The following is a 72,089-nucleotide window of genomic DNA, read 5'->3' as shown; positions in this document are numbered from 1 at the left end:
TGGCCATGCCCCTACCCACCCCTAGGACTGCCCCCTAAAACCGCCCCTTTAGAGAAAAGGGATGCAAGTAAAATTTGGAGGGGGGCTATAAAAGTCCAGCCCAGCAAAGAAACCCCCTGTTAATGGGGGATCTGGGGATGGCACTGTTAATGGGGGATCTGTGGATGGCATCCACAGATCCCACATCCTATAACAGTGCCATCCACAGACCCCCCCCCATCCTATAACAGTGCCATCCACAGACCCCCCCACCCCATAACAGTGCCATCCACAGACCCCCCCCCCCACCCCTTAACAGTGTCATTCACAGACCCCCTATTGCGGCTCCAGTACAGTTATAAAATGTGTAATTCAATTAATAATGATTCATGCTGCCCCCTCTGTAGTATAACATTCAATATATCCTACTCACAGGGCTACTGTTATATCGTAATGCAGGCCGGCCGGGCAGACGAGCGGCAGCGTGACTGACTGACGTCACGTGCCTGCGCCGCCTGCTTCATTCATAAAGTAGGCTGGGCAGGCACGTGATGTCAGTCAGTCACGCTGCCAGTCGTCTGCCCGGCCGGCCTGCATTACGATATAGGAGTAGCCCTGTGAGTAGGATATATTGAATGTTATACTACAGAGGGGGCAGCATGAATCATTATTAATTGAATTACACATTTTATAACTGTACTGGAGCGGCGGGGCCGGGGCACAGTGAACGCACCGGCCCCCCAGCTCCTCCTCCCAGTCCCTCCCCGCTGATGCTGGAGCATGGCAGGCTGCGATGTCAAAAGGTGGTGTAACCATCCCACTTCTGCATCTACTCAAACGATCGCTGCTCACAATTAAGGACGACTCTCTAAATGTGGCAGGAGAGGAAATGGGGGAGGACATTACACAGGGTGATAGCCAGCCCACCCTCAGTTCGTCTTCTCAGCGCGAATTGGACCATGAAGAGGAGGAGGAGGAGCTGGAGACAGTTGCCTCTGCTACAGAGGGTAGTACCCATGAAACTTTAATTAAATCTGTATAGCATGGATGGGCAGAAGAGGAGGAGGAGGAGATTGAGAGTGATCCTGATGTCCACATCAACGTCTTGCCTGTTGTTACTCTAGCACACATGGCTGACTTCATGTTAGGCTGCCTTTCCAGCGACCCTCGCTTTATACGCATTTTAGATAACAAGGATTACTGGGTGTTCATCCTTCTCTATCCCCACTACAAAGAGAACTTCTCATCTCTCATTCCTGTGGTGGAGAGGACGAGCAAAATGGAGCAATACCAGAAGATTCTTGTTGGAAAATTGATCCAAAATTTTCCATCTGACAACGCTGGTGGCAGAGTCCGTACTTCCTTGGCCAACCGAGGAGGGAAGACAAGGGGAACACACAGAAGTTCCAACAGAGGCAGAGCAACACTCTCCAAAGCCTGGGACAGTTTCATGACACCCCGCCAGCACCCTCACCCTGATGTGCGGCCTACTGCCACAAGGAGAGGAAGATGGTGAAGGAGTACTCCACCAGAGGAATGCTGATGAACATAAAGGCACTTTACATGTGTTGTTTTTAATGTAGTTAATAGATTGTATTCCCATGCACACCCATTTCACCACAAACAAGGGTATATGGTTGAATCTTCCTTTTCCCATCCTCCTCTTCCGTAATATCAATATGCATTGCTTATTCGTCACATATAATGCCCTCACATATATGACCTTCGAATATAACCAGCAGGCCCTCACATCAAATTTTTTTACAGGGTCGCTCACCTGCAGGCCCAAATCTAAAATCTTTTACAGGGTCAGCTCACCTGCAGGCCCGCAACTCAATGTAAATGAGGCCCTCCTTTATGTGATATACAGGTTGTATCAAAGTGCCTCTTCCTTGTAATTTTTGGCAGCACTTGCACTTTATATACAAGTAAATATACAGGAAAGAATGTTTTCAATAAATTTTTCCTATAAAATCGATTTTTTTACTTTGGTTTTGTGCGTAAAACCTTAATTAGATTATGGGCCTGGTGATCACTGTAAGGCTTTTTAAGCAGCATGGTGATAAAAATGAGTGGCAAGGTGACATGGTGTGGAGATGGCAGCTTGAGGAGGCCACATAGTGGCACAATGACAGAGTCTGGATAAAAGACTGAGGCCACAGATTGTTTAGAAAGGTGCAGATGGAAACCATCTGTGGAGCTCTATCACAGTCACCTGCAGATAAATGCAGACCAGGGCCGCAGCTATATGGGAAGCAGGGGAATCTGTATATTTGGGGCCCTGACCCACAAGGGGCCCATCCAGGAGGAGGAGGACTAAAGGATTTGGTCAGGGCCCCCTTAACAGTCTTACATAATAAAATTATATACAGTGACAGTATATACAGTGTATAAAACAGATGGAACAGCTGCCGGCCCTGGTCTGAGAGAGCGATCTTTACTAGCCACAGGAATGGGGGCGGAATGAAAGGAAGGGGTCACTAAAAAATGACTGTCGGATGGAGCCCCATAAAAAAAATTGCTGTGGGGCCCAGTCATTTCTAGCTACGCAACTGATGCAGCTCACAAAAGCAAGTTGGGTATATCGATTACAAAACCATAATTAAATTGGGGGCCTGGTGATCACTTTAAGCCCTTTTAAGCTGCATCAGCAGCAGCATGGTGATAAAAATGAGCGGCAAGGTGACATGGCGTGGAGATGGCAGCATGAGGAGGCCACATAGTAGAACAATGACAGAGTCTGGATAAAAGACTAAGGCCACAGATTGTTCCCATTTACATCTTTCTAAGCAATCTGTGGCGCTGTATCATGGTCACCTGTAGATTAATGCAGCCATCAAAATCAAGTTGGGTCTGTCGGTTCCACCTCAGCTCACCAGCAGGCCTGCACCTAAAATCTTTTACTGGGTCAGCTCACCTGCAGGCCCGCAACTCGAATATTTTATAGGGTCAGCTCACTTGCAGGCCCTCGCATAGAAATTTTTAGAGGGTCAGCTCAGCTGCAGGCACTAGCATATAATGTTTTACAGGGTCAGCTCACCAGCAGGCCCAAACCTAAAATATTTTACAGGGTTAGCTCACCTGCAGGCCCGCAACTCCTGCTGCCTTGCTTTGAAGTAGTAGCCATAGCCGTTTATCAGGCTCCCTCTCCGAAATTGAACAATGATTCCCTGTTACCAGTGGCCACCATGTTAGGCGCTAAACGAACATCGAAAGTTGATAGGAAGATATCCAAATGGATTGTGGATGTCACGGGGACATGCGATCAGGTAGAAGTTATCTAGAGTCAACAAAGCGCCAGCATGGCCTCTCCTGTATAACGTTTCCTCATCCAAAATACTGCAGTGACATTCCCTGTAATTTTTTATTACTCATTCCAACAACAGGGGATCTTAAGAATCCTGTATTGTTATTTATCGTTACTACCTCCCCGAGTCGGGAGTGGGTAATTGCTGCGTGCCTGCTGCCTTCCTTGGATGTTTCTGCTTTAATAACTTGACCCACCCTCTCTGGGTGGTTCACAATTATGAAAAAAAAGTGGCAAGGCAACAACAGCCAATCAGATTTCAGCCATTGACCCCCCTTGGATGTGGTATCTTTTTCTCATGCTCCCTCTCCAGCATCGAATCCTGATTCCCCGTTACCCGTGATCACCATGGTAGGCGCAGAAAAGAACATCGAAAGCTAATCCAAATGGATCGTCACCATCACGGGGACGTGCAATCGCCCAGAGGTTATCTAGAGTCACCAATGCGGCAGCGAGCCCTCGCCCCTAAGGTTTTAGGTGGTCAGATCAGCAGGCCCTTGCTCCAAATGTTTTTGATGGCCTGCTGGTGACCCTCAATCATAATTTTTCAAGGGTGTGTATGGTGCCCTCCTTTATGTGTAACAAAGGGTGTTTTGGAGTGCCGATTCCTTGTAATTTTTGGTAGCCCTTTCACTTAGTGCATAGGCTTTATGAGTGTAGGAGTCCCACTACCTGAACAATTGTACCACAATGTGAATGAGACCCTCCTTTATGTGATATACAGTTTTGGAGTGCTTCTTGCCTGTAATTTTTTGCAGCACTTGCACTGAATATACAGGAAATAATTTTTGCTAACAATTTTTCCTCTAAAATAGATTTTTTTTTTTGGGGGGGTTGTGCATATTTTTGTCTGTCTGTGAGTGGCATACAACTCGGACAACATGGTTCCTAGCAGCGACCTGGGAGTCCAAGATGCATCCAGACATCGTCCCCATGGTGTTCCCGATCCACTTCGATGGTGTTTCTGTCACTTTCTGACCTTTTCCAATGGACCACGCACCCTCCCCTCTTCAGAGCAGGGGGTGCCTGTTTGTCTCCCATTGACTTCCATTATACTCGGGTGCTCGGCTGAGCTTATGAATATAGCAATGTGTTCGGGCCGAACACCCGAATACTTTGGTGCTCGATCATCACTACTGTCTGCCCTTTGTTCAGGCTGGTATCAGTACTAGGTCAGAAATCCTTCCCCCATACATCAGTGACTTCATTGATATGTTGTCACCACCAGACATCTGAGAAGCTCTGACAGATGCCTTTCAGAACCTCCTCCTTGAGCTTCCTTTGTTTTGCTTTCAGTTCCCCATCTCGTTAGCCTCTCTCAGCTGTCATGTAGTTGTACTGATTGCATCCCTTTAAATTCCTCCCCATAGTGCATCAGTTTGCGGTTTATATTGCTTCCTGGAGTGTGTGTGCATGCTGATCCTACTTCTCAGTCTTCTACAAGATAAGTGTTGTGCATTCATTTGTGTTTTTCTGTTTGCTGGATCCCAGGTGACCCTGACTCCCTCCGTATCTAGTGTAGGGAACCGGTGGTCGTGTCCCCTCACTATTATAGGGTGTTCAGGTGTTATACAGTCGAGGTACGAGGATATGCGATCATTCACCATTGGGATTTTCTCATAGGCTGAGCAGTAAGGGAGAGAGCCAGGTCTTATGCAGGGGTCTCCCTTTTTGTTCCTTAGTTTTGGATCCAGTCAGTCGTTTATTCATTTTGTGTTTCCTTGTTTCCTGTACACCTTCCGTGACATATGTTTGCCATGTCTGATGCTGAGTTTCTTCCTCCTCATAGACCATATGATTGTGCCATTGAGTTGATTACAGAATCCAAGTACCCTAGAGGTTGTATTTTTTTATTTATCTGGTCCTGAATGGAAGACTTTGAGGGATTATTTGAAGGAGAGTTTACTTAAAGGTCATATTAGACCCTCGGTGTCTCCTATGGGGCAGTCTTCTTTTTCGTTGAGAAAAAAGATGGGGGATTAAGACCTTGTATTGACTACAGAGATTTAAACAAAATTACAATTAAAAAAATCTGCATTCTTTGCCGTTGATTCCAGACCTGTTCAATCAGATTCTTGGAGCTCAGTGGTTCTCTAAACTCGATCTCAGGGAGGCCTACAAACGTATTCGAATTAAGGAGCGGTACGAGTGGAAGACTGCCTTTAACACCCCTGATGGTCATTATGAATATTTAGTAATGCCATTTGAGTTAAGTAATGCCCCAGCGGTTTTCCCAAATTTTGTCAACAATATTTTTAGACGATTTATTTTAAAATCCATGATTTGTGTATTTGGATGACATTTTGATTTTTTTCACCTGACTGGGATCCTCATATTAGCCACATTAGACAGGTATTGGAGATCCTTAGTGAGAATAAACTATTTGCCAAACAGGAAAAGTGTATCTTTGGAGTACAAGAAATTTTATTTTTGGGTTATATTCTTACACCCCAATCCTTTAAGATGGAACCGGGAAAAGTGCAGGCTATTCTGGAATGGGTTAGACCCTCCTCCCTTAAAGCGTTACAATGTTTTCTGGGGTTCTCAAATTATTATTGAAAGTTTATAAAAAATGTTTCTGTTATTGCTAAGTCACTCACCGACCTGACTAGGAAAGGGGCGGATCTACAGAATTGGTTGCCGGAAGTCATTAATGCTTTCGAGACACTCAAGGGATGTTTTTTGTTAATGCCCCAATACTGGTGCAACCTGACCAAGAGAGGCCTTTTGTAGTCGAGGTCGATGCCTCCGAGGATGTGGTAGGAGCAGTACTCTCCCAGGGGCCAGCAACTCTTACTAATCTTAGACCTTGTGCGTTCTTTTCTCGGAAACTCTCTCCTACTGAGAGAAATTATGATATTGGGAAACAAGAATTGCTTGCGATTAAATGTGCCTTTGAGGAATGGCGCATTTTTTGGAGGAGGCTTACCATCAAATAACTGTACTTACTGATCATACGAATTTGATGTTTTTAGAGTCGGCTAAACATTGGAATCCCAGTCAGGCTAGGTTATTGTTCTTTACACATTTTAATTTTCGTTTTACTTTCAGGTCAGGAAGTTAAAATATTAAAGCAGACGCCTTATCCCGGAGTTTTTGTGCATTTCAACCTCCTGATACTCCACCTGAACCGATATTACAAGCAGGTGTCATTGTGGCTTCAGTCTCCTCCAATCTGACGACTGAAATAACTGCGGGACAACACTTGGCTCTGGTACAGTCCCCTACTGATAAATTATTTCTCCCTGGTCGTTTACATCTCCGACTGTTGGATGAGTGCCATAATTCTGTGTTTAGTGGATATCTGGGTATGAATGCTACCAAGGAACTTGTCTCCAGGTTTTACTGGTGGCCTACTTTGTCTAGAGATGTCCACTCATATGTATATTCATGTGAATTTTGTGCCAGGTCCCAAAAATTCTAGGTCTCATCCGGTGGGGGAGTTACGACCACTGCCCATCCCTAGTAGACCTTGGTCCCATATCTCTATTGACATTATCACTGACTTGTCGGTGTCTGAGGGTAAGTCGGTGATATGGGTAGTGTTTGAGAAATTTAGTAAGATGGTGCATTTACTCCTTTGACTAAGCTACCTAATGCTAAGACTTTGGCCTCCCTGTTCATAGATCATGTGATCCGTTTACACGGGATTCCGGAGCATGTCGTTTCTGATAGAGGCGTACAATTTGTCTCAAGGTTTTGGAGGGATTTTTGTCAGAAGTTTAATATTTATTTGTCTTTTTCTTTGGCCTTTCATCCTGAAACCAACGGTCAAACTGAACACCTAAATCAATCTCTAGAGCAATATTTGAGGTGTTATTCAGCATTAGCAATCAGGTGAATTCGTCTTCTGGTATGTCTCCTTTTTTTTTGTAATCTTGAATTCCACCTGCAATTTAGTTCAGTTTCGCTGTCTTCCTCTCAAACTCCTGAAGCGGACCTGGTAGTCAAAGAATTGTGCACAGTCGGAGCCCAGGTTCAGTCGAACGTGAAAAAAGCTCAGCAGATTCAAAAAGCTAATGCTAATAAGAGGTGCTAGCTATGAGTACGTTTTGGGCTGGGAGATAGTGTGGCTATCTACCAGGAATTTGTCTCTGAAGGTACCTTCAAGTAAATTTGCACCACGGTTTATTGGTCCTTATGAAATCGTTTAAAATAATTAACCCCGTGTCTTTTAGGTTACGATTACCTGACTCCTTTCGTATCCATAATGTCTTCCATAAATCCTTACTAAAAAAGAATGTGTCACGGGTTTCCCCTACACATGAATCCCTGTCGTCAATGGAGGTTGTCGGCCAATTGGAATTCTAAATTTCTAGAATCCTTGATGTGAGAAGGGTCCGAAATTCGTTGCAATATTTGGTTTATTGGAAGGGTTTTGGTCCTGAGGAGAGGTCTTGGGTGCCAGCTACTAAGATGTATGCTAAGAGGTTGGTGAGAAAGTTCCATCTAGCTCACCCGGAAAAACCTACTCCAGTGGTTATGGGTCAGGTGGCCCCTCATGGAAGAGGGGGTACTGTAACAGAGAGCCGGAGATGTGCTTCCCCTTCACAGCGCCGCCAGCATCCCGTGCTTGTGAGGGAGCTGGGACATGGTTCCTCAGTGAGGTCGGTGTCCTCCATCCCCTAGGCAATGAGCAGCACAGGATCTGAGCGCCGATGGGAATGAATCAGCGCTCAGCTGTGTGGCGTGCAATGCGAGTCATGTGACGCTGGCCACGTCACGTGACTCACCTGTAGGGGCTATTTAAACAGGCAGCCAGCTGGCCACAGGTTGCCTGTGATTGGTCTTTCTACCCTCACTTGCGTATTTGGACTTCCTATTGTGTGTTTTGATCTCGGCTAGTTTTTTACCTCAACCTCGCGACCTCCTTGGATTTGACGTTACCTCTTGGCTTCTGACTTTGGATTGTTTTTGACCTTGCTTTGTATTCTCCCTGTGTACTGCGAGACCTCCTGGCCTTGACCCTTGCTTCCTTGACCTTGCTGCCTTGACCCTTGCTCTCTTCAGTAGGCCCCTGCACATACCCAGGCGATGGACAGCCGCCAAGTTGTATACCGTCAGTTAGGACTGGTCATGCAAGTAGGCAGGGATAGAGGTGTGGGTGGAATTTAGGGCTGCACTCTTCCCTTTCACGTAACACTTCGAAAAAAAACTCCAGTGTAGCCCTTAGAACTGTGGGTGTGTGTATATATATATATATATATATATATACAGTACAGACCAAAAGTTTGGACACACCTTCTCATTCAAAGAGTTTTCTTTATTTTCATGACTATGAAAATTGTAGATTCACACTGAATGCATCAAAACTATGAATTAACACATGTGGAATTATATACATAACAAAAAAGTGTGAAACAACTTAAAATATGTAATATTCTAGGTTCTTCAAAGTAGCCACCTTTTGCTTTGATTACTGCTTTCGCACTCTTGGCATTCTCTTGATGAGCTTCAAGAGGTAGTCACCTGAAATGGTCTTCCAACAGTCTTGAAGGAGTTCCCAGAGATGCTTAGCACTTGTTGGCCCTTTTGCCTTCACTCTGCGGTCCAGCTCACTGCAAACCATCTAGATTGGGTTCAGGTCCGGTGACTGTGGAGGCCAGGTCATCTGGCGCAGCACCCCATCACTCTCCTTCATGGTCAAATAGCCCTTGCACAGCCTGGAGGTGTGTTTGGGGTCATTGTCCTGTTGAAAAATAAATGATGGCCCAACTAAACGCAAACCGGATGGAATAGCATGCCGCTGCAAGATGCTGTGGTAGCCATGCTGGTTCAGTATGCCTTCAATTTTGAATAAATCCCCAACAGTGTCACCAGCAAAGCACCCCCACACCATCACACCTCCTCCTCCATGCTTCACGGTGGGAACCAGGCATGTAGAGTCCATCCGTTCACCTTTTCTGCGTCGCACAAAGACACGGTGGTTGGAACCAAAGATCTCAAATTTAGACTCATCAGACCAAAGCACAGATTTCGACTGGTCTAATGTCCATTCCTTGTGTTCTTTAGCCCAAACAAGTCTCTTCTGCTTGTTGCCTGTCCTTAGCAGTGGTTTCCTAGCAGATATTCTACCATGGAGGCCTGATTCACACAGTCTCCTTTTAACAGTTGTTCTAGAGATGTGTCTTCTGCTAAAACTCTGTGTGGCATTGACCTGGTCTCTAATCTGAGCTGCCGTTAACCTGCAATTTCTGAGGCTGGTGACTCGGATGAACTTATCCTCCACAGCAGAGGTGACTCTTGGTCTTCCTTTCCTGGGGCGGTCCGCATGTGAGCCAGTTTCTTTGTAGTGCTTGATGGTTTTTGTGACTGCACTTGGGGACACTTTCAAAGTTTTCCCAATTTTTCGGACTGACTGACCTTCATTTCTTAAAGTAATGGTGGCAACTCGTTTTTCTTTACTTAGCTGCTTTTTTCTTGCCATAATACAAATTCTAACAGTCTATTCAGTAGGACTATCAGCTGTGTATCCACCTGACTTCTCTACAACGCAACTGATGGTCCCAACCCCATTTATAAGGCAAGAAATCCCACTTATTAAACCTGACAGGGCACACCTGTGAAGTGAAGACCATTTCAGGTGACTACCTCTTGAAGCTCATCAAGAGAATGCCAAGAGTGTGCAAAGCAGTAATCAAAGCAAAAGGTGGCTACTTTGAAGAACCTAGAATATTACATATTTTAAGTTGTTTCACACTTTTTTGTTATGTATATAATTCCACATGTGTTAATTCATAGTTTTGATGCCTTCAGTGTGAATCTACAATTTTTATAGTCATGAAAATAAAGAAAACTCTTTGAATGAAGGTGTGTCTAAACTTTTGGTCTGGACCTAGCACCCACCTTGTTTTTCCAGTGCCGCCATTATTTTCCTTTTTTTATATATCGCTTGGGTGGCTGAGCACGGATTATATATATATAGTTCTCTATTGTGAACATTGTCTGTTGACAAAAATGACGGACATTGATTTCCCATGTGGCTCTATGTACTCCCAGGAGGAGACTGATCGCATATTGCATGACATTAGGGAGATGCTGCTTTTTTAAACACCCCCTCTATCCATGAGCTCAAAAAGAAGTTTGAGTTTCTATCTAAAAAGACAGCTTCACTACGACTACATATGACCACACTTGGTGAATACTTCAAAATGCAGAGGATTCCACGTGGCATGAGGTCTAATTTGAGACCTAATCTATTTGCGCATAATGCGTTTTTCTGCAAAAAGTTTGAAATGCTATCCAACAGGTATTCACTGGATTTTATATTGCTAAATATTCAGTACCTGCAACAGGAATTATCCACCATTGCCAACGATACGGCTGAGATTGACCTCACATTACGGACATCCATGTCCACAAAGGAATATTCACTGTTCAGTGATAACGTGTTGGCTCATGTGGCACGGACTAAAACCGAATTGGAGGAGGGCAAAAGGTCCAAATGGAATTGTGACTCTGATGATTATAAAAAGGATGTGGTGTATACTTGGCAGTCGGATACCACAAGTTCCAACTATAAGGATCCAAGGAAGAGAAAAAGAAATACACCAGCTGCTTCTACATCATCTCCCCTTTTTTTTAGGGAACAATGTGGACTCTCAAAGGAAAGACGAGGTCGCACCAGGAGAGGGGGTCGCAGACACCACAGAACCAACTGTGTCCAGAAACAACAAAACCAGAGCTCAGACCAACAAACAGATGAACAAGAGGAAGTGACTGTCATCAACTTGTCCAGTAAAGTACTCACTTCAGCTCAAGTGAGTGTCCTCAATCGAAGACCTTCTTTCTGTCCTATGTCTTCTTCTAACTGGTTTGATCTGGATACAGATTTATCTGCATTTTTTTCGTAGAATCAAATTGAAAGTGTGGTTCAACACTAGGGTACAGATCGCGGCGCCTCAGGTTAGCGAGTTCTCCCTGAGACGCCTCGATCTGTCCATTAAGAGCCATTTTACTCCCATTGTGAATGCATCTGTAGATGCATTTATTACTGCTGTTAAATCTGACATATCTGCATATAAGTTGAGATGTAGTAATGATGTTCTTAAACATCCTAATCTTTCTAAGTTTGAAATTGAGGCACTTGACCAATTAAGACAGGACCCTTCTTTGACAATTAAACCTGCTGATAAGGGTGGCGCAGTGGTCGTCATGGACACCAGCAAATATGTGAGTGAGATTCAACGCCAGCTGGATGCCGGAGATGTTTACTCTGTCCTCCATACTGACCCCAAATTTGGGATAGCCAGACTTATCAGGGAATGTTTGGCGGATGCCATATTGGCAGGCACCATTGATGATGACTTGTGCACGTTTCTTACTGTAGATCATCCGGTCACACCGGTTCTTTATATACTTCCTAAAGTTCACAAGTCACTCAAGGATCCGCCCAGACGCCCTATTGTGTCCGGTTCGGATTCCATCTTTAGTTGCATTTCCATCTTCCTTGATAAAGTTTTGCATGAATTTTCTACAAAGGCTGAGTCGTATATACAAGATACGACTGATTTCCTGTGTAAGTTGGACAATATTGATTTTGCTGGTGTCCATGAGGTGCGTTTGGCATCTTTTGATGTCACCTCTTTGTATACCTCGATTGATCATGACTTAGGTATAGACGCCATTGAACGTATGCTGGGTTCCTCAGCCTACTCTATGGCGGCTAGACAGATCATTATTGATCTACTACATATCATTTTAAGACATAACCATTTCCTGTTTCAGGTTACGTTTTATCAACAAAAAAGGGGCGTGGCGATGGGGTCTAATGTAGCACCCACCTACGCAAATATCTTTATGAGGTGCTTTGAGGAAGATGTCGTCCATGTGTCACACCACCGCAGCCATTTGCTGCGGTGGTGGAGATACATCGACGACATCTTCCTCATATGGACTGGTAGTGTTGCCCAACTTGATGAGTTTCATTTGTTTCTCAACGGTGTCAATAAGGACCTTCAATTCACTCTGGTCCATTCTGGTACTGAGTTACAGTTTCTAGATACTACAGTTATCTACAATCAGGGCAAGTTACACACACGGTTATATACGAAGCCCACGGATAAAAATACTCTTCTTTGCTTCAATAGTGGACACCCACACAATATGCTAAAATATCTACCCTATTCTCAGTTCCTTAGGGTCAAGCGCATAGTTTCTGAACCTGAATAGGTTTACCTGGCTTTGGATAACATGGCCAGGAAATTTCAAAAAAGGGGGTATCCCACCCAACTGCTGGATTCCCACAAACATAGGGTCCGCAGCCTGGATAGGAGCAGTATTTTGGAGAGGGGGGCGTCCAAATACACGGAACAAAGCAAGGACATCAATCGCATTATTAGGCGACATTGGGGGATTCTGGGTGGTTGTCACAGTGAGATCTTAGAATTTAGATCTCCTCCCCTCTTTTCTTACTGCAGGTCCAGAAACCTACGTGACCAACTTGTCAGAGCTGATATTGGACCTAGGTCCAAGTCCATTCAAACTACTTTTACTATACATGGCAAGGGCAGCTTTCCCTGCCTTGGATGTATTGACTGCAAGTATATTGGCAAGGGTAGTGCTTTTGTCCACCCTATCACTGGAGTTTCATACCCAATTCGATTTCACCTTACATGCAATTCTAACTTTGTCATTTATGTCTTGATTTGTCCGTGTAAATTACTGTACGTGGGGGAAACGTCGACGGATCTCAAAACGCGGTTGAACAATCCTCGATTGTCCATACGCAAAAAAAGAAAGGACTTCCCTGTTGCCAAACATTTCACGGAGCTTCAACACTCCGAAAAAGATCTTAAGTGTTGGGCCATTGATCATATACCCATGCCAAGACGTGGGGGCAACAGGGTTGCGATTCTTAGAAAAAGGGAGCTGTTTTGGATCTACACCCTTAATAGTTTGAGACCCAATGGGCTCAATGTGGACTACAATCCGGGGATATATGCTTAGAAGAGTAGTTTGCCCTACATTGTTGTCTATGCAATATGTGACTCTTCTTTGGTGTTCCATAGTGTACTATGAACACTATTAAGCCATTTCTATTATTATTGATTGTTTTTTATTTTTTCTTCACAGATAAGTATGATGCTGCGGGCTGGAGAAGTGGGACGTACCCGTTGTGTTCCGTATTTGCCTACATATTCCCATTCAGTATATATGGCGGTTTTTGCTTCGTTTACACTTTTTCAGTTATGTCTGCTATATTATGCCACCTATTGTGTGTCCCATATTGAAGGTGTCCCCATTGGGGAATGTTGGCCTCTATGTTATTTGTCCGCTGCGGAATCCGACGCGCACATTTTTACATATTGTCCATCTGTGAGGTGAGCTGTATCTTTTAATAGCTACATTCTCTACTCTGTCCCTCATGGGTACACGATAAGGGACGCGGCATTATTCCGGGTTGTGCTGTAAGGTCTAACACTAGGCTATGCGCACACACATTAGTAAGGCAAATTTATTCTTTTAATTTTTTATTTCTTGTGTGATGGCTGATTAAGTGTACTTATCTTGTTTTTTCGCTATGCGCATACTCTCGCTGTTATATGTGAGAATAATTCATTATATCGCATCGCCGATGCGATTTAGTGTCTGCGCTGTGTATCATATGTAAGGATCTGTACCACTTGCAGGATGGCCGACGAAGCTTTTCCACACTTGCGCGCATGTCCCGGCTATGTCATCAGAGGAAACTACAGCATGATTTTCATGCGACTCAGCACCTGCGCACTGCCTCCATCTGAACGCCAGACGTGGCGGTATTGGAAATGTGCGGCACGGATAATGACACCGGGTATGTCGTCGCTTCCCCCTCCCTTTGGCAGCATCATGTCTTCTCGCCCCTCCCACTATTTGTGCACCTGGTCTGTACTAATTGATTAATACACTTTTATACTATATTTGTTTCACTTTATTATGTATTTTGTACACATCAGTGTTATATTTTGATACTGATGTATATGACACTTATATTTATAGCCTGCTTTTTTACATATGCACTATTTGCACTTTATTGTCTATGTTTGCTAATTGATTACACTGTGATGTAATAAGGGGTTGGACTATATATACCCCACTTTTACACTGTGTTCATTGCTTGAAAAAGGCTCGTGTATGAGCTGAAACGTTGCCATCCACATGGGTGAATAAACACCATTCATTTTACTTGGAGTGCTGTCCGTTTTTCATCTGTATCAAGACTGGGTAAGCTGCTACATCCCTGGACCTAGCACCCACCTTGTTTTTCCAGTACCGCCATTATTTTCCTTTATATATATATATATATATATATATATATATATATATTCAGGTTTAAAGATGTGTCAAATTTAACAAAGAACGTGAGGTACTGGTTGAAAAAGTCACCAATACAGCTAGCATTTTTTGCCTAGAAGAGCTACTTCAGTATTTATATGCTAATGCCAAATATGAAAAGTAATACATTTATTAGGTACAATGCAAGAAAATGAGACAAATTTTGTGCAAATATACTTTTAATACATTCCAAATGCACCATAAAGGGCCTTTTAGGTGCCCTTTAAGCCCCTTCCTGTCTCAAAGATCTGTAACTGAAAATATGTTCCCTTCATTTGAAATGGGTTCTGTAAGCCCTAATAAGATTAATCAAATGGTCACAAACTACTGCAACATGTCTGACTGATGTAAACATAACCTAAGAAGGGCAGGAAATGTCAACTGCTCCTTCACCAGGTAGTGGTCAAGTAAATGTACCAGGTGCGCAGAAAAAGAATCAAGAGTCTTCAGGATGCTGACAGCAAGAAGGTCCACAATTGCTGATGTCTATTTTAATAATATTAAGGAACAATGAATTTGGTAGTAAACTAGGGCCTTCTTCAGTCTCGCCAAGTCAGGCCCTTGCGCCTTGATTCTTTTCCTGTGCACCTTATAAATTCAGTAATGCCCTTCTGATTGTGGTAAAAGCAGGATAAAAAGCCCAAATTGGCATAAAATTATGGATTGGTTGATTTTTGGTTTTAAGTTTTGCCACAAAGAGAAACAAATGGCCAATTTTGCTTAAGTATAATTTCACCATTTTTGGTTCTGCCAGTTAAAACCAGATATCAGACATATCTTTTTTTCAAATCCGTTTTTATTTCCTGAGTGCAGATTTTATTTATTCTATTTACTGAACATGATTATGGGGGCAAACATTTTTCCTGAGTTGTCCTTAACAGCATTTAGAAAGCACTTAAAGAATTGCTTTACTGCATCCACATGCGTCATAGACACAAGCCGGAATATTTTTGTGGCCAAGATTAAACAATTGAGTAATGCTTCTAACGTTCTTTCATAACATTTCAACATTTCCTACATTTAGCTACATTTTGGTGTTTAAGAAATCCTTTTAATGAGCCCAAAATAACTGTTGAGTTGCCTAGATGATTTTATAGCCATCTGGCCATGACTTCTTTTGTGGTTCCTGAAAAACATAAAGTTAATAAAAAAAGATAACCAAATAATTAAACAAAATAAGCAAATATTGAGTTAACACTGATGTGACCTTAAAAGAGGAAGCAGACATGTCTTGGTCAGGAAAGCACAAATTGCATTGCTTCAGAGGGGAGTACGGAGCATACCAAAAGTAGAATAAATTATTTTTATTTTTTTACAGACATACTTCAACACTTGTTTCTTTTTACTTATTTATTAAATTAAATTATTTTATTTTTATACGTCACATTTATCTAGAAGGTATTTTATTTAGATAGCAGTTTACTGAACTCTTTAGTAATCTTCACAAAGTGACATTGGTCTGGAATTTTCCTAGACTTTGACGGAGCAACTTTTAGAGCACAACCAAGATAAACAACTCCACCACTGTGTTCTCCTTGAAACAAAGCATTTAAGAAACAATAGAGGTGAGGTTTATGGAGCATGGACCATCGATGGATTTTATTGTTCAGCATATGGTGGTATGTGTTTCGTAGTAGTGGGAGTTGCTGCATGGAGGTAAGTGTTCTACAATTTTACTATGTTCTATGTTTTACTATTTAGATGATCATGTTGTAAATTATACTTAAATGTGTAGTATGCTGTTTATATACTAGCAACCCTTTCAGACTATTAGCCTGTAAAAGAATATTTTCTTAACCCTGAAAATAGTGCTGTGCCTTTAGGAAGATTACCACCAGGGTCAGTACAAGGGCTAAGCAAAGCAGAGGAGCTTGAGTAGATGCTAGATAGTACTACACATACCTAGATGGTGGTTGGCCTTACATAGAGAACTGTGCTTATTTGGAAGGATTAGAGATGGATTAAAATGAAGAGTGATTAGAATAAATTAGAATGATAGTGATTGTGAAGTAGAGGGCAACAGGGGACAAATAAATGAGTCATTGTCCATCAGAGAAGTGTCATGCTGAAGTTCAGGGACTACGGGTGATGAGTTGCATCGTGAAACCCTTACCTTGGGAAGACTAAAGTGTGTTCCAACCCTATTCATAGTGGTATGATATGTAGCTAAAGGTCACAGAAAAAAAATAGGACTCATGAAATAAGTCTTATTACATATCTTTGTTATACAGCTTTATAACATGGTGCCTATAGACTGCTCTAGACCCATACCATGCTGAAATTTGCTTCTGATTTCATATGCTGGAATGCCTAAAAAACAGTAGCATGTTACAATGCAATCCATGTTACTGAAACCCTGTACAGCAGAAGTTGTAGAGCTTACTGGTCCATAATGAGTAGCTGTGTGCCTAGGCATAAGCACTAACTTTAAAGGCTATGTACTGTACACTTTTGGGGGCAATTTTTATATAATTACATTTTACTCTTTGGGCTACATTTTGGGCTAAAAATAATTTCTTCAATTGGTACTGATTAAAAAAAAATTTGCTGTTCTGTTACAAAAGGTTAACTGTCTAGCTGTGTGAATGATACTTTCATTTTCACTTTGTGCCTAAACTTTATTTTTAAATTACTAAAAAGGTCATAAACACGTATTTAATACACATTCTTATCAGTAAGGTAAGAATTCAGCTGTGTGTTTAGGGGGTCAAAGATCAGAGATAAGGAACCATCAGCTGAGCTGCCTGATGGAGCAAAGTGAAAATTCTGATCTTGCTACTAGAGACTCTAAAGGCTGCAAATAGAAAGGGGTTAATTTTTTTTAAATAACGACCAACTGAAAAAATTACTTTTAGCTCAAAATGTGTACAATGCAATAATAAAAAACTGGCCCCAAAGGTGTCCATAGCCTTTAAACACAATACTCAAAGGAACTGGAACATTTTAATCTAATGCCATCCATAGCATAATCCAATGTGTCACAGTATAGGTGTTACGCACTAACACAACAATTAACCTGTATTGTAACCCAGAGTTACAATACCAGATATGTACCGTTTTCTTGAGGGCACATATACCTCATTAATTAATTTTTATACATTTTTTGAGTTAATGGAAAAACATCAATTTTGAAATAGTTTGGGAATTTTTATGCTGTTAATTTTTAAAAATCAATAATCTTTTCCCTTTATAATATGGACTATTAATAACAGAATTGGCCAGAAACCGACAGGATCCCTTCCCGATCCTATTATAGTCAATAAGGTCTTGTATTGCAGTATCTGGCTATGCCAGATATGGTAAATATAGAACTGAGCATGTGCGTCCATCTCAGAAAAGGGGATAGAGAAATAAGGAAAAGGACAAATAGAATTTGGTGCTAGATACATTTTTTGAATAACTCAGTTTATCATAGACCAACATTTTTTTTATGTCACCACACTATTGTACCCCTATGCACAGCTGGAGGCTGCACCTAATTTATGATTGGAATCGGATTGGGAATGTGAAATGGCCCTAGACAAAAGCCTAAGAGTGGCCCTATGTTGTAGGTGTGTCTAAATTGACAGAAGAAGGGGCAACAGATGTAGGCAGTAGGGTTGAGCAAACCTGAACTATAAAGTTGGGGTTCATACCGAACTTTAGGATTTTTGGACCCCGGACCCGAACATTTCAGTAAAAGTTCGGGTTCAGTGTTCGGCGATTTCTTGGCACTTTTTGAAAGGCTTGCAGAGAAGCCAATCAACAAGCGTTTAACTGTGTGACCTTAGAAGCCACCACAGCGATGCCTACTAATGGCATGACTGTGATTGGCCAGTGCAGCATGTGACCCAGCCTCTATATAAGCTGGAGTCACGTAGTGCTGCACGTCTCTCTGCTGTGCTTAGTGTAGGGAGAGGATGCTGCTGTGAGGGAGAGAATAGGAAGAATCTGTTATCAGAACTCCAATTGAACTCAGCGATCTACATAGATTTAGTAGTGAAAATACACCCTTTTTTGGCAAAATACTTAATATTGCAGCCCTTGCTGCATCTGTGATTGTTAAAAACAAGTTTGAAATACTTCAATAATTTTCTGGCTTTGAAAAAACACCCATTTTTGGCAATAACCTTCATTTTGGGCCTCTGCCGCATCAGTCAGTGTCCAATTTAAGCTAGAAATACAGCTATAATTTTCTTGGTTTTAAAAAAACACCCTTTTTGTGCAAAATACACAATTTTACAGCCCTTGCTGCATCTGCACGTGTGAAATTCAAGCGTTATATACTGCTGTCATATTCTGTTATTTAAAAAAAACACCCATTTTGGACAAAACTTAATTTTGCAGCCTTTGCTGCATATGTCATTGTGAAAAAAAACACCCTTTAGATACTGTGGTTCTATTCTGCTATTAATAAAAAAAACAATTTGGGAAAAAATCTTTAATTGCGGCCTAGTCTACATCTGTACGTGTGAGATACACACCTGAGGTACTGTGGTTCTATTCTGTTATTAGAAAAACACCAATTTTGGGCAAAAATATTTAATTGTGGCCTAGTCTACATCTGTACGCGTGCGATACACCCTTTACATAATGTAGTTGTATTCTGCTATTAATAAAACACCCATTTAGGGCAAGATCCTAAATTTGAGAAATATTTAGGAGAGAATCAAATAAGGGACGTGGCCCAGTTTGTGGTGCTGCTGGAGCTCCTGTTGCAGGGAGAGGACATGGTCGATCTGTGCCTGCTACACATACGAGTGGAACCCCTTTCTCAGTTGCGAGTAGGCGACAGAACCTGCAGCGTTATTTGGTCAGGCCTAATGCAGCTCTACGAATGGTGAGGCCAGAACAAGTACAGGCAAAAGTAGATTGGGTTGCTGATAGTGCCTCCAGTTCCTTCACATTGTCTCCCACCCAGTCTCCTGCTGAAAGATCAGAGTTGGCACCTGCAGCTGATGTCCATCAGTCTTTCACCTCACCCCTTTGCAAATCAGACAAGCAGTCTGAGCCCCAAGTCATGCAGCAGTCTCTTCTGGTTTTTGATGACTGTTAGCATGGTTTTCCAAGGCCATCCACCTAGCCCTGCCCCAGAAGTGGAAGAGATTGATGCCCAACCACTTATGTTTCATGATGAGTACATGGGAGTACCATTGCAGCACGTCTCGGATGATGACGAAACACAGGTGCCAACTGCTGTGGCGTTTGAAAGTGTGTAGACCGACAAGGAGGGCAGGGGTGAAGACTATGTGGAGGACGACCCCACATGGAATCAAGGTCATGTGAGTGACCTGTGTAGTTTGAAGGAAGAGGCGGTGGTTGCACAGAGCCACCAGCACAGCAGAAGAGGGAGCAGGGTGCAAAAGCGGAGCGGCCGTCCCCTAGACAGTACGCCTGCTACTGCCCACTGCAGCAAGGGACCGAACACACCAAAGCCAGCTCCAAGGAGTTCCCTGGCATGGCAGTTCTTCAGACAATGTACTGACGACAAAACACAAGTGGGTTGCACGCTGTACAATCAGAGACTGAAGCGAGGCATAAACGTTCTCAACCTGAGCACAACCTGCATGACCAGGCATCTAAGTGCAAAGCACGAGCTACGGTGGAGTAGACACCTCAAAAACCAAGAAAGGTCTCTGGCTCCTCCTGCCTCCTCTTCTGCTGCAGTCTCGGCCTCCTCATCCACCTTCATCTACCTCTGGAGTGACAGTGCCACCTGCCACCCCGCAAACAGAGGATCTGCCAGCAACACCACCACCTGGGTCACCAAGCATCTCCACAATGTCCCATGTAAGCGTTCAGCTCTCCATCTCACAAACGCTGGAGCGGAAAAAGAAGTACCCTCCTACCCACCCGTGATCCCTGGCCCTGAATGCCAGCATTTCAAAATTACTGGCCTTTGAAATGCTGTTATTCCGTCTGGTTGATACAGAGAGTTTTAAAGGCCTTATGACGGAGGCTGTCCCCCAGTACGTCTTGCCCAGCCGCCACTACTTTTCAAGGTGAGCCATCCTTTCCCTGCACAACCAAGTTTGGGACAAAATCAGGTGTGCACTGCGCAATGCCATCTGTGGCAAGATGCACCTCACTACGGATACGTGGACTAGTAAGCACGGTCAGGGACGTTATATCTCCATAACAGCACACTGGGCAAATGCAGTGGCGGCTGGGCCTGAGGCGGATAGCAGTTTGCCGCATGTCCTTCCACCACTGAGGATTGCAGGGCGCTGGTTAGTGCCAGTGAGCCTCAAGCCCGGCCTGGTGGTGTGCGATAATGGGTGACATCTCGTAGCAGCTCTGAGACTAGCCGGTTTGATGCATATCCCGTGCCTGGCGCATGTGCTGAATTTGGTGGTGCAGAGATTCCTTGAAAACTACCCCGATATGTCAGAGCTGCTGCATAAAGTGCGGGCCGTCTGTGTGCGCTTTCGGTGTTCTCACCCTGCTGCTGCTTGCCTGTCAGCACTGCAGCGTAACTTCGGCCTTCACGCTCACCGCCTCATATGCGATGTGCCCACAAGGTGGAACTCCACCTTGCACAAGTTGGCCAGTCTGTGTGAGCAGCAGTAGGCGATAGTGGAGTTTCGGCTGCAGCACGCACAGGTGAGTCTCTCTGTGGAACAGCACCACTTCACCACTAATGACTGGGCCTCCATGCGAGACCTGTGTTCCTTTTTGCGCTGTTGAGTACTCCACCAACATGACCAGTGCCGATAACGCCGTTCTCAGCATTACTATACCACTTCTATGCCTCCTTGAAAAAACTCTGTTGGCGATGATGGAAGAGGATGTAGCACAGGAGGAGGAGGAGGAAGAGGGATCATTTCGTAGGGTTTCCAGCCAGTCATTCACAAGTGGCTCCGAGGGTGGGTTCCTGCACCCACAAACGCCAGGTACACAATTGTCCAGCCAGGGCACAGTTCTGGAGGAGATGGAGGAGGAAGAACCTTGTTCAGAGCAGGGTGGCACCCAGACCAGCTCATGGCCATCACTGGTGTGTGGCTGGGAGGATGCAGAGGACACAGACAATACACCTCCCACAGAGGACAGCTTTTCGTTGCCTCTGGCAGCCTGCTACACATGAGCGATTACATGCTGCAGTGTCTCTGCAACGACCGCCGAGTTGCCCGCATTCTAACTTGTGCTGATTACATGGTGGCCACGCTGCTGGATCCCCGTTACACGGACAACGTACTGGCCTTAATTCCATCACTGGAGTGTAATCGTAAGATGCGCGAGTACAAGCGCACGCTGGTAGACGCGCTACTGGTGGCATTCCCACCTGACAGCGGGGGAACAGTGGAAGCACAAGGCGAAGGCAGGGCACCTCAGAAGGCAGCGTTAGCATTGCCGAAATGTGGAAAAGCTTTGTCAGCAAGCCACAACAAACAGCACCATCAGCTGATATGGAACGTCTTAGCATGCCTACACGTACTGAATGACGGGTCTGCTCTCTTCAACTTCTGGGTCTCCAAATTGGGTACATGGCCTGAGCTTTTGCCCTTTACGCCTTAGAGGTGCTGGCCTGCCCTGCAGCCAGTGTATTATCTGAAGCAGGGGGCATTAGCACGGCAGGGGGCATCCTCATAGACAAGCGCAGCCGCCTGTCCACAGCCAATGTGGACAAGCTCACATTCATTAAAATGAACCAGGCATGGATCCCACAGGACTTGTCCGTACCTTGTGCAGAATAGACATGTATACCGGTCTTAACCAGCCATTGTTATACTACAGCGCAATTGCTCATTCTTGTATTTTGGATATTTCACACTCTTTTGGAGTGTACACTAATTAAAATTAAAACCAAAAACCAGTGTTGGCTACCTTGTCCTCCTCCACCGCTGCTTCCACCTAAACCGCTACGTCCACCACCTACTCAAACTCCTACTCCATATGGATCTCCACCTCATAAATCAAACTTTTTTTGGGGGGAGGGATTTGTACTTACTTAATTTAATATTGTAACTAGAGTTGAGCGGACACCTGGATGTTCGGGTTCGACGGCTTCGGCCGAACTTCACAAAAAAAGTTTGAGTTCGGGACCCGAACTTGACCCCGAACCCGTACCCTATTTTAGTCAATGGGGACCCGAACTTTTGGGCACTAAAATGGCTGTAAAAATTTCATTGAAAGGGCTAAAGGGCTGCAAATGGCATCAAAATGTGGTTAAGAGCATGGCAAGTGCTCTTCAAACAAATGTGGATAGGGAAATGACTTTAAATAACATAAAATATGTAAAAAATAATAAATAATAATCTTGATCTAGGAGAACGAGTTCCATATAGAGTATGAGGTTGAGGAGGCGGTGGATGTGGCGGTGTATGTGGAAGCGCCTGTGGAGGAGGAGGACACAATACATTGGCTGCAGGGCAGGCCAGCACCTACAAGGGCAAGCTCAGGCCATGTGCCCAATTTGGAAACCCAGAAGTTGCAGGGGCTGACCCCTGTCAGTCAGTTCGTGTAGGCGTGTGCAAACTTACTGCACCACCATGTCGGACATCCCCGTGATGTTTATGATCCAATTTGATATCTGCTCCATCAACTTTCAATGTTCTTTTATGCGCCTAGCATGGTAATCATGGGTGGTGGGGAATCAGGGTTCCAGGCCGGAGAGGGAGCCTGAGAAAAGGATACCACATGCAAGGGAGTTCAATGGATGAAATTAAATGCAATCGAGCGGAAATGTGGGTATTGAAAGTATTGAAGCATTAGCTTCCAAGTTAAGGAGGGGGCGCGCGGCAATTACCCACTCCCGACTCGGGGAGGTAGTGATGATTAATAACAATAGAGGACTCCTAAGAAGCCCTGTTATTAGAATGATTAATAAAAAATTATAGGGAATGTCACTGTGGTATTTTTGATTTGTAAACGTTAGCTAGGAGAGGCCCTGCTGCCACTTTGTTGACTCTAGCTAACTTCTGCCTGATCGCACGTTCCTGTGATGTCCACCATCCATTTGGATATCTTCTCTATCAACTTTCAATGTTCTATTCTGCGCATACCATGTTGATCACGGTTATCGGTGAATCAGGGTTCAACGCCGGAGAGGGTGCGTGAGAAAGAGAGACCACATCCAAGGGAGGATTAATTGTTTCAAATTTAAAATGATAGAGCGGAAATATGGGACAAAGTATTAAAGCGTAAATGTGTGAAAACTTTTTAAAGTTTAAGCATTGAATGAAAGGATGTGGCGCGCATCAATTAATGAAGAATTTATAAAATTTTATTCCCTTTCAACTATGCAGAGCAGGGATTTCTATCCGGCAAAATGTAAAAAATGTCACCTGACAATGTAACAGACGATTTTAAAAAAATGTATGTTCCTGTCACCTATGCAGAGGTGCCCCAGTTACATCCACCACCCATTTGGATATGTTCTCTATCAACTTTCGATGTTCTTTTCTGAGCCTACCATGTTGATCACTGTTATCGGCGAATCAGGGTTCCATGCCGGAGAGGGAGCGTTAGAAAGAGAGACCACACTTAAGGGAGATGAATGTATAAAAAAAATTGCCGGATCGAGCGGAAATATGGGAAAAGTTATTGAGGCGCAAATGTGGGACAAATTACTGAAGCGCAAATGTGAGAAAAATTTGTAAAGCGCAAATGTGGGACAAATTATTGAAGCGCAAATGTGGGACAACTTGCTAAAGTTTAAGCATTGAATGAAAGGTGGCGCGCATCAATTAAAGAAGAATTTCTGAAATTTTATTCCCTGTCACCTATGCAGAGCAGTGGTTTATTCACGTCCAAAATTGTAAAATGTCAACCCAAGAATGTAACAGAAAAATTACAGAAATGGATTAACCTGTCTACTTGGTAGAGCAGGGGTCTATGACATAAAAAAATTGTTTATTGTCACCCGAAAATATAAAAGAAAAATTATTGAAATGTATTAAGCTGTCAACTAGGTAGAGGAGGGGTATATTACACCCAAAAATTTGTGAATTTCAACTGAAAATGTAACAGACAAAATATTTTTTTTTTTTTTTTACCTGTCTACTAGGTATAGCAGTAGTACATCACACCCAAAAATTAGTGAAGTTCACCCGAAAATTTAACTTATATATATATATTTTTTTACCTGTCTACTAGGTATAGCAGTGATACATCACACCCAAAAATTGGTGAATATCACCCAAAAATGTAACTGACAAAGTAGTGAAATGACATAAAAATAAAATAAAATGCGTACAAAAAAATAAAATATTGATTTATGAGGTGGAGTTCCATATGGAGTAGGAGTTTGAGGAGGTGGTGGACGTAGCGGTGTAGGTGTAACTGGCAGTGGAGGAGGACGAGGTAGCGAACACTGGTTTTTAGTTTTAATTTTTAATTAAGGTACACTACAAAAGAGTGTAAAATATCCAGAATGCAAGAATGAGCAATTGCGCTGTAGTATAACAATGGCTGGTTAAGGCCGGTATACATGTCTATTCTGCACAAGGTACGGACAAGTCCTGTGGGCAGTGGCGGAGGGATCGCCATAGCAACCATAGCAGTGGCTATGGGGCCCTACGCCACTGGGGGCCGGTCCGGACCGCATTCATTTATTTTTTATTTTTTATTAACACACACAGGCAGCCAGGCCCGACCGCCCGCCCAGTGTAGTGGGCTAGGAGCGGGCGGTCCGCAGCTCGGGCCTGGCTGGGGGGAAGCCAAGGAGTAGTCAGGTCAGGACTGGACCAGGCGGGCCCGGGGCGCACTGCCGCACGAGCAGAAGATGAGTCATGTGACCAATTACAAGAGGGGCGGAGTTTAGTGTGGATGGGATACTAAAGAGTGAGTGGAGGACATGTGGTGATGTCACACGGAGGCGGAGCCAGGCACCAGCGCCGGAAAGATTTCCTCCTAGTAACTAAAGGGAGGAGGCGGACTTAGGCGGTGAAGGGGGCCGGGCTGGGGGGTGTACCTGTTGTGGAGGCCTGGAGGGACTAGGGAGGGAGTGGTCCCGCCGGCCGCACTGGTGCCAGTCAGATTCGCGCTATTTGACTGCCCGAAACCAGTCTGAGGCTGAGCAGAGCAGGCTGAGCAGCTCAGACTCAGAGTGAGAGAGAGGAACCTCAGTCACAGTCACTCCAGTCCAGTCCTCAGTGGTCTCTAGTCTCCAGTGACAGTCCTGCCGTACCACTCCAGTCTGTGCCTGCTGTCTGTGTGACTGTAAAAGTAAGTGATGTGATTCATTTGAATTTAAGGAAGTGAGATTAAGAACTTATGATTTCTGAGATAATCTAAATTCTTAAGTTAAAAAGAGCTGCCTGCAGACTCAGAGTGGGGCCCCCAAGTCCTCAGTATTCTCTTGGGGCCCAAGAGAAGCAAGGGGCGCCCTCCTTATCCTTGCAGGTCTGCGGGCAGCTCTTTTTAACTTCAGATCATCAGACTCTCACTAATTACTAATTACAGCACACACCCTGCGCCCTGGCCTGTAGTGTACACCATCAGACAGGGGAGGAAAGAAACCCCAGAACTAGAGTGTGCCCCCCAACTTGCCCCACAAACAGATAAGTATTTAAACTGCCTGCTGTCGTTTACGCCTGACTGTGCTGAAGTTGTGGTGAAGGTGTTACGCTGACCGGATGTGGAGCCGGTAGAGGATGAGGAACCGGAGTAGGAGGAGGAAGCAACAGGAGGCAAACTGAAGCACCCTGCAATCCTCGGTGGTGGAAGGACATGTGCCAAACTGCCATCCGCCTCAGGCCCAGCCGTCGCTGCATTTACCCAGTGTGCTGTTATGGAGATATAACGTCCCTGACCGTGCTTACTGGTCCACGTATCCGTAGTGAGGTGCATCTTGCCACAGATGGCGTTGCGCTGTGCACACCTGATTTTGTCCCCTACTTGGTTGGGAAGGGAAGGGAAGGGATGGCTCGCCTTGAAAAGTAGTGGCGGCTGGGCAAGACGTACTGGGGGACAGCCTCCGTCATAAGGCCTTTAAAACTCTCTGTATCCACCAGACAGAATAACAGCATTTCAAAGGCCAGTAATTTTGAAATGCTGGCATTCAGGGCCAGGGATCGCGGGTGGGTAGGAGGGTACTTCTTTTTCCGCTCCAGCGTTTGTGAGATGGAGAGCTGAACGCTTAAATTGGACATTGTGGAGATGCTTGGTGACCCAGGTGGTGGTGTTGCTGGCAGATCCTCTGTTTGCGGGGTGGCAGGTGGCACTGTCACTCCAGAGGTAGATGAAGGTGGATGAGGAGGCTGAGACTGCAGCAGAAGAGGTGGCAGGAGGAGCTAGAGACCTTTCTTGGTTTTTGAGGTGTCTACTCCACCGTAGCTCGTGCTTTGCACTTAGATGCCTGGTCATGCAGGTTGATGTACTGTGGGACAGTCACCGCCATAAGGCCTTTAAAACTATCCGTCTCCACCAGGCGGAATGACAGCATTTCAAAGGCCAGTAATTTAGAAATGCTCGCATTCAGGGCTAGGGATCGCGGATGAGTAGGAGGGTACTTCCTCTGCAGTGTTTGGGAAATGGAGAGCTGAACACTTCTGTGGGACATTGTGGAGATGCTTGGTGACCCAGGTGGTGGTGTTGCTGGCAGATCCTCTGTTTGCGGGGTTGCAGGCGGCACTGTCACTCCAGAGGTGGATGAAGAGGCCAAGACTGCAGCAGAAGAGGAAACAGCAGGAGCCAGAGACCTTTCTTGGTTTTTGAGGTGTCTACTCCACTACAGCTTGTGCTTAGCATGTTAAATGCCTTAGCAGCTTAAATGCCTGGTCATGCAGGTTGTGCAAACCATTCGTGTGAAGAACTTCCACACCAGGGAACTCCTTGGAGCTGGCTTTGGTGTGCTCGGTCCCTTGCTGCGGTGGGCAGTAGCAGGCTTATTGTCTAGAGGTCGGCCGCTCTGCTTTTGCACCCTGCTCCCTCTTCTGCTGTGCTGGTGGCTCTGTGTGACCACCGCCTCTTCCTCCGAACTACATAGGTCACTCACATGACCTTGATTCCATGTGGGGTCGAGGACCTCATCGTCCTCCACATCATCTTCCACCCAGTCTTCACCCCTGCCCTCCTTGTCGGTCTGCACACTTTCGAAAGCCCCAGCAGTTGGGACTTGTGTTTCGTCATCATCTGAGACGTGCTGCAATGGTCCTCCCATGTACTCATCTTGAAACATAAGTGGTTGGGCATTGGGGCAGGGATAGCTGGATTCCACTTCTGGGGCTGGGATAGCTGGATGGCCCTGGGGAACCCTGCTAACAGAGTCATCAAAAAGCAGAAGAGACTGCTGCATGATTTGGGGCTCAGACTGCTTGGCTGATTTGCAAGGGGGTGAGGTGAAAGACTGATGGACATTGGCTGCAGGTGCCAACTCTGATCTTTCAGCAGGAGACTGGGTGGGAGACAATGTGAAGGAACTGGAGGCACTGTCATCAACACAATCTACTATCGTCTGTACTTGTTCAGGCCTCACCATTCATAGAGGCGCATTAGGCCAGACCAAATACCTCTGCAGGTTCTGTCGCCTACTCACACCTGAGGAAGGGGTTTCACTTGTGTGTGTAGCTGGCACAGATCGACCACATCCTCTCCCTGCAACAGGAGCTCCACCAGCAGCACCACGACCTGAGCCATGTACCTTTGACACTCTCCTCATATTTCTCAAATTTAGGATCTTGCCCTAAATGGGTGTTTTATTAATAGCAGAATAGAACCACAGTATGTAAAGGGTGTATCTCACACGCCCTGATCCAGGCTGGGCCGCAATTAAAGATTTGTGCCCAAAATGGCTGTATTTTAAATAACTGAATAGAACCACAGTACGTAAAGACTGTATCTCATAATGACATATGCAGCAAAGGCTACAAAATAAAAATGTTTCCCTAAAATGGGTGTTTGTTTAATAACTGAATAAGACAGCAGTATATAACCCTTGAATTTCACACGTGCTGATGCTGCAAGGCCAGAAAAATTGTGTATTTTGGACAAAAAAGGGTGTTTTATTAATACAAACCAGATTCACAAAAAGTTGGGACACTAAACAAATTGGTAATAAAAACTGAATGCAATGATGTGGAGATGGCAAATGTCAATATTTTATTTGTAATAGAACGTAGATGACAGATCAAACGTTTAATCCGAGTAAATGTATCATTTTAAAGGAAAAATACGTTGATTCAAATTTTCACGGTGTCAACAAATCCCCAAAAAGTTGGGACAAGTAGCAATAAGAGGCTGGAAAAAGTAAATTTGAGCATTACGAAGAGCTGGAAGACCAATTAACACTAATTAAGTCAATTGGCAACATGATTGGGTATAAAAAGAGCTTCTCAGAGTGGCAGTGTCTCTCAGAAGCCAAGATGGGTAGAGGATCACCAATTCCCACAATGTTGCGCAGAAAGATAGTGGAGCAATATCAGAACGGTGTTACCCAGCGAAAAATTGCAAAGACTTTGCATCTATCATCCTCAACTGTGCATAACATCATCCGAAGATTCAGAGAATCTGGAACAATCTCTGTGCGTAAGGGTCAAGACCATAAGACCATACTGGATGCCCGTGATCTCCCGGCCCTTAAACGACACTGCACCACAAACAGGAATGCTACTGTAAAGGAAATCACAGAATGGGCTCAGGAATACTTCCAGAAACCATTGTCAGTGAACACAATCCACCATGCCATCCGCCGTTGCCAGCTGAAACTCTACAGTGCAAAGAAGAAGCCATTTCTAAGCAAGATCCACAAGCTCCAGCCTTTTTTAACTGGGCCAGGGATCATTTAAAATGGAGTGTGGCAAAATGTTCTGTGGTCAGACGAGTCACGATTCGAAGTTCTTTTTGGAAATCTGGGACGCCATGTCATCCGGACCAAAGAGGACAAGGACAACCCAAGTTGTTATCAACGCTCAGTTCAGAAGCCTGCATCTCTGATGGTATGGGGTTGCATGAGTGCGTGTGGCATGGGCAGCTTGCATGTCTGGAAAGGCATCAATGCAGAAAAATATATTCAGGTACTAGAACAACATATGCTCCCATCCAGACATCATCTCTTTCAGGGAAGACCCTGCATTTTTCAACAAGATAATGCCAGACCACATATTGCATCAATCACAACATCATGGCTGCGTAGGAGAAGGATCCGGGTACTGAAATGGCCAGTCTGCAGTCAAGATCTGTCATGGTCTTACCTTCTTGCTGTTCTCCTTCGTTTGACATGTGCTGGCGACCATCTTGGTTTCTGGGTTTCTTGTAGCCTCCCACCCTGCGGCTTCTCCTTCCCACTGGGAGGAGCTGGATGCCTAGCTCATATATATAGGAGGTCTGTGGCTTCAGTTCCTTGCTTGGTCCTCCTGTGTTCACATGCTTCTAAGACTGCTGCTGCTTCTGGTTCCTGATCCTGGCTTCGTCTGACTACCCTGCTGGTTCCTGATCCAGGCTTCGTCTGACTACCCTTCTGGTTCCTGACCTCTGGCTTCGCAAGACCCTGCTTCGGTTTAGCCATCCGTTTGGACTTTTGCCTGACAGCTTGATTTTCAATAAAGCCTTCTTATTTCCACTTATCTCTTGTTGTACGTCTGGTTCATGGTTCCATGACATTAGGACCAAGCCATGAATTCTGACGGTACAGGGCCATCCTCGCTACCTACGCTGGTTGCCAGACTTGATCAGCAGGATCACCTGTTGGGTCGGTTCGTTGTGGCGTTGCAAACCCTGCTTGAACGCACGGCTCATTTAGCTTCCGTTGCCGATGGGTCGGTTGTCGCTCCTGGGCCCGCTCCCACTGCCGCTCCGGTTGTTGCGCCAGAGTCTACCCCGACACCTGTTGCTGCGCCTGCGGTGTTTCGGGGTATGACCGGTTCTGCCCCCCTTCCACAGCGCTTTGGGGGAGAGCCAACTCAGTGCCGAGTTTTCCTTAACCAGGTGGGCATTTATTTCGAGTTGCTGCCACATGCCTTTCCTACTGAGAGATCAAAGGTGGGCTTCTTGATCTCGCTGCTCTCGGACAAGGCCTTGGCCTGGGCCAGCCCTTTATGGGAGAACAACAATCCGGTGGTTGCCGAGTTTTCTGGTTTTGTTGCTTCTCTTCGGAAGGTATTCGATGTGCCGGCTCGTGCTGCCTCTGCTGCGAAGCTCCTTATGTCCATCAGACAGGGTTCACGATCCGTAGCTGAATACGCCATTGAGTTTCGTACCCTGGCAGCAGAGGTGGGGTTCTGGTCGCTGCTTTCTCTCATGGTCTCTCGGATGCCTTGAAGGATGAGGTTGCAGCTAAAGACCTACCAGTGGAGCTCGAGTCTCTTATTTCTTTCCTGATTTTGATTGACACCAGACTCAGGGAGAGACCTTCCTTTAAGGAGAGCCTGCGGAGGTCTTCTAACAGATTGGCGCCTACGTTTGCTGTCCCACCCGTGCCTCCCTCTCCTCCCACGCCTCCTGGGGATGACTTGTCTGGGGGTGAACCCATGCAGCTGGGGTTTGCTCGCCTGTCCGAGGGGGAGAGGGTACTCCGGAGACGCGAGGGCCGATGCATGTACTGTGGTCTTGGTGGTCATTTTCGGTTGGCATGCCCGAACCGTCCGGGAAACGCTCGCACCTGAGATCCTGTCGGGGGCAGATCTTGGGTGGAGTCTCCTCGTCCCCGGTTTCCCGTGTTGACAAACCACTGATTACTGTTGTCCTCTCCTGGGTCGGGGGCTCGGTGACGACCCAGGCGTTGGTGGACTCTGGTGCTGGTGGTTTGTTCATTGATAGTGTGTTCGCTGCCGCCAATTCCATTCCTCTGCAGCCTCGAGGTTCCCCACTGGCTCTTGAGGCGATAGACGGCAGACCCCTTCTGCCGCCACACGTGACTCATAAGACCCTTCCAGTGGGGATGGCCATTGGTGCCGTTCACAGAGAGTCGGCCTGTCTCCAGGTTATTTCGTCTCCACACTACTCGGTGGTCTTGGGGTACCCCTGGCTCCAGAAGCATAATCCGACTTTCGATTGGAGATCGGCCGAGATCCTCTCGTGGTCACCGCAGTGTGGGGCTAGTTGCATCCATGGGTCTGACAAGTTGCTGTGTACTTCCTCGGACTCTCTGTTGCCTCCTGAATACGAGGAGTACCGGGATGTATTCGATAAGGTGCGTGCGGTTGCCCTACCTCCGCACCGCCCATACGATTGTGCCATAGAGTTACAATCTGGTGCCGTTCCTCCTCGTGGCAAAGTCTATCCACTGTCGGTAGCGGAGAATGAGGCCATGGAGGAGTACGTGAGGGAGGCGCTTTCACGCGGACACATTCGCAAATCCTCGTCCCCGGCAGGGGCTGGATTTTTCTTTGTGAAAAAGAAGGGCGGTGAGTTGAGGCCTTGCATCGATTACAGGGGTCTCAATCGCATCACGATCAAGAACGCTTACCCGATACCCTTGATTTCCGAGCTGTTCGATCGCCTCAAAGGGGCCACGGTCTTTACCAAACTCGACCTGAGGGCGGCATATAACCTGGTAAGGATCAAGGCGGGCGATGAGTGGAAGACCGCGTTTAACACCAGGACCGGTCATTATGAATCCTTGGTTATGCCCTTTGGGTTGTGCAATGCGCCCGCAGTCTTCCAGGAATTCATCAACGATGTTTTCCGTGACCTGTTGCAGCAGTGTGTGGTGGTCTATTTGGATGACATCTTGGTATATTCTGAATCCATGGAGGCCCACATTCTGGATGTCAGACGAGTGTTGCAACGGTTACGAGAGAACAAGCTGTTCGGTAAGCTTGAGAAATGCGAATTTCACCGATCCCAGGTAACCTTCTTAGGTTACATCATTTCCGCTGAGGGGTTCTCCATGGATCCTGAGAAGGTTTCGGCTGTCTTACAGTGGCCCCAGCCCAGTGGTCTTCGTGCCCTGCAGCGCTTTTTGGGCTTCGCCAATTATTATCGGAAGTTCATCAGGGACTTTTCTATGCTAGCCAAGCCTCTCACGGATCTGACCAGGAAGGGCAGTAATTTCCAGGTCTGGCCGCTCGAGGCCATCCGAGCTTTTGAGGCTCTAAAGTCCGCCTTTGTGTCGGCTCCGATTCTGTCGCATCCCAACCCTGGGTTGCCCTTTGTCCTCGAGGTGGACGCGTCTGAGACGGGAGTAGGCGCCCTTCTGTCTCAGCGTAGAACACCAGAGGGTCCTCTGCTTCCTTGTGGGTTTTACTCCCGGAAACTGTCTTCCGCGGAGTGCAACTATCAGATTGGTGACAGGGAGTTATTGGCCATCGTGCAGGCCCTTAAAGAATGGAGGCACTTGCTCGAGGGTTCGGTGGTTCCGGTTCTCATCCTGACGGACCACAAGAATCTGACCTACCTTTCTGAGGCCATGAGATTGACACCACGTCAGGCCAGATGGGCTCTGTTCTTGTCACGTTTTAATTACGTGGTCTCCTACCTACCCGGTTCCAAGAACATCAGAGCGGATGCCTTATCACGGCAGTACTCCAAGCTGTCCAGGGAGGAGTCGATTCCGACTTCGGTCATACCTCCGAATCAGATCCTGGCCGCCATTCGTACCAGTCTGACCTCTCCCCTGGGTGAGCAGATTTTGGCGGCTCAATCTGGTGCTCCCTCTGGGAGACCCAACGGCAGATGTTTTGTGCCTGAGGAGTTGCGCACTCGGTTGTTGCGAACCTACCATAACTCCAAGGCCGCGGGGCATCCTGGAAAGAATCAGCTGTCCTGGGCTGTTTAACGTCTGTTCTGGTGGCCTTCTCTACGTTCCGACATCGCCGCATATGTAGCGGCATGCTCCGTTTGTGCCCAGAGTAAGTCCCCTCGGCACCTTCCGTTGGGTCTTTTGCAACCCATAGCCACCGGGGAGCGCCCATGGTCACACCTGGGGATGGATTTCATTGTGGACCTCCCTGCATCCCGAGGCCATACGGTCATTCTCATGATTGTGGATCGGTTTTCCAAAATGCGCCACTGTGTTCCTCTCAAGAAGTTACCCTCTGCACAAGAGTTGGCCACGATTTTCGCCAGGGAGGTCTTCCGGTTGCACGGTTTGCCCAAGGAGATTGTGTCGGATCGGGGGAGTCAGTTTGTGTCCAGGTTCTGGCGCGCCTTTTGCTCCCAGTTGGGGATTCATCTCTCTTTCTCCTCGGCCTACCACCCTCAGTCCAATGGGGCCGCAGAACGATCCAATCAGGCCTTGGAGCAATTCCTTCGTTGCTATGTCTCCGATCACCAAGACAATTGGGTTGACCTCCTGCCTTGGGCTGAGTTTGCCAGGAACACGGCGGTGAACTCTTCCTCTGGGACGTCTCCCTTCATGGCCAATTATGGGTTCCAACCTGCCGTGTTACCGGAGGTATTCTCTCCCCAGGATATTCCGGCTGTGGAGGATCACCTTTCCGTCCTACGTGCTTCTTGGGTACAGATCCAGAGGTCCCTTGAGGTCTCTGCGCAGCGCCAGAGACTCCAGGCTGATCGCAGACGAGCGCCCGCTCCTTCCTACCAGGTCGGAGACCGTGTATGGTTGTCCACCCGCAACCTCAACCTTCGAGTGCCCACTCCCAAGCTGGCGCCTCGCTTTGTTGGTCCCTTCCGAGTGCTTCGCAGGGTAAACCCGGTAGCCTATGCCCTTGCGCTTCCTCCTGGCATGCGGATCTCCAACGTGTTTCATGTCTCCCTGTTGAAGCCATTGGTGTGTAATCGTTTCACTTCCTCGGTTCCTCGGCCCCGTCCGGTCCAAGTGGGCAATCGTGAGGAATATGAGGTGAGCAATATCCTGGACTCACGCCTGGTCCGCGGTCGGTTGCAGTTTTTGGTCCATTGGCGTGGTTATGGTCCAGAGGAGCGTTCCTGGGTTCCCTCCGCAGATGTCCATGCTCCTGCTTTGCTCCGAGCCTTCCACGCACGCTTCCCTCAAAAACCGTTCCTTACTCCGCGGAGGAGGGGCCCTTGAGGGGGAGGTACTGTCATGGTCTTACCTTCTTGCTGTTCTCCTTCGTTTGACATGTGCTGGCGGCCATCTTGGTTTCTGGGTTTCTTGTAGCCTCCCACCCTGCGGCTTCTCCTTCCCACTGGGAGGAGCTGGATGCCTAGCTCATATATATAGGAGGTCTGTGGCTTCAGTTCCTTGCTTGGTCCTCCTGTGTTCACATGCTTCTAAGACTGCTGCTGCTTCTGGTTCCTGATCCTGGCCTCGTCTGACTACCCCGCTGGTTCCTGATCCTGGCTTCGTCTGACTACCCTACTGGTTCCTGATCCTGGCCTCGTCTGACTACCCCGCTGGTTCCTGATCCTGGCTTCGTCTGACTACCCTTCTGGTTCCTGACCTCTGGCTACGCAAGACCCTGCTTCGGTTTAGCCATCCGTTTGGACTTTTGCTTACAGCTTGATTTTCAATAAAGCCTTCTTATTCCCACTTATCTCTTGTTGTACGTCTGGTTCATGGTTCCATGACAATCCATCAACGGAGGTACCCAGTCAGGGTGCCAGGAGATCCGTTACATTGGTGGCAAGCAGCGGGATGGCGTCCTAGTGAGACGAGAAGCAGCTCGGAGACACTGTTCGTGGATTTACAAAATTGAGGGCAACGCTTGTCCCCATACAGTGCCCCTGGCTACAGCAGTATGGAACCAGTTTGTTCCCGAACAGCATACAGTGCCCCTGGCTACAGCAGTATGGAACCAGTTTGTTCCCGAACAGCGTTCCACTACGAGGAGGAGTACGACCTGGACTGGAGGGATGCAGTCCAAAAAAGGCATCTGGAACGAGGCCCTGGAAGACGTACAGCGTCGGCGGGGCGAGAGTCTCCCCATTGAGGAGCAGCAGTTGCAGATGCGAGGGGCCCTTCTGGGAGAGCAGCCAATGGATGATTGGGTGACAGAACTCAAGAGCCTGGTATGGAGGGAGCTTTGGCTAGACGACGCCTACCAGGCACTTTGGTGGTACTTGATTCGGCACTCCCCCTGGAGGGCTGAGCACGACAGACCCTGGCCTGTTGTTTGAGGCCTTCGAAGAACCGGAATTCGGAGATGCTTGAGAGTCCCGGCTCTGGGATATCCATGACTACAGGAGGAGTGTGCATGATTGGGCTACAGCGAGAGAGGTAAGACAAGACCTCACATCTCTAGTGACAAGGGAGTAGGAGCTGGAGCAGGATTACCAATACTTCTTCAGCTCAATTCAGCCCCAATATACACTGCCAAAGAGCTGGGTGGCAGTCCTAGATCTACAACCCTACAGCTGGGAAGACCCGACTGAAGTATCCCCTGCTTCAGTACCAGCTGCGGAGGTAGGGGACCTCATAGATTGGTCCTGGGGGGAACCCCATATAGCAGGTGGAGATGGGACCGAGGTCTCTCCACTGGCCGTACAGGGATGCTGGGCGGTTGGCCAAGATCCCCAACAGCAGCCGGAGTTTCAGGGACAAGGGACAGTCGGTCCTGCTCCCCAGCGGCAGTATGTCTTACAGGGAGAAATGACAACTGGTCTCTCTCCCCAGCAGACAGGATCACAGGGAGAGGAGATTGTCGGTCCCCCGTCCTTGCAGCAACCAGCATCACTGGGAGTGGAGATGGTCGCACCCACTACCCAGCACCAGGCAGCGTTACTGAGAGTCGAGACAGTCGGTCTGACTCCCCAGCGGCAGTGTGTTGTAAAAGGAGAAGAGACAACCGGCCACTCTCCCCAGCGGCAGCCAGCATCACAGGGAGAGGAGGCAGTGTGTCCTACAGGGAGTGGATACTGCCGGTCACATGCCCCAGCAGCCATGTACATTACAAAGAGGGGGTACAACCGGTGCCCCTCTCCAGCAGCAGCTGCTCAACCGAGTCCTAGGGGTAGTGGAGGAGACGTTTATGCTCACTGACCCCCTTCCAGCAGAAGTGCTGGCATCTGGGCAGAGTGCTACTAGCCTCTGCCCTACCCTTTTCTTTAATCTAGAGCCTGACTGCTTACAGGTTGTCCTAGCAGAAGTGCTGGCACCAGGGCAGAGCGCAGTTGGCCTCTGCCCACCATGTACCTACAGCTTCATGCCTGGGAACACAAAGGACATCAGACGTACCCTCTGCAGCCTAGGACAGACCGAAAAAAGCTGGACACTAGTATACAGGTTAAAAAAAATCACAAATTTGTCTTTTACATTTTCGGGGGAAATTCATCAATTTTTGGGTGTGATATACCACTGCTATACCTAGTAGACAGCTAAATAAATTCACTAATTTGTCTGTTACATTTTCAGGTGAAATTCACAAATTTTTGGGTGTGATGTACCACTTCTATACATAGTAGACAGGCAAAAAAATAATCACTAACTTTAACCAATTTTTGACTGTAATATACCCCTCCACTACCTAGTTGACAGCTTAATAAATTTCACAAATTTTTCTTTTACATTTTCAGGTGACATTAAACAATTTTTATCTGTGATAGACCCCTGCTCAATCTAGTAGACAGGTTAATAAATTTCACAAATTTTTACTGTTACATTCTTAGGTTGACATTTTGCAATTTTTGACATGAATAAACCCCTGCTCTGCATAGGTGCCAAAAAATAATCTGTTCCATTGGTGGGTGACATTAACCTATTTCTGGCGATGAAAAATCCACACTCTGCATAGTTGACAGGGACTTAAATTTCTAAAATTCCTCTTTAAATGGCCCTTTTATTCGATCCTTCTGCTTTAATAACTTTTCCCATATTTCCTCTTGATCAAAATAAAATGTCATCTATTTATCTCCCTTGGATGTGGTCTCTCTTTCTCACGCTCCCTCTCCGTGTAATCCTGATTCGCTGTGATCAACATGGTAGGCTCAGAAAAGAAACATGAAAGTTGATAGAGAACATATCCAAATGGATGGTGAATGTCACGGGGGCACCTCTGCATAGGTGACAGGAACATAAATAAATAAAAAATCGTCTGTTACATTGTCAGGTGACATTTAAGAAATTTTGCCGGATAGAAACCCCTGCTCTGCATAGGTGACAGGGACTTAAATTTCTAAAATTCGTCTTTAATTGGCCCTTTCCTTTGATCCTTCTGCTTTAATATTTTGTCCCACATTTCCGCTTCATCCCATTGCAGCCATTGACCTCCCTTAGATGAAGTCTTCCTTTCTCAGGCTCCTTCTCTGGCATGGTACCCTGATTCGCCGATAACCGTGATCAACATGGTAGGCTCAGAAAAGAACATCGACAGTTGATAGAGAAGATATCCAAATGAATGGTGGACGTCACGGGGGCACCTGTTACATTGTCAGGTGACATTTAAGAAATTTTTCCGGATAGAAACCCCTGCTCTCCATAGGTTACAGGGAATACAATTTTAGAAATTCTTCTTTAATTGATGCGCGCCACCTCCTTTCATTCAATGCTTAAACTTTAACAAGTTGTCCCACATTTCCACTCTATCATATTTAATTTGAAACAATTAACCTCCCTTGGATGTGGTCTCTCTTTCTCACGCTCCCTCTCCAGCGTGGAACCCTGATTCGCCGATAACCATGGTCAACATGGTAGGCTCAGAATAGAACATTGAATAAATTCAACCAACCCCTTCTGTTCTGGAAGAAATGTTCGGTGGACTGCGTGTGAAAAAAACTAGAGTCTTCCCTATTATTGAAAACATTAAGGGTTTGATATTAGACAAATGGTCTGATCGGGAAAAGCGTCTAGGAATCTCCAGAGCTTATCAGAGACGTCTACTTTTTGATCAGGAGGAAGCTAAAATATATTATATGATTCCTAAAATAGATGCTCAGGTAGCAAAAGTCAATAAAAAGACACTCTCTAGCCTTTGAAGACGCACCACACTAAGAGACCCTATGGACAGGAAGGCCGATTATTACGCAGGTCCTGGGAGGCGGCTATGTACAATCTAAAATCTAACATAGCTGCTACCTCTGTAGCCAGACCCATGTTTGTATGGCTTTCAGAGTTAGAAAATCGTGTCTCTGATAATGAGGAAATCTTAAGTGCGCTCCCACTCTAAAAATCTGCCACGGCATTTCTTGCTGATGCCTCAGCAGAGTCCGTTCGATTTGCGGCTGAAGACGCAGGACTCTTAAATGTGGCTCGGAGAGCCCTATGGGTAAACTGTTGGTCGGGAGACAAGGTCTCTAAATCGAGACTTTGTTCCATACCTTTTTTGGAGGAGTATATATTCGGGCCTAAATTAGATAAAATACTTGAAAAAGCTTCGGATAAAAAGAAGGGTTTCCCAGAAGAAAAGTCCTACAAAAGGAAATACCCCTTTCGTGCCCCCTCTAATCAGAGCAGACCTTACAGTGGTAAAGGAAAAATGGGGCGTTATAGTTACCCCAAAGGAGGAAGGGGAAGGGGTTTCCTCGCCCCATCCCAGAAAGGAAACGAAAATCAGTGACGCCAGAGTGGGGAGAAGATTGAAGAAATGTTTTCCCTTCTGGAGGAAATCTCTTCAAACCCATGGGCGCTAAAGATTATCAAATCAGGCTACAGGATTTTCTACCCTTCCCCAAAAAAGATTTATAGTCTCAAGACTCCCAACTCCAACATATCAAAGCCCAATTTGGAAAGGAGTTCAGGAGTTAATATCCAAACACGTAATAACAGAGGTACCCCCATTGGAAAGAGGGAAAGGGTTCTACTCAAATCTCTTTCTGGTGAAAAAGAAGGAGGGTTCCTTTCGAACCATTATAAACCTGAAGCTCCTAAACAAATTTATTTCTTATCAGAAGTTTTGTATGGAGACACTAAATTCAATCATTCCCCTCTTACAGAAAGATTTAGTGTCCCAATACACCACAATTCCCAGCAATTTCTGAGGTTTGCAATAAAGGATCACAGGGGCGCTGTTCTCCACTACCAATTTACCTCTCTCCCTTTCGGCATATCCTCAGCTCCTAGGGTGTTCACAAAACTGATAATAGAAGTAGTAGCATAGCTGAGGAAAAAAGGATTAACAATCTTCCCATATCTGGACGATTTCTTAATTCTCCTTCCCAACTACAGAAAGTTTCTACTAACATTGGACAGACTGGGATGGATGGTCAACAGAACAAAATCGAACCTTGTACCATCAACCAAGATTAGGTTCTCAAAAACAGCTAACCAGTCTACCTCGGGACAAGATATCTGACATCCAACAGAAGATCAAGGTATTTTCATCCAAAAGAACCTATTTCATCAGAGACTCAATAAGTCTTCTAGGTGTCCTCACTTCCTGCATCCCATCAGTACAATGGTGTCGAAATTCACTTCAGACCTCTTCAAATGTGGATACTCAGAGTATGGGACAAACAAGTTTTCTCTCTAGATCACAGGGTTACCATACCTCAGAGGATAAAATCCTAACTTCAGTGGTGGAGGATCCAGGAGAACTTGACCAGAGGAGTAACATGGAAGAAGATGCCTCACACCCAGATCACCACGGATGCAAGCCAGTGGGGCTGGGGGTCGAAGGTCGGCAAAGTTTATTACCAGGGACCATGGTCCAGTTCAATCAGGAGTCACTCATTGAACTACTGAGATCTGAGAGCATTTTGGGAAACTCTGAAGATTGCAGAATCACAACTCTGGGGCCGTCATTTAAAAATACTATCAGACAACACAACGACAATAAAAGACCTAAACCATCAAGGAGGTACAAAATTTATGAGTCTACTAAAACTATCCTCAAAAATATTCAGTTGGGCAGAAATAAACATAGAATCCATTTCAGCGGTTCACCTAAAAGGATCCCTAAATATAGAAACCGTCTACTTAAGCAGGAAAAAGATAGACCAATCGGAATGGTTCTTGAACAAAGAAATCTTCCATATGATAACAGACAAATGGGGCATACTGGAAGTGGGCCTGTATGCCTCTCAGGAAAATTCAAAGGTACCAACATTTTGTTCCCTAGACCCCAGGGACAATCCGTGGATCCTAGATGCCTTCTCCTTCACGTGGGACCAAGCGCTGTACTATGCCTTCCCGCCACTTCCGATAATGCCAAAAAGTGATACAGAAGATCCATCAGGACGGAGCAAATATCATACTGATAACACCTTGTTGGCCAAAAAAGAACTGGTTTCCCGTTATTCGGAAGATGCCCAGCGAAGGTCCTAGGCCCCTTCCAAGGAGGAAGGACCTTCTACATCAAGGTCCAATTTCTCATCCGGACCCGGACTTTCTAAATTTGACAGCTTGGATCCTGAAACCCAAATACTGAAATCACTGGTAGAGTTGAGCGAACACCTGGATGTTCGGGTTCGAGAAGTTCGGCCGAACATCCCGGAAATGTTCGGGTTCGGGATCCGAACCCGATCCGAACTTCGTCCCGAACCCGAACCCCATTGAAGTCAATGGGGACCCGAACTTTTCGGCACTAAAAAGGCTGTAAAACAGCCCAGGAAAGAGCTAGAGGGCTGCAAAAGGCAGCAACATGTAGGTAAATCCCCTGCAAACAAATGTGGATAGGGAAATGAATTAAAATAAAAATTAAATAAATAAAAATTAACCAAAATCAATTGGAGAGAGGTTCCATAGCAGAGAATCTGGCTTCCCGTCACCCACCACTGGAACAGTCCATTCTCAGATATTTAGGCCCCGGCACCCAGGCAGAGGAGAGAGGTCCCGTAACAGAGAATCTGTCTTCATGTCAGCAGAGAATTAGTCTGCATGTCATAGCAGAGAATGAGGCTTCACGTCAGCCACCACTGCAACAGTCCATTGGCATATATTTAGGCCCAGCACCCAGGCAGAGGAGGGAGGTCCCGTAACAGAGAATCTGTCTTCATGTCAGCAGAGAATTAGTCTGCATGTCATAGCAGAGAATGAGGCTTCACGTCAGCCACCACTGCAACAGTCCATTGGCATATATTTAGGCCCAGCACACACACAGGCAGAGGAGAGAGGTCCCGTAACAGAGAATCTGGCTTCATGTCAGCAGAGAATCAGTCTGCATGTCATAGCAGAGAATGAGGCTTCACGTCAGCCACCACTGCAACAGTCCATTGGCATATATTTAGGCCCAGCACACACACAGGCAGAGGAGAGAGGTCCCGTAACAGAGAATCTGGCTTCATGTCAGCAGAGAATCAGTCTGCATGTCATAGCAGAGAATGAGGCTTCACGTCAGCCACCACTGCAACAGTCCATTGGCATATATTTAGGCCCAGCACCCAGGCAGAGGAGGGAGGTCCCGTAACAGAGAATCTGTCTTCATGTCAGCAGAGAATTAGTCTGCATGTCATAGCAGAGAATGAGGCTTCACGTCAGCCACCACTGCAACAGTCCATTGGCATATATTTAGGCCCAGCACACACACAGGCAGAGGAGAGAGGTCCCGTAACAGAGAATCTGGCTTCATGTCAGCAGAGAATCAGTCTGCATGTCATAGCAGAGAATGAGGCTTCACGTCAGCCACCACTGCAACAGTCCATTGGCATATATTTAGGCCCAGCACACACACAGGCAGAGGAGAGAGGTCCCGTAACAGAGAATCTGGCTTCATGTCAGCAGAGAATCAGTCTGCATGTCATAGCAGAGAATGAGGCTTCACGTCAGCCACCACTGCAACAGTCCATTGGCATATATTTAGGCCCAGCACCCAGGCAGAGGAGGGAGGTCCCGTAACAGAGAATCTGTCTTCATGTCAGCAGAGAATTAGTCTGCATGTCATAGCAGAGAATGAGGCTTCACGTCAGCCACCACTGCAACAGTCCATTGGCATATATTTAGGCCCAGCACCCAGGCAGAGGAGGGAGGTCCCGTAACAGAGAATCTGTCTTCATGTCAGCAGAGAATTAGTCTGCATGTCATAGCAGAGAATGAGGCTTCACGTCAGCCACCACTGGAACAGTCCATTCTCAGATATTTAGGCCCCGGCACCCAGGCAGAGGAGAGAGGTCCCGTAACAGAGAATCTGTCTTCATGTCAGCAGAGAATTAGTCTGCATGTCATAGCAGAGAATGAGGCTTCACGTCAGCCACCACTGCAACAGTCCATTGGCATATATTTAGGCCCAGCACCCAGGCAGAGGAGAGAGGTCCCGTAACAGACAATCTGGCTTCATGTCAGCAGAGAATCAGTCTGCATGTCATAGCAGAGAATCAGGCTTCACGTCACCCACCACTGCAACAGTCCATTGTCATAAATTTAGGCCCAGCACTAGTGTTGAGCGGCATGTCCCATATTCGAATTCGCGAAATTTTGTGAATATTCGAAAGAATATTCGTAAAATATTCGCGATTATTCAAATTCGTTATTATTTCGCATATGCGATAATTCGAATTATCGCATAATACATATGCTATGCAAAATTCACATGTGCGCTAATGAAATCGCCTTACGAAGATTCGCAACTCAATTCAATCACTAATGTATGAATGCAATGCCCTTTGCCTCTGTTCTGGGACAAGTGTAGATATTCGCATGTGCGCTAATAAAATCGCCTTACGAAGATTCGCACCTCAATCACTTTCTAGGGAATGTGAGACTTTTGGGAATCAATCGAGATACAGTGGGGGGTGATGACAGTAGTTGACAGAGTACAGATCAATGTAATCTGTAAGGTGGAAAGTAAAATAAAAAATACGAATATTCGTAAATCGACTTTTACGAAGTTCTACGTATTCGCGAATATGGTGCTATACTATATGAATGCACAGGCCTTTGCCTCTCTGTTCTGGGGACAAGTGTAGATATTTGCATTTGCGTTAATAAAATCGCCTTACGAAGATTCGCAGCTCAATTCAATCACTAATGTATGAATGCAAAGCCCTTTGCCTCTGTTCTGGGACAAGTGTAGATATTCGCATGTGCGCTAATAAAATCGCCTTACGAAGATTCGCAACTCAATTCACTAATGTATGAATGCAAAGCCCTTTGCCTCTGTTCTGGGACGTGCCGATATTCGCATGTGCGCTAATAAAATCGCCTTACGAAGATTCGCGCCTCAATCACTTTCTAGGCAATGTGAGTAAGATCTGAGCTGTTGGACCTTTGGGAAACAATCAATTATATGTGTACTGTAATTTTGTGGGGGGGGGGGGGGAAACAAAAAACGAATATTCGTTTTTACGAATATATAGCACTATATTCGAAATATTCGCGAAATCGCGAAGTTGCGATATTCGCGAAAAAAATTTGCTTTTCGAATATTCGCGCTCAACACTACCCAGCACCCAGGCAGAGGAGAGAGGTCCCGTAACAGAGAATCTGGCTTCATGTCAGCAGAGAATCAGTCTTCATATCATAGCAGAGAATCAGGCTTCACGTCACCCACCACTGTAAGAGTCAATTTTCATAAATTTAGGCCCAGAACCCAGGCAGAGGAGAAAGGTCCCGTAACAGACAATCTGGCTTCATGTCAGCAGAGAATCAGTCTTCATATCATAGCAGAGAATCAGGCTTCACGTCACCCACCACTGCAACAGTCAATTGTCATAAATTTAGGCCCAGCACCCAGGCAGAGGAGAGAGCTCCCGTAACAGAGGATCTGGCTTCATGTCAGCAGAGAATCAGTCTGCATGTCATAGCAGAGAATGAGGCTTCACGTCACCCACCACTGCAACAGTCCATTGGCATATATTTAGGCCTAGCACACAGGCAGAGCAGAGAGGTCCCGTAACAGACAATCTGGCTTCATGTCAGCAGAGAATCAGTCTGCATGTCATAGCAGAGAATGAGGCTTCACGTCACCCACCACTGCAACAGTCCATTGGCATATATTTAGGCCTAGCACACAGGCAGAGCAGAGAGGTCCCGTAACAGACAATCTGGCTTCATGTCAGCAGAGAATCAGTCTGCATGTCATAGCAGAGAATGAGGCTTCACGTCACCCACCACTGCAACAGTCCATTGGCATATATTTAGGCCTAGCACACAGGCAGAGCAGAGAGGTCCCGTAACAGACAATCTGGCTTCATGTCAGCAGAGAATCAGTCTGCATGTCATAGCAGAGAATGAGGCTTCACGTCACCCACCACTGCAACAGTCCATTGGCATATATTTAGGCCTAGCACACAGGCAGAGCAGAGAGGTCCCGTAACAGACAATCTGGCTTCATGTCAGCAGAGAATCAGTCTGCATGTCATAGCAGAGAATGAGGCTTCACGTCACCCACCACTGCAACAGTCCATTGGCATATATTTAGGCCTAGCACACAGGCAGAGCAGAGAGGTCCCGTAACAGACAATCTGGCTTCATGACAGCAGAGAATCAGTCTGCATGTCATAGCAGAGAATGAGGCTTCACGTCAGCCACCACTGCAACAGTCCATTGGCATATATTTAGGCCTAGCACACAGGCAGAGCAGAGAGGTCCCGTAACAGACAATCTGGCTTCATGACAGCAGAGAATCAGTCTGCATGTCATAGCAGAGAATCAGGCTTCACGTCAGCCACCACTGCAACAGTCCATTGTCATAAATTTAGGCCCAGCACCCAGGCAGAGGAGAGAGGTCCCGTAACAGAGAATCTGGCTTCATGTCAGCAGAGAATCAGTCTTCATATCATAGCAGAGAATCAGGCTTCACGTCACCCACCACTGTAAGAGTCAATTTTCATAAATTTAGGCCCAGAACCCAGGCAGAGGAGAAAGGTCCCGTAACAGACAATCTGGCTTCATGTCAGCAGAGAATCAGTCTTCATATCATAGCAGAGAATCAGGCTTCACGTCACCCACCACTGCAACAGTCAATTTTCATAAATTTAGGCCCAGAACCCAGGCAGAGGAGAAAGGTCCCGTAACAGACAATCTGGCTTCATGTCAGCAGAGAATCAGTCTTCATATCATAGCAGAGAATCAGGCTTCACGTCACCCACCACTGCAACAGTCAATTGTCATAAATTTAGGCCCAGCACCCAGGCAGAGGAGAGAGCTCCCGTAACAGAGGATCTGGCTTCATGTCAGCAGAGAATCAGTCTGCATGTCATAGCAGAGAATGAGGCTTCACGTCACCCACCACTGCAACAGTCCATTGGCATATATTTAGGCCTAGCACACAGGCAGAGGAGAGGTTCATTCAACTTTGGGTAGCCTCGCAATATAATGGTAAAATGAAAATAAAAATAGGATTGAATGAGGAAGTGCCCTGGAGTCCAATAATATATGGTTATGGGGAGGTAGTTAATGTCTAATCTGGACAAGGGACGGACAGGTCCTGTGGGATCCATGCCTGGTTCATTTTTATGAACGTCAGCTTGTCCACATTGGCTGTAGACAGGCGGCTGCGTTTGTCTGTAATGACGCCCCCTGCCGTGCTGAATACACGTTCAGACAAAACGCTGGCTGCCGGGCAGGCCAGCACCTCCAAGGCATAAAAGGCTAGCTCTGGCCACGTGGACAATTTAGAGACCCAGAAGTTGAATGGGGCCGAACCATCAGTCAGTACGTGGAGGGGTGTGCACACGTACTGTTCCACCATGTTAGTGAAATGTTGCCTCCTGCTAACACGTTGCGTATCAGGTGGTGGTGCAGTTAGCTGTGGCGTGTTGACAAAAGTTTTCCACATCTCTGCCATGCTAACCCTGCCCTCAGAGGAGCTGGCCGTGACACAGCTGCCTTGGCGACCTCTTGCTCCTCCTCTGCCTTGGCCTTGGGCTTCCACTTGTTCCCCTGTGACATTTGGGAATGCTCTCAGTAGCGTGTCTACCAACGTGCGCTTGTACTCGCGCATCTTCCTATCACGCTCCAGTGCAGGAAGTAAGGTGGGCACATTGTCTTTGTAGCGTGGATCCAGCAGGGTGGCAACCCAGTAGTCCGCACAGGTTAAAATGTGGGCAACTCTGCTGTCGTTGCGCAGGCACTGCAGCATGTAGTCGCTCATGTGTGCCAGGCTGCCCAGGGATAAGGACAAGCTGTCCTCTGTGGGAGGCGTATCGTCATCGTCCTGCCTTTCCCCCCAGCCACGCACCAGTGATGGACCCGAGCTGCGTTGGGTGCCACCCCGCTGTGACCATGCTTCATCCTCATCCTCCTCCACCTCCTCCTCATCCTCGTCCTCCTCGTCCTCCAGTAGTGGGCCCTGGCTGGCCACATTTGTACCTGGCCTCTGCTGTTGCCAAAAACCTCCCTCTGAGTCACTTCGAAGAGACTGGCCTGAAAGTGCTAAAAATGACCCCTCTTCCTCCTCCTCCTCCTCCTCCTCCTGGGCCACCTCCTCTTCCATCATCGCCCTAAGTGTTTTCTCAAGGAGACATAGAAGTGGTATTGTAACGCTGATAACGGTGTCATCGCCACTGGCCATGTTGGTGGAGTACTCGAAACAGCGCAACAGGGCACACAGGTCTCGCATGGAGGCCCAGTCATTGGTGGTGAAGTGGTGCTGTTCTGTAGTGCGACTGACCCGTGCGTGCTGCAGCTGAAACTCCACTATGGCCTGCTGCTGCTCGCACAGTCTGTCCAGCATGTGCAAGGTGGAGTTCCACCTGGTGGGCACGTCGCATATGAGGCGGTGAGCGGGAAGGCCGAAGTTACGCTGTAGCGCAGACAGGCGAGCAGCAGCAGGATGTGAACGCCGGAAGCGCGAACAGACGGCCCGCACTTTATGCAGCAGCTCTGACATGTCGGGGTAGTTGTGAATGAACTTCTGCACCACCAAATTCAGCACATGCGCCAAGCAAGGGATGTGCGTCAAATTGGCTAGTCCCAGAGCTGCAACGAGATTTCGCCCATTATCACACACCACCAGGCCGGGCTTGAGGCTCACCGGCAGCAACCACTCGTCGGTCTGTTGTTCTATACCCCGCCACAACTCCTGTGCGGTGTGGGGCCTGTCCCCCAAACATATGAGTTTCAGAATGGCCTGCTGACGTTTACCCCGGGCTGTGCTGAAGTTGGTGGTGAAGGTGTGTGGCTGACTGGATGAGCAGGTGGAAGAAGAGGAGGAGGAAGCCGAGAAGGAGGAGGTGGCAACAGGAGGCAAAGAATGTTGCCCTGCGATCCTTGGCGGCGGAAGGACGTGCGCCAAACAGCTCTCCGCCTGGGGCCCAGCTGCCACTACATTTACCCAGTGTGCAGTTAGGGAGATATAGCGTCCCTGGCCGTGCTTACTGGTCCACGTATCTGTGGTTAGGTGGACCTTGCTACAGATGGCGTTGCGCAGTGCACACTTGATTTTATCGGATACTTGGTTGTGCAGGGAAGGCACGGCTCTCTTGGAGAAGTAGTGCCGGCTGGGAACAACATACTGTGGGACAGCAAGCGACATGAGCTGTTTGAAGCTGTCTGTGTCCACCAGCCTAAATGACAGCATTTCATAGGCCAGTAGTTTAGAAATGCTGGCATTCAGGGCCAGGGATCGAGGGTGGCTAGGTGGGAATTTACGCTTTCTATCAAATGTTTGTGAGATGGAGAGCTGAACGCTGGCGTGTGACATGGTTGAGACGCTTGGTGACGGAGGTGGTGGTGGTGGTGTTGGTGGTACATCCCCTGTTTGCTGGGCGGCAGGTGCCAACGTTCCTCCAGAGGCGGAGGAAGAGGCCGAGGCGGCAGCAGCAGAATAGGCCGAGGCGGCAGCAGCAGAAGAGGTAGCAGGGGGAGCCTGAGTGACTTCCTTGGTTTTAAGGTGTTTACTCCACTGCAGTTCATGCTTTGCATGCAGGTGCCTGGTCATGCAGGTTGTGCTCAGGTTCAGAACGTTAATGCCTCGCTTCAGGCTCTGATGGCACAGCGTGCAAACCACTCGGGTCTTGTCGTCAGCACATTGTTTGAAGAAGTGCCATGCCAGGGAACTCCTTGAAGCTGCCTTTGGGGTGCTCGGTCCCAGATGGCGGCGGTCAGTAGCAGGCGGAGTCTCTTGGCGGCGGGTGTTCTGCTTTTGCCCACTGCTCCCTCTTTTGCTACGCTGTTGGCTCGGTCTCACCACTGCCTCTTCCTCCGAACTGTGAAAGTCAGTGGCACGACCTTCATTCCATGTGGGGTCTAGGACCTCATCGTCCCCTGCATCGTCTTCCACCCAGTCTTGATCCCTGACCTCCTGTTCAGTCTGCACACTGCAGAAAGACGCAGCAGTTGGCACCTGTGTTTCGTCATCATCAGAGACATGCTGAGGTGGTATTCCCATGTCCTCATCATCAGGAAACATAAGTGGTTGTGCGTCAGTGCATTCTATGTCTTTCACCGCTGGGGAAGGGCTAGGTGGATGCCCTTGGGAAACCCTGCCAGCGGAGTCTTCAAACAGCATAAGAGACTGCTGCATAACTTGAGGCTGAGACAGTTTCCCTGGTATGCATGGGGGTGATGTGACAGACTGATGGGGTTGGTTTTCAGGCGCCATCTGTGCGCTTTCTGCAGAAGACTGGGTGGGAGATAATGTGAACGTGCTGGATCCACTGTCGGCCACCCAATTGACTAATGCCTGTACCTGCTCAGGCCTTACCATCCTTAGAACGGCATTGGGCCCCACCATATATCGCTGTAAATTCTGGCGGCTACTGGGACCTGAGGTAGTTGGTACACTAGGACGTGTGGATGTGGCAGAACGGCCACGTCCTCTCCCAGCACCAGAGGGTCCACTAACACCACCACGACCATGTCCACGTCCGCGTCCCTTACTAGATGTTTTTCTCATTGTTATGGTTCACCACAACAACAAATATATTATTTGGCCCAATGTATTGTATTCAAATTCAGCGGGATATAAATTTGAGGCCTAGTATTTAGGCGCTGGGTGACCGGTATGGATTTAGTGACAGAATTAGACTTGGAAATGCACAGAAGCGTGTGTGTGTGAAGTTATTCTGAATGACCCAATGTGCACCTTGAATATTATATACCCTTTTAGGGATAGATTTCAAATAGCTCTGATATAGCAGAAACCACTAAATTATGAAATTGCTAAATTGGGAATTGTACTTCAACCCAGAACAAAAAATGTGCTTTGACGGACACTAAATATCTTGCCCAGCAACAACAGTACAACGGTGGGTAACGAGAGATTTAGAGGGAATTAAATTTGAGGCCTAGTATTTAGGCGCTGGGTCACCGGTATGGATTTAGTGACAGAATTAGACTTGGAAATACACAGTAGCGGGTGTGTGTGAAGTTATTCTGAATGACCCTATGTGCACCTTCAATATTATATACCCTTTTAGGGATAGATTTCAAATAGCTCTGATATAGCAGAAACCACTAAATTATGAAATTGCTAAATTGGGAATTGTACTTCAACCCAGAACAAAAAATGTGCTTTGACGGACACTAAATATCTTGCCCAGCAACAACAGTACAGCGGTGGGTAACGAGAGATTTAGAGGGAATTAAATTTGAGGCCTAGTATTTAGGCGCTGGGTCACCGGTATGGATTTAGTGACAGAATTAGACTTGGAAATGCACAGAAGCGTGTGTGTGAAGTTATTCTGAATGACCCAATGTGCACCTTCAATATTATATACCCTTTTTGGGATAGATTTCAAATAGCTCTGATATAGCAGGAACCACTAAATTATGAAATTGCTAAATTGGGAATTGTACTTCAACCCAGAACAAAAAATGTGCTTTGACGGGCACTAAATAACTTTCCCAGCTACAACAGGACAACGGTAACGAGAGATTTAGAGGGATTTAAATTTGAGGCCTAGTATTTAGGCGCTGGGTGACAGGTATGGGTTTAGTGACAGAATTAGACTTGGAAATACACAGTAGCGGGTGTGTGTGAAGTTATTCTGAATGACCCTATGTGCACCTTCAATATTATATACCCTTTTAGGGATAGATTTCAAATAGCTCTGATATAGCAGAAACCACTAAATTATGAAATTGCTAAATTGGGAATTGTACTTCAACCCAGAACAAAAAATGTGCTTTGACGGACACTAAATATCTTGCCCAGCAACAACAGTACAGCGGTGGGTAACGAGAGATTTAGAGGGAATTAAATTTGAGGCCTAGTATTTAGGCGCTGGGTCACCGGTATGGATTTAGTGACAGAATTAGACTTGGAAATACACAGTAGCGGGTGTGTGTGAAGTTATTCTGAATGACCCTATGTGCACCTTCAATATTATATACCCTTTTTGGGATAGATTTCAAATAGCTCTGATATAGCAGGAACCACTAAATTATGAAATTGCTAAATTGGGAATTGTACTTCAACCCAGAACAAAAAATGTGCTTTGACGGGCACTAAATAACTTTCCCAGCTACAACAGGACAACGGTAACGAGAGATTTAGAGGGATTTAAATTTGAGGCCTAGTATTTAGGCGCTGGGTGACAGGTATGGGTTTAGTGACAGAATTAGACTTGGAAATACACAGTAGCGGGTGTGTGTGAAGTTATTCTGAATGACCCTATGTGCACCTTCAATATTATATACCCTTTTAGGGATAGATTTCAAATAGCTCTGATATAGCAGAAACCACTAAATTATGAAATTGCTAAATTGGGAATTGTACTTCAACCCAGAACAAAAAATGTGCTTTGACGGACACTAAATATCTTGCCCAGCAACAACAGTACAGCGGTGGGTAACGAGAGATTTAGAGGGAATTAAATTTGAGGCCTAGTATTTAGGCGCTGGGTCACCGGTATGGATTTAGTGACAGAATTAGACTTGGAAATACACAGTAGCGGGTGTGTGTGAAGTTACTCTGAATGACCCTATGTGCACCTTCAATATTATATACCCTTTTTGGGATAGATTTCAAAGAGCTCTGATATAGCAGGAACCACTAAATTATGAAATTGCTAAATTGGGAATTGTATTTCAACCCAGAACAAGAAATGTGCTTGAACGGACACTAAATAACTCGCCCAGCTAACAGCACTAGGGACAGATTTAGCTGGATATAAATTTGAGGCCTAGTATTTAGGCGCTGGGTGACAGGTATGGGTTTAGTGACAGAATTAGACTTGGAAATACACAGTAGCGGGTGTGTGTGAAGTTATTCTGAATGACCCTATGTGCACCTTCAATATTATATACCCTTTTAGGGATAGATTTCAAATAGCTCTGATATAGCAGAAACCACTAAATTATGAAATTGCTAAATTGGGAATTGTACTTCAACCCAGAACAAAAAATGTGCTTTGACGGACACTAAATATCTTGCCCAGCAACAACAGTACAGCGGTGGGTAACGAGAGATTTAGAGGGAATTAAATTTGAGGCCTAGTATTTAGGCGCTGGGTCACCGGTATGGATTTAGTGACAGAATTAGACTTGGAAATACACAGTAGCGGGTGTGTGTGAAGTTATTCTGAATGACCCTATGTGCACCTTCAATATTATATACCCTTTTTGGGATAGATTTCAAATAGCTCTGATATAGCAGGAACCACTAAATTATGAAATTGCTAAATTGGGAATTGTACTTCAACCCAGAACAAAAAATGTGCTTTGACGGGCACTAAATAACTTTCCCAGCTACAACAGGACAACGGTAACGAGAGATTTAGAGGGATTTAAATTTGAGGCCTAGTATTTAGGCGCTGGGTGACAGGTATGGGTTTAGTGACAGAATTAGACTTGGAAATACACAGTAGCGGGTGTGTGTGAAGTTATTCTGAATGACCCTATGTGCACCTTCAATATTATATACCCTTTTTGGGATAGATTTCAAATAGCTCTGATATAGCAGAAACCACTAAATTATGAAATTGCTAAATTGGGAATTGTACTTCAACCCAGAACAAAAAATGTGCTTTGACGGACACTAAATATCTTGCCCAGCAACAACAGTACAGCGGTGGGTAACGAGAGATTTAGAGGGAATTAAATTTGAGGCCTAGTATTTAGGCGCTGGGTCACCGGTATGGATTTAGTGACAGAATTAGACTTGGAAATACACAGTAGCGGGTGTGTGTGAAGTTATTCTGAATGACCCTATGTGCACCTTCAATATTATATACCCTTTTTGGGATAGATTTCAAATAGCTCTGATATAGCAGGAACCACTAAATTATGAAATTGCTAAATTGGGAATTGTACTTCAACCCAGAACAAAAAATGTGCTTTGACGGGCACTAAATAACTTTCCCAGCTACAACAGGACAACGGTAACGAGAGATTTAGAGGGATTTAAATTTGAGGCCTAGTATTTAGGCGCTGGGTGACAGGTATGGGTTTAGTGACAGAATTAGACTTGGAAATACACAGTAGCGGGTGTGTGTGAAGTTATTCTGAATGACCCTATGTGCACCTTCAATATTATATACCCTTTTTGGGATAGATTTCAAATAGCTCTGATATAGCAGAAACCACTAAATTATGAAATTGCTAAATTGGGAATTGTACTTCAACCCAGAACAAAAAATGTGCTTTGACGGACACTAAATATCTTGCCCAGCAACAACAGTACAGCGGTGGGTAACGAGAGATTTAGAGGGAATTAAATTTGAGGCCTAGTATTTAGGCGCTGGGTCACCGGTATGGATTTAGTGACAGAATTAGACTTGGAAATACACAGTAGCGGGTGTGTGTGAAGTTACTCTGAATGACCCTATGTGCACCTTCAATATTATATACCCTTTTTGGGATAGATTTCAAAGAGCTCTGATATAGCAGGAACCACTAAATTATGAAATTGCTAAATTGGGAATTGTATTTCAACCCAGAACAAGAAATGTGCTTGAACGGACACTAAATAACTCGCCCAGCTACAGCACTAGGGACAGATTTAGCTGGATATAAATTTGAGGCCTAGTATTTAGGCGCTGGGTGACCGGTATGGATTTAGTGACAGAATTAGACTGGGATATGGCCAAAAAATGAACAGACTATTGCTGGTTAAATGCACTTGGTGTGACAGCTTCACCCTGATGTAGGCTTTAGCCAAAAAACAACCACACCATTGAGGGTTAAATGCACTTGGTGACAGGCGCAGCTTGCCCCTGATTTTGTATATGGCCAAAAAATGAACAGACTATTGCTGGTTAAATGCACTTGGTGTGACAGCTTCACCCTGATGTAGGCTTTAGCCAAAAAACAACCACACCATTGAGGGTTAAATGCACTTGGTGACAGGCGCAGCTTGCCCCTGATTTTGTATATGGCCAAAAAATGAACAGACTATTGCTGGTTAAATGCACTTGGTGTGACAGCTTCACCCTGATGTAGGCTTTAGCCAAAAAACAACCACACCATTGAGGGTTAAATGCACTTGGTGACAGGCGCAGCTTGCCCCTGATTTTGTATATGGCCAAAAAATGAACAGACTATTGCTGGTTAAATGCACTTGGTGTCACAGCTTCACCCTGATGTAGGCTTTAGCCAAAAAACAACCACACCATTGAGGGTTAAATGCACTTGGTCGCAGCTTGTGCTGGCGCACCACAAGACACAAAATGGCCGCCGATCACCCCAGAAAAATGAGACTGACAAACGGTCTGTGCAGCCTAAAAACAGTGAGCAATTGAGGATCAGCAGCTCAATGATCCACAGCTGCAGATCGATCAGTTAATCAAGTCCTTTGGAGGAGTTAATCTGCCTAATCTCGCCCTACTGTCGCAGCCGCAACCTCTCCCTACGCTAATCAGAGCAGAGTGACGGGCGGCGCTATGTGACTCCAGCTTAAATAGAGGCTGGGTCACATGGTGCTCTGGCCAATCACAGCCATGCCAATAGTAGGCATGGCTGTGATGGCCTCTTGGGGCAAGTAGTATGACGCTTGTTGATTGGCTGCTTTGCAGCCTTTCAAAAAGCGCCAAGAAAGCGTCACAAAAGCGCGAAGAAAGCGACGAACACCGAACCCGAACCCGGACTTTTACGAAAATGTCCGGGTTCGGGTCCGTGTCACGGACACCCCAAAATTCGGTACGAACCCGAACTATACAGTTCGGGTTCGCTCATCCCTAATCACTGGGTCTTTCGGATCCAGTGATCTCTACTCTAAAGGCCTCCAGGAAGAAGGTTACCTTTGTCATTTATATGAAGATCTGGAAGAAATTTTGTTCTTGGTCAGGATCACCCTCTCCTAACAAATCCGCTCCTAATATACAATCGATTCTAGATTTCTTACAAAATGGCTTCGATATGGGGCTAAGACCTGCTTACCCTCAGAATTCAAATATCCACCTTAAGTTGTTTCTACGACACTGAATTAGCAAATCATAAATGGATCAGAAGATTTATGAGAGTGGTTATCAGAATACGTCCGACGTTAAAATCTCGTATTCCTACCTGGGACTTAAACATAGTTCTCACAGGATTATGACGTTTCCCCTTTGAACCATTGGGTGACTGCTCTTTAAAACTAAAATCGTTCAAGACTGTTTTCCTAGTGGCCATCACTTCTGCCAGAAGAATTAGCGAACTACAGGCGTTATCCATGAGGGAGCCTTACCTGCAAGTCAAAAACGATAGATTAATCCTGAGGATAGACCCGGAATTCATGCCAAAAGTAGTGTCTAAATTCCAAAAGGATCAGGAAATTACGCTGCCTATGATAACCCTTCAGACGTCAGACGAGCTGTACTTGACTACATAGACTCTACAAAAGAGATTAGGAGGTCTGACTGTCTCTTTGTTCAATTCGGGGGGAAAAACAGAGGACATAAAATTTCCAAATCTTCAATCGCTAAATGGATTAAGAATGCTATTTCTACCTGTTATACTATTCAGAATCTCTCTTGCCCAGATAATCTGAAGACAAGTGGCGAGAGCGGGTGTTTCCCTTGAGGAAATTTGTAAAGCCGCTACTTGGTCTAGTATCAATACCTTCATTAAACACTATAGACTACCTTTTCAAAGAATCAGATATGTCTTTTGGACAAAAAGTCCTTCAGGCTGTTACCCCCTCATTGTTTTGCCGTGGTGGTGATGCTATGGAAAACAGGAATTAGTACTCACTCTTTTTCCATGAGATCACCACGACGGCATATAAATTCCCTCCCATTACGTTCTTTTCCTTGCTTTTTTGGGATTGCTATGAAGTAATACTTTCCCTTTTGTTTTGGTTTTATTCGGATATTATAAAATCACTGTGTTTCCACCACCTTTCTACTCTTGTATTTTGGAATCACTTGTGTTGGTGGTGGGAGGGGAGTATTTAAAACTTTCTCTGCTTCCTGCCCCTACAGAGGTCAGGGGTCAATCTCCTTGTGTTGCTGTCATGGTGATCTCATGGAAAAAGAATTACTGGTGAATACTAATTCCGTTTTTTGTCACCTTACATCACTAAAAGTACAACACCAAGCGATCAAAAAGTTATGCCCGCCAAAATAGTACCAATCTAACCGTCACCTTATCCCGCAAAAAATGAGCCCAAACCTAAGAGAATCGCCCAAAAAATAAAAAAACTATGGCTCAGAATATGGAGACACTAAAACATTGTTATTTTTTTTTTTAAATGCTGTTATTGTGTAAAACTTAAGTTAATAAAAAAAGTATACATATTAGGTATCGCCACGTCCATAAGAACCTGCTCTATAAAAATCACATGACCTAACCCCTCAGGTGAACACCGTAAAAAAATAAAAATAAACACCTTACATCACAAAAAGTGTAATAGCAAGCGATCAAGAAGTCATATGCACCCCAAAATAGTGCCAATTAAACCGTCACCTCATACCCTACCTAAGATAACGCACAAAAAAATTAAAAAAAAATTGGCTCTCAGAATATGGAGACACTAAAACATGATTTTTATTTGTTTCAAAAATATTATTGTGTAAAAGTTAAATAATAAAAAAAGTATACATATTAGGTATTGCCACGTCCGTAACGATGGCTCTATAAAAATACCACATGACCTAACCCCTCAGATGAACACCGTAAAAAAATTAAAATAAAAACTGTGTTAAAAAAAGCTATTTTTTTGTCACCTTACATTACAAAAAGTGTAATAGCAAGTGATCAAAAAGTCATACGCACCCCAAAATAGTGCCAATCAAACCGTCATCTCATTCCGCAAAAATCAAACCCTACCTAAGATAATCGCCCAAAAACTGAAAAAACTGGCTCTCACACTATGGAGACACTAAAACATGATTTTTTTTGTTTAAAAAAATGAAATCATTGTGTAAAACTTACATAAATAAAGTAAAAGTAGACATATTAGGTATCACCACGTTTGTAATGACCTGCTCTATAAAAATATCACATGACCTAACGCCTCTAGTGAATATTGTAAAATATTTGGCACCTTACATCACAAAAAGTGTAATAGTAAGCGATCAAAAAGTCATATACACCCTATAATAGTACTAATCAAACTGGCATTTCATCCCAAAAAAAATTTGCCCCTACACAAGAGTCACCCAAAAAATAAATAAAACTACGGCTTTCAGAATGTGGAGACACTAAAAAATCTATTTTTTTTCATAGTCATATTTGGTATTGTCGCGTCCATGACAACCTGCTCTATAAATATACCACATGATCTAACCTGTCAGATGAATGTTGTAAATAACAAAAAATAAAAACTGTGCAAAAACAGCTATTTCTTGTTACCTTGTCTCACAAAAAGTGTAATATAGAGCAACCAAAAATCATATGCACCCTAAAATAGTACCAACAAAACTGCCACCTTATCCCGTAGTTTCCAAAATGGGGTCACTTTTTGGGAGTTTCTACTCTAGGGGTGCATCAGGGGGGCTTCAAATGGGACATGGTGTCAAAAAACCAGTCCAGCAAAATTTGCCTTCCAAAAACCGTATGGCATTCCTTTCTTTCTGTGCCCTGCCACCACATATTGGGTGTTTCTGTAAATTACAGATTCAGGGCAATAAATATTGAGTTTTGTTTGGCTGTTAACCCTTGCTTTGTAACTGGAAAAAATAAAAAATCTGCATAAAAAGTGACATTTTGAAGTTTTATCTCTATTTTCCATTAATTCTTGTGGAACACCTAAAGGGTTAACAAAGTTTGTAAAATCAGTTTTGAATACCTTGAGGGGTGTAGTGTGTAAAATGTTTTTTTTTTTGGGTGGTTTCTATTATGTAAGCCTCACAAAGTGACTTCAGACCTGAACTAGTCCTGAAAAAGTGGGTTTTAGAAATTTTCAGAAAAATTTCAAGATTTGCTTTTGAACTTCTAAGCCCTCTAACGTCCCCAAAAAATAAAATGGCATTCACAAAATGATCCAAACATGAAGTAGACCTATAGGGAATGTAAAGTAATAACTATTTTTAGAGGTATTACTATTTATTATAAAAGTTGAGAAATTGCAAATTTTTCCCAATTTTTGGTAAATTTGGATTTTTTTATACATAAAATTATAATTTTTTTGACTCAATTTTAACACATAAAGTACAATACGTGACGAGAAAACAATCTCAGAATGTCCTGGATAAGTAAAAGCGTTTTACCCCAACTATGTATGGAAGAACCAAGTTCTTTCTTCTGCAATGCTACAGACCTTCACTGCCCTGCTTTTCACCTTTATGAAGGAAATTTATTCACACCAAGGAGTGGTCTGGAAATTAAAATTGGCCCTGGAAAAAAACTTAAAAGTGACCCCATGTTGTATGCGAATCCAAACTGAAAGAAGGAAACATAATTAGGCAGGGACAACAGAAGTAGGAAGACCAGCAATACCATAGGGCAGAGAAATATACCTCCCCAGCTGAACCAAATATCACAGTGCAGCACAAAATACAGCCACCTGCTGAACAGCATTCTACTGTATTGCTGTCCTGATACAGTTGAATTCAGGAGGGCTACTGACCAGATGAGTAGGAGAGAATCATTCATTTTATACCCAGCTTGTGGCCGTGAGGAGGGCTTGGGTGGCCATTTTAGGCATCGGCCCACCGGGAAATTTCCCTGTAGGGTCTATGGCCAATCCGCCCCTGTTCACACCTAATAGCTTCAGTCATGCAGGTGTAAGTAAGAGTTATTATCCATATTTAATGTGGGAGAATTCTTGTACAAGCCATCCTAATTAATAAAGCCAGTCGGATGCCTAGTGAAACGTCTTCAAGAAAAAATACTACAAATCCAATTGCTATGATTTATTACTACTGATTTACTATGGCCTGGATGAATGAGAGCCTTCCCAGACAAATTAACAAACCTTATTTTAGGGCATGGTTGTTTATGACAAAGTGTTTCATGAATGGGATGGGATGGTTTTGGAGTGAACCAGAAGGTTGTGTAAAAGGGAGTCTGTTGCCTAAATTTTACCAATATAACTAAGAGCATTGCCCCACAGAATATTGACAACACATTCCAAACATACCTGTGTGTACTTTGTGCCTTTATTCTATGTCCAGAAAAAGTACTTTTTTTTTTTTGCTAAAAAAAGGCTCCCATGTCACCAGCTGAAAGTGAAAGTAAAACAATTTTTCACTCCCGACTCGATTTCTTGCTGCTATATATTTCGATATAGTGACTATAATGCCGTGACTCTTCATTCTAGTTTGCTTTGGGAACATGGATCAGTAAAGCTGGGCACTTGGGAGCCATTTTCTAGAAGAATAAAAGTGCTTTTCCTGGACATGGAATAACAGTATATAGTAACAGTATATAATGCCGAAAAAAGACATTTGTCCATCCAGTTCGGCCTGTTATCCTGCAAGTTGATCCAGAGGAAGGAAAAAAAAAAAACTGTGAGGTAGAAGCCAATTTTCCCTACTTAACCACTTCAACCCCCCTAGCTGAAACACCCTTAATGACCAGGCAACTTTTTACACTTCTGCACTACACTACTTTCACCGTTTATTGCTCGGTCATGCAACTTACCACCCAAATGAATTTTACCCCCTTTTCTTCTCACTAATAGAGCTTTCATTTGGTGGTATTTCATTGCTGCTGATATTATTTTACTTTTTTTGTTATTAATCAAAATTTAACGATTTTTGACATTTTTCACTTTCAGTTGTAAAATTTTGCAAAAAAAAACGACATCCATATATAAATTTTTCGCTAAATTTATTGTTCTACATGTCTTTGATATAAAAAAAATGTTTGGGTAAAAAAAAATGGTTTGGGTAAAAGTTATAGCGTTTACAAACTATGGTACAAAAATGTGAATTTCCGCTTTTTGAAGCAGCTCTGACTTTCTGAGCACCTGTCATGTTTCCTGAGGTTCTACAATGCCCAGACAGTACAAACACCCCACAAATGACCCCATTTCGGAAAGTAGACACCCTAAGGTATTCACTGATGGGCATAGTGAGTTCATAGAACTTTTTATTTTTTGTCACAAGTTAGCAGAAAATGATGTTGTTGTTTTTTTTTACAAAGTCTCACATTCCACTAACTTGTGACAAAAAATAAAAACTTCCATGAACTCACTATGCCCATCACAAAATACCTTGGGGTGTCTTCTTTCCAAAATGGGGTCACTTGTGGGGTAGTTATACTGCCCTGGCATTTTAGGGGCCCAGATGCGTGAGAAGTAGTTTAAAATCAAAATCTGTAAAAAATAACCGGTGAAATCCGAAAGGTGCTCTTTGGAATGTGTGCCCCTTTGCCCACCTAGGCTGCAAAAAAGTGTCACACATCTGGTATCGCCGTACTCAGGAGAAGTTGGGGAATGTGTTTTGGGGTGTCATTTTACATATACCCATGCTGGGGGAGAGAAATATCTTGGCAAAAGACAACTTTTCCCATTTCTTTATGCAAAGCTGGCATTTGACCAAGATATTTATCTCACCCAGCATGGGTATATGTAAAATGACACCCCAAAACACATTGCCCAACTTCTCCTGAGTACGGCGATACCAGATGTGTGACACTTTTTGCGGCCTAGGTGGGCAAAGGGGCGCACATTCCAAAGAGCACCTTTAGGATTTCACAGGTCATTTTTTACACATTTTGATTTCAAACTACTTCTCACGCATATGGGCCCCTAAATTGCCAGGGCAGTATAACTACGCCACAAGTGACCCCATTTTGGAAAGAAGACACCCCAAGGTATTCCGTGCGGGGCATAGCGAGTTCCTAGAATTTTTTATTTTTTGTCACAAGCTAGTGGAATATGAGACTTTGTAAAAAAAAAAAATTTAAAAAATCATCATTTTCCGCTAACTTGTGACAAAAAATAAAAAATTCTAGGAACTCGCCATGCCCCTCACGGAATACCTTGGGGTGTCTTCTTTCCAAAATAGGGTCACTTGTGGGGTAGTTATACTGCCCTGGCATATTATGGGCCCTAATGTGTGGTAAGTAGTTTGAAATCAAAATGTGTAAAAAATGACCTGTGGAATCCTAAAGGTGCTCTTTGGAATGTGTGCCCCTTTGCCCACCTAGACTGCAAAAAAGTGTTACACATGTGGTATCGCCGTACTCAGGAGAAGTTGGGGAATGTGTTTTGGGGTGTCATTTTACATATACCCATGCTGGGTGAGAGAAATATCTTGGCAAAAGACAACTTTTCCCTTTTTTTTTATACAACGTTGGCATTTGACCAAGATATTTCTCTCACCCAGCATGGGTATATGTAAGATAACACCCCAAAACACATTGCCCAACTTCTCCTGAGTACGGCGATACCACATGTGTGACACTTTTTTGCAGCCTAGATGCGCAAAGGGGCCCAAATTCCTTTTAGGAGGGCATTTTTAGACATTTGGATCCCAGACTTCTTCTCACGCTTTCGGGCCCCTAAAATGCCAGGGCAGTATAAATACCCCACATGTGACCCCATTTTGGAAAGAAGACACCTAAAGGTAATGAGGGGCATGGCGAGTTCATCCAATTTTTATTTTTTTGCACAAGTTAGCAGAAATTGATTTTTTATTTTATTTTCTCACAAAGTCTCCCTTTTCGCTAACTTGGGACACAAATTTCAATCTTTCATGGACTCAATATGCCCCTCACGGAATACCTTGGGGTGTCTTCTTTCCGAAATGGGGTCACATGTGGGGTATTTATACTGCCGTGGCATTTTAGGGGCCCTAAAGCGTGAGAAGAAGTCTGGAATATAAATGTCTAAAAAATGTTATGCATTTGGATTCCGTGCGGGGTATGGTGAGTTCATGTGAGATTTTATTTTTTGACACAAGTTAGTGGAATATGAGACTTTGTAAGAAAAATAAAATAAAAATAAAATATCTATTTCCGCTAACTTGTGCCAAAAAAAATGTCTAAATGGAGCCTTACAGGGGGTGATCAATGACAGGGGGGTGATCAGGGAGTCTGGATGGGGTGATCACCCCCCTGTCATTGATCACCCCCCTGTAAGGCTCCATTCAGACGTACGTATGTGTTTTGCGGATCCGATCCATGTATCCGTGGATCCGTAAAAAACATACGGACGTCTGAATGGAGCCTTACAGGGGGGTGATCAATGACAGGGGGGTGATCAGGGAATCTATACGGGTGATCACTCCCCTGTCATTGATCACCCCCCTGTAAGGCTCCATTCAGACGTCCGTATGTGTTTTGCGGGTCCGATCCATGTATCCGTGGATCCGTAAAAAACATACGGACGTCTGAATGGAGCCTTACAGGGGGTGATCAATGACAGGGGGGTGATCAATGACAGGGGGGTGATCAGGGAATCTATATGGGTGATCACCTGCCTTTCATTGATCACCCCCTTGTAAGGCTCCAATCAGACATCCGTATGTGTTTTGCGTATCCGATCCATGTATCCGTGGATCCGTAAAAATCATACGGACGTCTGAATGGAGCCTTACAGGGGGTGATCAATGACAGGGGGGTGATCAGGGAGTCTATATGGGGTGATCATGGGTGATCAGAGGTTCATAGGGGGTTAATAAGTGACAGGGGGGGGTGTAGTGTAGTGGTGTTTTGTGGTACATTACTGAGCTACCTGTGTCCTCTGGTGGTCGATCCAAACAAAAGGGATCACCAGAGGACCAGGTAGCAGGTATATTAGATGCTGTTATCAAAACAGCGTCTAATATACCTGTTAGGGGTTAAAAAAAAATCGCATCTCCAGCCTGCCAGCGAACGATCGCCGCTGGCAGGCTGGAGATCCTGTCTCTTACCTTCCATTCACAGGAAACCACGGCTCTCGCAAGATGACGCGTTTATGCGTCACTCCGCGCGGAGCTGCCGCCTCCGGACCGCGGATCTGTGTTAGGCGGTCCGGAGGCGGTTAAAGAGGATCTTTCACCAAAAAACATGTATAGAAACAGTTGTGTTACCTAACAGTGTGGCCCCCAGTGATGTATTTCAGATTATAATTTTTTCAGAGGACCCCCCTTTCGTCCGCTGTGGTCTCCGATAGTTCTGGTGCCTTATATGCTAATCAGGCGATTCGGTTTGAGTAGGCAGTGACTACAATTTGTACAGGGCGTGTTTTTTTTCTCCCTGGCTAAGAGCGCATCCAATCAGAGTGCCGTGCTCTTAGCCAGTGAGAAGGAGCTCAAGTTCTCGCAAGATTCATGAGAACTTGAGCTTTTACACATCCTGAGGCGTGCACCATCTTGGAGTCCCCGGCTAAGAGGATCGCAGCGGCGGCATAGGGGGCAGCCGCAGCATCCAGTCAGTAAGTATGAAAACTTACTGACAGGATGCTGCTGCTGCCGTCTATGCCGCCGCTGCGATCCTCTCCGCCGGGGACTCCAAGATGGCGCACGCCTCTGGATGTGTAAAAGCTCAAGTTCTCGCGACGAAAGGGGGGGTCCTCTGAAAAAATAATAATCGGAAATACATCACTGGGGGCCGCACTGTTAGGTAACGTAACAGTTTCTATTCATGTTTTTTGGTGAAAGGTCCTCTTTAAGGGGAAAAAAATTCCTTCCCGACTCTAATCAGAATAACTCCCTGGACCAGTTACCTGTATACTTACACAGGTATGTTTGGAATGTGTTTGTTAAATTTGTGAAAATGAGATGACAGACTCCCTTTAAGGCCCCTTTCACACAGACGTTACGGATTGGCTTCGGATGCGTTCAGGGTGTGTTCAGTGAAACTCGCATAATTTTGCAAGCAAGTTTAGGGTGGGTTCACACTAGCATTATGGAGTCCGTTATGACTTTCCGTTATAACGGAACATAACGGAATCCATAGGATAGAATGCAAAACGGAAGCCTTTAAGAGGCATTCCGTTTTTCTCCATCCGAATAGAAGTCTATGGTAAAACATAACGGATCCGTCTGGGTCCCGTTATGCAAGACTGAAAACAAAATCCTGTACTTTGTTTTCTGTCTTGCATAACGGGAACCAGACGGATTCGTTTTGATTCCCATAGACTTCTATTAGAATGGAGAGCAAACGGAATTCCTTTTAAAGGAGTCCGTTTTGCATTCCATCATAATGCAAGTCTATGGGCAGCAAAACGGATCCGTCCTTCTGTCTAATGGATTCCGTTATGTTCCGTTATAACCCTGTTACAACTGAAAGCCATAAGGCCCCAAGCAAGTGCGGGTGCGATGCGTTTTTCCCTGATGGTTGCTAAGAGATGTTGTTTGTAAACCTTCAGTTTTTTATCACGCACGTGAAAAACGCTTTAGGGTAGGTTTTGGCACTGCACCCGCGCGGAAAAAACTGAACAACTGAACGCAATCGCAGACAAAACTGACTGAACTTGCTTGCAAAATAGTGCAAGTTTCACTGAACGTACCCTAAACGCATCCGGACCAAATCCATCACACTCGTGTGAAAGAGGCTTTAGGCCCCTTTCACACAGGCGAGTATTCCGCGCGGATGCGATGCGTGAGTTGAACGCATTGCACCCGCACTGAATACAGACCCATTCATTTCTATGAGGCTGTTCACATAAGCGGTGATTTTCACGCATCACTTATGCGTTGCGTGAAAATCGCAGCATGCTCCTCTTTGTGCGTTGCGGTGCGATAATCCACACAATGCAGGCCCCATAGAAGTGAATGGGGTTGCATGAAAATCGCAAGCATCCGCAAGCAAGTGCGGATGCGGTGCGATTTTCACGCACGATTGCTAGGAGACGATCGGGATGGAGACCCGATAATTATTATTTTCCCTTATAACATGGTTATAAGGGAAAATAATAGCATTCTGAATACAGAATGCATAGTCAAATAGCACTGGAGGGGTTAAAAAATATATATATTTAACTCACCTTAGTCCACTTGTTCGCGTAGCCCGGCGTCTCCTTTGCTGAACAGGACCTGGGGTGAGCATTAATTACATGAACAGGACCTGTGATGACGTCACTCCGGTCATCACATGTTCCATCACATGATCTTTTACCATGGTGATGGATCATGTGATGGAACATGTGATGACCGGAGTGACATCATCACAGGTCCTGTTCATGTAAATAATGCTCATCCCAGGTCCTGTTCAGCAAAGGAGACAGAAGGAGATGCCGGGCTATGCGAACAAGTGGACTAAGGTGAGTTAAATAATTTTTATTAATTTTTTTAACCCCTCCAGCGCTATTTGACTATGCATTCTGTATTCAAAATGCTATTATTTTCCCTTATAATCATGTTATAAGGGAAAATAATACAATCTACAGAACCCCGATCCCAAACCTGAACTTCTGTGAAGAAGTTTGGGTACCAAACATGCGAGATTTTTTTCACGCGAGTGCAAAACGCATGACAATGTTTTGCACTCGCGCAGAAAAATCGTGGGTGTTCCCGTAACGCACCCGCACATTTTCAAGCAACACCCGTGTGAAAGAGGTCTTAGTCAGTTTTGTCTGTGATTGCGTTCAGTTTTTTTGATGCGTTTTGATGTGTTTTACAAGCAACCCTCAGTGAAAGATGCATTGCATCTTGATTTGCCTCCGGATGCAATGCATTTTTCACTGAAACCCTATTTACTTCTATGGGGCCAAGGCTGCGTGAAAAACGCAATATATAGAACATGCTGCGTTTTTTAAGTAACGCAGAACTGATGCGTGAAAAAATACACTCATGTGCACAGACGCATTGAAATGAATGGGTCAGGAATCAGTGCAGGGGCTAAGCGTTCACGTCACGCATGGAAAACTTGCTCATGTAAAAAGGGCCTAAGTGTCTGTTATAAATAAGTGACAATTTGATCAGAACATTTCTTTTCACTTCAGGAACTTCCTCCAGTTTTACTGAATTGTTGTAAATGCAATTTCTCTTCGGTGCCCATGGATTTGCCTAAAAATACTACAAGATTAGACTTTAGTTTTAACCCACTTAAGAGGCTTCACAAGAATCACTTCTTGGAAATGTCAAAGCTTGAGCTTCTAGACCTTACCAGGTGAGTGTTAAACAAAATGCTCCAAAATGAATGATAAAGGTTCTAATACACTATAGAATTACAGGATTATACTTTGTGTATCCATCTTTTTAGGTGCAGTATTACCTTGATTGAAGATCATGCTTTCTTTGGTCTTGAGAATTTGCATACTCTAATCCTCACTGGAAATCCAATAAGGCATTGGCCTCCACTGACTTTTTCAGGCCTTGCTTCCTTACATCGACTTGTTGTAGTGGAAACTTCTCTTACTTCACTATCAAACCTCCCTTTAACACAACTGAGCCTGCTAAAGGAACTTAATGTTGCCAAGAATTTGCTGAAAAGTTTGTACCTACCCACCTATGTATCTTCCCTGCACATTCTGGACCTCCGTGCAAACCAGATTGTTGATATAAAAGAAAAGGACCTGGAGAACCTACAGAATATAAGTGTTTCCAATTTTTCTCTTATATTGTCTCAGAATCAAATAGACCATGTTGCTCCTGGTGTCTTCAGATTTATTTCTTTAGATATGTTACTTTTAAAAGGCTGTTTTTCTAATGCAGATATTATGAAAAGTAACTTAAATGCAATGTCTGGTCTTTTTGCTAAAAAGCTAGTCATTGGTCATTATAGAAACTCTTTCACGAAGATCAAAGTGTTGAAAACTGGACATTTTGAAGGACTATGTGGAATGAATATCAACGAGCTGACAATTAGTGGTTTGGACTTTTTCAGTACTCCCTTTTGTGAATGCTTTAGAAACCTCACATCTCTTCGTGTGATAAATACTGATTTAAAGTTTTTGCACTTTGAATCAGCAGCCTCCAGCATTCAAAAACTTGAAATAAAAAGAAGTCTGCTCGTCAGTATGCCTTCTACAGCCATCTCAGCACTCAAGCAACTTAAAGAGATTCGGATAACAAAAAACCCACAATTTAATGTCTTTGAAGACCTTATAGAACTACCTAACCTTGAATTATTGGATCTGAGCAGGAATAATTTATACCTTGACTATTGTTGTTCTTTCATCTCAGATGGACTACCTAATCTTCAACACCTAAACCTCAGCTACAATCCTCAAATATACTTAAGAAGTGCTTTCTTAAATATGTCTCATCTTCGCTCACTAGATTTCAGTCACACACAACTTAGCAATGTAGGTTCACATCCAGTTTTTATGCTTATGGATAAACTTATTTATCTTGATCTGTCATACACGCAATGTATTTTTTCTATTCAGTGTTCTTTTTGTGGTCTCTACAGTGTGCAATTGCTAAAATTATCCCATACTACCTTTTCTAATATACTGGCTTCTGTATTTAAAAACTTGACTGAGCTCCGCTTACTGGACATGTCATCTTGTGGACTAAAGTATATTCCTACTGAAACCTTTGCCAGTCTTACATTATTGCAAACATTAGACCTCAGTAAGAACCTTTTGCTTGAACTACAGGCATTAGTACTTACTCCATTAATATCTCTCACAATTTTAAATGTGAGTTCCAACAACTTCCATAGTTTGTCTGAGGAAACCACTCAGTTTATATCCCAAAATTTAGTAAAAGTAGACCTGTCACATAATCCATATGACTGTTCTTGCAACCAGCAAACATTTCTGCTGTGGGCCTATGAGCAGCGAAGCAGAAGTCTAAAGTTTAGTGAAAGTCTGAAATGTAATACACCAGAATACCTCCAGGGTACACAACTTGGTAAAGTGAACTTGAGTTGTAATTTGACCAATTATGTATGGTTTGGCGGGTTCGTAGCGGCAATAGTCATTGCTGGGGGTATGTTTCATTGTTATAAACGAAAATATTTTCATCTTTGCTATTCATTGCTAAAAGATAAAAAATATAATAGCGAAAAAGAATATGATGCATTTGTCATCCATTCCAGCTTAGATGAAGAATGGGTAAACAAGGAATTAGTTCCCAAATTGGAAGATGGTAACCCCTGCTTTAAACTATGCTTACATTACAGAGACTTTATACCAGGCATTCCCATCACTACCAACATTGTAAATGAAGGTATTCGTAGAAGCCGAAAAGCTTTAATTATAGTGTCTCAAAACTTTATTGCGAGCAAGTGGTGTAGCTTTGAATTTGAGATGGTCATGTCCTGGCAGTTCCTGGAAAGTCAATGTGGAATCATTGTTATCCTACTGGAAGCAGTTAATATGGCTCATCTTAAACATATGCTTGGACTAAACAAATATCTACGCAAGAACACTTACCTTAAGTGGGTAGATGGATATGTAGAGAGAAAAGTTTTTTGGAGGCGTTTGAGAGAAGCATTACAGCAAGGAGAGGACTTAAAAAAGCTAGAAGATGTCAGTGGAGAAATCTATGAGAAACAGAATGAGCATAACAGAATGAACCAATGAAATTATTGTATGTATGAATGGACATATGCACAATGCACTTAATAAATACATGTTTCTGTGCCTATTGGACTTAATCCTGAGAGATGCCCGTATGTTCTGAAATTGTGGTTAAATTAAAAGTAAAATTACATTCCTTATGCTGTCTATGGCATTGTGTGTGACCTCGTAGAAGTCCAGAATTAAATACCACACCTTTTGTCCACGGGTTATGTCTGCTATTTCAGCTCAGCCTCTTTAGATAGTATGGATATTCTTTCGAGTGCTTATCACCTAATTCAACTTCCAATACCCCCGAAGACAGATGCTATTGAGATAAATGTAAATGTACCCCCCACACACACAATTTGCTGAATCTGACAATATAATCATGAATCTGATCAATAGGCTTGATCTTCTCATAATTGGATATGAAACCATGCCATAGAATTATATCTTCTTTGTATCAAACTGTAAAATTACTTTGGCCTTTCTAACAGGTGAAAAATGGAAAACCTATAAATCCATTAGACATATGTTTTACTGTAGAAGCACATATTGTACATAAATCCTTCAATGCATACATAATTGTTCACATTCACAAATGGTATTATAATACTTACTTTAAAACAGATTTATATATACACCAACTGTGGGGAGGACAACACCTTTTACTTTTCCTTTTATGTTCTTATTTGGTACAGACAATTTGATCTTATTCACTCAAATGCACTAAATATAAATGTAGAAGAAAATGTGAACAACTATTACAATTTATACCTTTTTAGTGCCACCTAAAACAATAATAAAATATATGATACAGTTCTCTAGGTCTCTTAGTACTTACCTAAATTAAAGCTATGGACATGCAATATATACATTATTTCACTGGACTTGTTTTGTATAGTAGATATACCTATATTAATATGCTTTATTGCTGTATATAAGATTTCTTAGATTGCATATTCTTTGCCGTAAATCAGATTTTCCGGAAAACCTATCAGGGGAAAGCAGGTAAACCTTTCTATTTGAAGGCAGGCATGCATATATTATATGTATGCTTGCAGCATTCAGACATGTACACACTCACTATGAACACTAAGAGCATTCATCAATGCACTCATATGGAGACTCACTACAGAAACACACATATTTCATTGCACACATTTATATTCAAACACTTTCACATACATGGTCTCTTACATACCGTACTTATCGCTCATGCAGTGCAGAGAGCAATTGTTTTCAGTTTGCATACCGCTAACTGCATCCATATACCATAGAGTGCAGAGTCACTGGGTAGAGGTGTTGGATTGCTGATACTGTATGTGACTCAGCAGCTGGGCTTGCACTCTTAGGGTATCAGCAATGCAACACAGTACCTGGAGATTTTGGTATCCAAAATGGCATCAGGATTGGATCATAAAAAGAGATAAAGTATAAGGGACAGATACAACTTATTCTCCCAATGTTACTTATAGTAATGTTTATATAACCTGCTCTGTTAATTATTATGTTAAAAATGATGACACCATACAGAGTATATTAGAAGATTTATAATGATTCTTAATGCCGCAGACAAAACATACATTTTGGGCTCTGTATGTGACACTTACCTGTTCTTTTTCTTCTGAAAACAATAAAAATTATGTTCAAAAAAAAAAAAGGGACAGATACAACTTCTTCTCTTTTTTTTATTTACCCTTGGTTTTGGCTTCCAAAACTGCATTAGGAAACCTAACCATGTGGCCATACCTTTATAGCGGTAGAAAAAGCTGCATACACACAGGAATAACCTAGACTCTATCCTGCACATCCACAAGCCAACGTTCGATGATTGTAATAAAAATCTAAAAGCTTAAACTGCATCCTGAAATTGCCATCACATAAATCCTGTCAAACTATGCACCCATTTTACCTACACATGAATGAGAGAAGCATACTGTACAAAACTTTGCTCTGTAAAACTGCTGCGATCATCATGAGACATGAGAATGATACGACCTGGCATCCTTCATGACTGTGTGGTCACCCCTCACTGAAACAAATGGGAGATATAAGAAAAGCAGATATAGTAAGGTATTTAAAAAATAAAAATAAATCACTTGAGTAAGGTATGTTAATAGTCTGAAGAAAGAATAGCTTGTTTTCAACAAGTCTGGAAAAATTCTTCCTTTTAGGCCTCATGCACACGACCGTTGAGGATCGTGGCCTGTATTGCGGCCCGCAAACAGTGGGTCTGCAATATGAGGGCACCAGCCGTGTGCTCCCTGCATCACGTATGCGGACCCATTCACGTGTCAGATGTAGTAAGGCATCCAATATCATCACTTTGTCTTGCATACAGATCGCAAATAGGGTAAAGCTGCACATCCAAATTAGCAAGCTCCTTGAGGTGAAGTGTAGAGGTTAGCTCCAGCTCACTTTAGTAGAGGTAATGTTCTTACTTGTACTTGGTTCCTGATCTTGCTCTGATCATTCAGCCTTTCAGTAGTAGTTTAGATCAGGGTTCCCCAACTCCAGTCCTCAGGGCCCACTTGCCGGTCGGGATTTAGGAGTATCCCACAGAATGAATACCTGTGGTAAGTCCTGATGCATGGACACTAATTATATCAGCTGCCCAATAGTAAGGAAATCCTGAAAACATGACCGGCAGCTGGGCCCTGAGGACTGGAGTTGAGGAACACTGGTTTAGATCCTCTGTAAATAAGTATTCTGACAGATGGCCTTTCTGTCCTTGGTTACGGTGGGCAGCCTGTAGCTTAGAAACTCTCCACCTAATGCAAAGGTGACTAAAACCTGATAAACGGCAGTTATCTTTCTTTGCCAATAGTCTATAGTTCAATGATCCAGCAACCCAAGGGCGATCTCCCTCATGGCAGGCAAACTCTCTGCTTCATTATTTTAAAAGGTTGCGGTCCTCAAAGTGATAATCCACTTTCTACTCAGGAAGGGTAATCTACAGTGTAGGATCAGATAGTCCTAATCTTGGACTACAAGGTTGAGGTAAATTGGTTCTCCTGGGGTAGGCTAGGAGAACAGAGACAAGACTGACTCCTTTCCTTCCTCCTAACTCACACTTCCTAATCTCCCTCTCACTTCCTGTGGCTGCACTATATAAATGGTGTGATGTAGACCTCTAGTGGTGGAAATATGTAATGCATGTTACCAGCCTTTAATATGGATTCAGCAGCATAGACACAGAAATAGTGCAAAATGACATCATACTATACATAACAATTTGGAGTGGACCATACACACATATGTGGGACACTACAACTTCGGATTCATATTTTGACACTGTAATGTCAACTGGCCTGCACCTCTCCATAACTTCGGTGGATTCACTGCCAGCTTAGCACTTTATTAAGACCAGTTTCTAAAACACTCTGTTATTATGTTACTAATTCATCCAAAGAGACTCAGAAAAGCTTCGGATTCATTTGACAGATTTATATAACGTTCGTAAAAAATCCAGTTCTATCAAAATCAGTATTGCGGACAGAGACATTAGCAGCGCTACATCCCCTGTGTAACGTTTTCACATCCAAAATACCTGTGACATTCCCTGTAATTTTATATTAGCCACTGCTGACATCAGCGACATTATCTGCGGTATTTCTCCTGTGTAACATGTGCGCATCCCAAAAATATTAGTGACTTCCAGTGTACTTTTTCCGTAGACATTTTCCGCTGTGGAGAGTGACATTAGCTGCACTACATCTCCTGTGTAATGTTTTCACATCCGAAATACCTGTGACATATCCTGTAATTTTATATTAGCCGCTGCTGACATCAACAACATTATCTGTGGTATTTCTCCTGTGTAACGTGTGAAAATCCTAAAATTATCACTGACATCCAGTGTACTTTTTCCGTAAATGGTGTCCTCTGCGGACAGTGACATTAGCTACTCTACATTTCCTGTGTAACGTGTGCACATCCAAAATACCTGTGACATTCCCTGTAATTTTAAATTAGCCGCTGCTGACATCAGCGACATTATCTGCAGAATTTCTCCTGTGTAACATTTCCTCATCCAAAATACCTGTGACATTCCCTGTAATTTTATATTAGCCACTGCTTACATCAGCGACATTATCTGTGGAATTTCTCCTGTGTAACGTGTGCTCATCCCAAATACCTTTTTTAATTTTTTTGTGCATACACTTAAAAATCTTGTGCTACTGTACGTGTGACATACTTTCAAGCATATATAACATTTAATATGAAGAAGGCGAGCAGTAAGGGACAGGGAAGTGGCCGTGATG

General features: G+C 44.6%; 1 protein-coding gene across 1 annotated transcript; it reads left to right on the top strand.

The window, feature by feature from the left end:
* Window positions 1–15,879: 15,879 nt before the first annotated feature.
* On the top strand, window positions 15,880–67,975 carry TLR4 (toll like receptor 4). Its single transcript, XM_044306249.1, has 3 exons — window positions 15,880–16,255; window positions 65,311–65,477; window positions 65,571–67,975. The coding sequence occupies exons 1-3, from the start codon at window positions 16,181–16,183 to the stop codon at window positions 67,840–67,842; spliced, it is 2,514 nt and encodes an 837-aa protein (XP_044162184.1). The 5' UTR covers window positions 15,880–16,180; the 3' UTR covers window positions 67,843–67,975.
* The last annotated feature ends 4,114 nt before the right edge of the window (window positions 67,976–72,089 follow it).

This window comes from Bufo gargarizans, chromosome 9 (genome assembly GCF_014858855.1).
Source record: "Bufo gargarizans isolate SCDJY-AF-19 chromosome 9, ASM1485885v1, whole genome shotgun sequence".
Taxonomy (NCBI): domain Eukaryota; kingdom Metazoa; phylum Chordata; class Amphibia; order Anura; family Bufonidae; genus Bufo; species Bufo gargarizans.
The sequence above is the reverse complement of the archived record's forward strand: the minus strand, read 5'-3'. Positions and strand labels throughout refer to the sequence as shown.

Excerpts from the sequence above, each read along its gene's own strand:
- TLR4 (XM_044306249.1), top strand. The coding sequence starts at position 16,181 with ATGGACCATCGATGGATTTTATTGTTCAGCATATGGTGGTATGTGTTT. Across the intron at positions 16,256-65,310 it reads GTGGGAGTTGCTGCATGGAG|GAACTTCCTCCAGTTTTACT; the intron begins GTAAGTGTTCTA and ends TTTTCACTTCAG. Across the intron at positions 65,478-65,570 it reads GAGCTTCTAGACCTTACCAG|GTGCAGTATTACCTTGATTG; the intron begins GTGAGTGTTAAA and ends CCATCTTTTTAG.